This window comes from Miscanthus floridulus, chromosome 16 (genome assembly GCF_019320115.1).
Source record: "Miscanthus floridulus cultivar M001 chromosome 16, ASM1932011v1, whole genome shotgun sequence".
Taxonomy (NCBI): domain Eukaryota; kingdom Viridiplantae; phylum Streptophyta; class Magnoliopsida; order Poales; family Poaceae; genus Miscanthus; species Miscanthus floridulus.
The window spans coordinates 106679440-106751528 of record NC_089595.1 but is presented as its reverse complement, the minus strand read 5'-3'; the positions used below and the strand labels follow the sequence as shown (position 1 = coordinate 106751528).

General features: G+C 44.5%; 2 protein-coding genes and 2 pseudogenes across 2 annotated transcripts; 1 reads left to right on the top strand and 3 right to left on the bottom strand.

Moving 5' to 3' along the window:
* Nucleotides 1-18522: 18522 nt before the first annotated feature.
* On the bottom strand, nt 18523-20942 carry LOC136512255 (probable cytokinin riboside 5'-monophosphate phosphoribohydrolase LOGL7). The gene is made up of 7 exons (XM_066506228.1): nt 20637-20942; nt 20370-20467; nt 20197-20227; nt 19409-19508; nt 19240-19310; nt 19003-19146; nt 18523-18892 (listed from the first exon to the last, which is right to left on the bottom strand). The coding sequence occupies exons 1-7, from the start codon at nt 20754-20756 to the stop codon at nt 18785-18787; spliced, it is 672 nt and encodes a 223-aa protein (XP_066362325.1). The 5' UTR covers nt 20757-20942; the 3' UTR covers nt 18523-18784.
* Nucleotides 20943-22712: 1770 nt separating this feature from the next.
* Nucleotides 22713-25842, bottom strand: LOC136513908 (protein IQ-DOMAIN 6-like). Its single transcript, XM_066507889.1, has 4 exons — nt 25162-25842; nt 24814-25050; nt 23601-23714; nt 22713-23500 (listed from the first exon to the last, which is right to left on the bottom strand). The coding sequence occupies exons 1-4, from the start codon at nt 25447-25449 to the stop codon at nt 22841-22843; spliced, it is 1299 nt and encodes a 432-aa protein (XP_066363986.1). The 5' UTR covers nt 25450-25842; the 3' UTR covers nt 22713-22840.
* Nucleotides 25843-28634: 2792 nt separating this feature from the next.
* Nucleotides 28635-30835, top strand: LOC136511938 (pathogen-associated molecular patterns-induced protein A70-like; annotated as a pseudogene).
* A 9439-nt stretch (nt 30836-40274) lies between these two features.
* On the bottom strand, nt 40275-48455 carry LOC136513446 (phosphoribosylamine--glycine ligase-like; annotated as a pseudogene).
* Between the last annotated feature and the right edge of the window lie 23634 nt (nt 48456-72089).

Here is a 72089-nt window from a genome sequence, read left to right as displayed (position 1 = left end):
ATATAGAAGAGAGAACCGAGAAAAGTATTGTGCATTGGACTTCTCAAAACAATCGTAACTACAACGTTGGAGCTATTTTCGAAACAGCCAATTCAATTCAAATATTCAATTTTTCTTTGGCAAAATAGCCATTTTGTCCCTGAACTATTACTCGAGGCTCAGTTTCATCCTTAAACTTTCAAAACGACCATTTTAGTCCACAAACTCTACCTTTAGGCTCAATTTCATCAAAAAACTACGAAGATGATCGTTTCAGTCGTCAAACTTTATATTTTTGGCTCAATTTCATCCATAAATTATCAAAGTGCATTTTGGCCTTTAAACTTTTATTTTCTAACTCAATTTTGTCTATCCAGAAAGAAAACTTTATATTTTAGGCACAATTTCATCCATGAATTATCAAAATGCATTTTGGCACAACTTTGTCCTTTGTCCAGCAGCACCCGCGATTTGAGATGGACAGTCATCCCTAGCGTCGTCCGAGCTACCAAATCGGATAGCACACTTTCAACATTTGTATTCATATTCTAAGATGAATATAAGTATAGATCTAAATATTCTTAAATATGAATTATTTTTAGCCAATGGATAAAAAATATTAGGGAAAATGGTGTTCTTGCCCCTTACACAGATGTGCAATTGTGATTTTGCTCTCGTTTTTCTAACTTTGTGATTTTGCCCTTAACTGTTCACAAGTCAACGCGATTTTGCCCCTGGTCAACGCGAATTTGCCCCTGTTTTTATCGTTGACCAGGGGCAAAATCGCGTTGACTTGTGAACAGTTAAGGGCAAAATCACAAAGTTAGAAAAACGAGGGCAAAATCATAATTTCACAACAAAGTACGGGCAAGAACACAAGAGGCCCAAAATATTATTTTATACACAATTGGTTATTAGTTGAGCCTAACGTTAGAAGTAGCTAAGAAAAAAATTATAGATCTGCTATTGTTTCAATATATCCATGTATTCTTAAGGAATAAATAATGTTTAAAGCAACTGTAATTGCTTCTAAAAGAATTATTTATAGTCGAATATATATAAATGGTACAATTATAAGGTAACAGTAAAAATAACAGCTTAGAATTATTAATGGCCACTAAAGTGTTTTTGGATGAATATTATTTTTTTATCTCCAATCGCTGGTGGTGTTGAAGCTGGCCATGCAACAACACAACGTTCCACATAGAACGATAGACAAAGTTGAGTTTGAAAATAAAAGTTTAAAGACCGAAAATACAAAGTTTGATGACTGGAATGATCATCTTTATAGTTTTAGGATGAAATTGAGCCTAAAATGCAAAGTTTGAGGACTGAAATGATCATCTTCATAGTTCTAGGATGAAACTGAGCCTAACAGTAGAGTTTGAGGACTAAAACAGCCGTTTTGAAAGTTCAGGGATAAAACTAAACCTCGAGTAATAGTTCAGGGACCAAAATGACTATTTTGCCACTTTTTTATAAAGGATTTTTTTCCCCGGAATTCAAATATTCAATGGAGGAAAGAAATGTTTTTTCCTAAAATGTTTCAGTAGGAAATGTTCCTATCTGAATCCAATCCTACACAAACCCTTTGAATTCCTCCATTCCAAAGGAGACCTTTAGCTCTTTTCTTGTATGGATGGCATAGCCTCCAATTTTGGCTGCTTGTTTCTTGTATGCTACTCCCCTGCATTCTAAATTGTAAGTCTTTTTATTTTTTTCTAGGTTTGTAATTTTCACCATATACTTAGATATAGTGCATATCTAGGTGTATATTAGCAAAATCTATGTTAGTAAAGAAGACAAAACGGCTTTGCCCTTTGTATATGGTTGTTGTTCAAAGCCTTAGCCTTCGAACACTAGGCTGTCGCGCGAGCGAACCGAACAGGGTGGATATGAAAGCGAACACAAAGTGGAAAAAACTGGATCGGTACATTCACCATGAAGAATGTTCCCTCCCTCTACAATCCCCGCCACGGGGGTTATTTATACACGCCCGTAGGCTTTCTATGGACAATACTACCCCTACAACTACTACATATTCGAGGCATATTCTCGCCTGCCTGGGGCATACTCGCCATTCCGGAGGTATTGCCCGCCCCAGATGGCGCCAGCCCCCCTGGTCCCCGCTTGGTCTCAAACCGTGCCGCCTCTTTGCCGACTGAGCGGGCCCCGACGGACCGGAGGTTGTCGCCATCCTGTCCCTCGGTGGGCTCTTCCTCGGACAAAACCTGCAAAGTTAGCTACACAATCAAGAGTTAACTATTCATCCAGGCGAATAGCCCAGACCGCCTTGTTGTTTTCACCGGTCTCCTCCCCATACGAAACCTGCAAAGTCAACTACACAACCAAGAGTTAACTATTCGTCCAGGCGAATAGCCCAGACCGCTTTGTCATTTTCGCCGGCACCTTGCTGCTCGATCCCATGAGCGCCGAGCCAACTATCCGCCAGGCCGAAGGTCAATTCGCGAGGGTGTCCCCCAAGATGCTATTCGCCTCGATGGAATGGCGTGCCGGCTTGCCCGCGCCTTTCGACCGGGTAAACGGGGCGGATCCTGTGCCCGGGTTGCCCTAAGACCCGAACATAAGGCCCACATTTCGCCTTGGTGAAATGGTGACTGTCCTGGCAAGAAGCGGGTCGTTGCTTCGAGTCATGCGAAATGCCAGATGCACGCTAGGCGACGGCGTATGAGCCTAGTGGGGCGCCCATAGGCTTGGGTGCCCCCAACAATGGTATTGGGCACTATTCAGAGGTAACTTCTACCATTTGTATATGATATTAGACAGTATTGGTTGGTACAAGTACATCACATGAAATTTTGGAGTTTTGTGGCAGGGTTACGTCACATGATAAGGCTAATGATGATATAGGACAATGTATTGATGTATATAGCGTCTCTGCAGGATTTGTAGGATATCCAACAATGGACCTAAGTTTTTATACAACTCTACAATTTTCACACAGAGGAAGATAAACTATAAATCTTAGCGAATCCATTAAGATATATATAGATTTCCCCCCTGTTTTCTTTACGCGTAAAAGAACAAAATGGCAAGCCTACGCTGCGGCATATCTTTGAAGTAGATGCGATGTATATAGATAAGTGTACAAAAGTCAGCTGGGCGCAAATAAAGATAGAGCAGCATGACGAAAGAAAACAAATGAGAAGAAGATGATGTTGTATTTAATGGATTTTCTTTGATTCGAGCAAAGCAATGCAAGGAGCAGTGGAGCACACTGCACACTGAAGTAGTCTATGTGCACGCTGTGCTGAGAGGACCACACGCTGATGATGATGTGCAAACCGATTGCAAGATAAAGAGTCCCCTTACCGAAAAGAACGAAAAAACAAAGAACATGATGAGTAGATAACGAAATGATACAGACTCTATACGTATATAATAGTATTCTGTGAGAGAGAATAATCTGAAACAAGCTAGAATCTGACCAGCCGAACGCTCCCATTGGGGTATATTATTTGCTACGACCTGGAGCTTGTAACACAATATAACCCCGTTTGGCCAAGCTCAGCTTCATCATATAAGCTGTTTTTTTTTTAAATAGCTTTATGAGCAACTTTTTTTTTTGTTGAAGCTGGGTTGTTTTAGAACAAGTTTTTGGCAAAACGGTTTTACATGATGGAACATTGAATAGAATGGCTATAATATGGAAGATGAAGATGGGATAAGCTATTTTTTCCAGCTTCATTCCAACTCATATCTTTGTGAGAGGAGGAGAAAAACAGCTTTACCCATGAAGCTGGTTTGAAAATGAGTGTTTGACACTATTGTGAACTGTACCAAATAGACCCACATATTTGTTTCATCACGCATGCCTGCATATTCTGCTAAAAAGGTAGTCAGTTGTAATATCCTGGTAAAGGTTAAACGGTGAACAGCTGGCGTGGTATATTTTTAGTAGGGAAAAAGGTAAGCATGGTTTAGATCCTGTTTCCTAAAGAGCTCGCACCACAGGTAATTGGGTATATGTACGTACGGTGTACCGGTGTGTATGCTACACATACACATGTATTTGTATATTTGTACAATTGTACTATAGCATGGTGCTATGTGAGTATGTGCCATGGCTGCTTTGATATTGATTACCTAGGCTGCTTTGAGTTAGTACTTGGGACCAAAGACTTCATCGTGCCACTGCCATCATCTACTCCTCTCATCCGTGCCGCCGTGCAAGTTTTCGTGCCCGTACTATTTAAACGACGTGATTACTGTCGGTGTTTCGAATGAACACTAGTAAATTTATATTTGTTGTACGTTAGACTCGAATGGTGTACTAAAGGACACAATGTTTATACTAGTTCGGGCTGAATGTCTCTACGTCCAATTTACTGCTGCTCGTGTTATTAGTACCGAAAAAGGTTCGTAATAGGTGTACAAACGGTCGAGAGAGGGACAAGTCTTAAGTCTCTGATGGAAAGGTCGAAAGGATGCCAAGAGCTCGGTTGCTGCTCGGCTGTATGTTGTGTGTGGAATTTATGCGTCCCCCTTTTATAGATCAAGGGGGGAGCAGGGGTTATAGATGGGAGAAAAAAGAAAAAACCCAAAGTAGAAAAGATCCTTCGAGGGTGCCAGGTATTTCTTTTCCCTTGAGCCTGCCCTGCTGACATGGCAGACCACGCCAGGGATAGCATGTTTCGTGGATCCTGATAGGGCCGGGCTCTGGCTTCGTCTCAATGAGTGGTCATGTCCCATCCTCCCCCGGCGGACGATGCGGTGTGTCCGGGCGTCGAGCCATGACTCTGCGGAGAGTAGACGGGGAAATGATTATACGTCTGTTATTGTAGATGATGTGAATTCTTCCTTGGATTGTAGTGGTTGTCGTATGCCTGTGTTAGTATCCGCGCCCGAGGGCTGATGGCGGCGCCTACAACACTGTAGGACAAAAGTCGGCGCCTACAACACTGTTCGGGCTCTGTTAGGTCGGAAATGGCTTAAACCGCCCGTCCCATCGTATCCTGACGGTACCTTTCTGCAGGCGTGCAGGGCATGGTCCTCGGTACTGCGGTTGACCTGAGTGTCGTGTCTTACTTCCTGCTCGTCATCATGAAGGAGCAGGGTGCAGTCGTCGGGCGAGACGGAGCCAGCCCTCAAACGTCGGGCGAGGTGGAGCCAGCCCTCAGCCGTCAGGCGAGACGGAGTCTAGCCCTCGAGGGTCGGGCGAGGCGGAACCAATCTTTCGTTGTTCGTGCAAGAAACGTAGTAGTATTCTTGTTTGACCGGAAACATCAACGTTCGATGGTTATTAGTTTTACTTTATTGGATACCCCGGTATTAGACCCCGACAATTACCCACGAGTAACTATGCATACAGCAAAATGGAATATTCGTGCCTGTTAACTGAACAAAAATATTACTAAAAAAATCTTGGAGAGGCTACTCCCCAAACTAGCAGGAACACACATACAGTACTTCATTGCTGGTAGCAACATGAGTTTTATTTGTTCCTTTTAACCTTTGTCGTCTAAAACGCTGGTCAGGTGTTTAGATAATAAGAAGTGTAGCTTGTGCATGTTAATCGGTGTTTTCTTAGCGTTTAAGTTTTTCGAGAGGTTACATAATATCCTAGAGTCCAAACGATCTATTCTACGCATTGAGTGAACAATACACTTATAACCAGATAAATGATGACCAAGGACGTTCTCTCATGGTAACATGGATATCACAGGGTCCATGTGCGCAGGTATTATGCGCCCCATGTCCATATCCTTGATCCACACACGACCATGTTTGCAAAGGTCGGCTCTGGTACATTTGTAACGCCTCAAAATTTAAACGGCTCAGGTGCACTCATAATAAGTGGAAAACACGCTACCACCAACCCACTTACACATGGACTTATTGCTTCACGTAAAAGAGTTCACATAGGGAGCCATTACTGTAGTTACTTCCTCAGTCATGTAATATAGTGCATTCTAAATATTTTAGGACAACTTAAGGGAATGCTCAAATGATGCATGTACCCATAGATTAATACCAATTAAGATGTTTGTCCTCAAATTATGGTTTCTTTTTTAATAAACTTTGCCAAATCTAGGCATTGACACCTGTAGAACGCACTATATTTCAGTATAAATTTGGAAAGTCATAATGCACTATATTTCAGGACGGGGGAGTAATAACTAAGATGAAACTAAACCCCCACAATCTCAAATCAACAATTACATGGGCCACCATGGACCTAATTCGAACATGTGACCTCTCTCTTCACTTGTCACCTCCTAATTATCTCCCTAGCAGATGAGTAACGCTGTTCTTTTTTACTTTACCTCTATGAACCTTTTTATTGCTTATTTGTACTCTAAATGATCTTAAATAAGAAATTTGTCAACTATGAATTTTTAAATCTCATTGAGCATGGTAACTTTGATTAGAGCACGTTTCCATCTAGGGTCACTTGAAAACTAAAAAAAAAGATGTGGTGGTGTCAGACGAAAAGGCTGTCAACTGCATAGTTTTGGACCTCCTTAACCTATAATTTTTCTATAAAATTTATCTTTTTTCTAGATTCGTACAAAACTATTATATATATTAATCTATCTATGTGGCCTCTTTTTTCTAAAAATGACGCTTGAGACGGTTGTCTCTAGAAATGTATTCTCAGAGGCTATCAGCGTAAGCAAGCTTCAATGAAAAAAGACACATAGCTTAAGACAACTGCATTTAAAAATATGGCTATATCTAAAGGCAAGCATTTTAATATGACCATCTATAGAAATCTATTTATAGAGACATTGGCCATGAAGCTGTAATCACCATTTTTGACTACCTGTACAGTAAAAGGGGTGTCATATGAAAACCGTTTTTTTTTATAGTAATGAGGGGTTTTTTCATCCCAAACCGCCTTGCCACCGTGTACCAGTCCTGTCCTCGATTGAAATCGTCTGGAGCACACTCCAGAGTCTTTACTAATGCACAGCGAGTATACACCGGAGTACACTCTTTGGTTTATCCACAAATTTTGACAGAATGAACTCATTTCTCTTACATATATTAATTATTCACTATCAAAATGGTAGAATTCTTCTAGTGTTTTTAAGTAGTAATAAAATACTACCGCTAGTCATAATATATGAATCCTTACTAGAAGACATTTGGTAGGAAAAATTTACACTAAATTTTGAATGCTAAAACATTAGGAAAAAGCAACGTCACTAGGAGAAGTCTAAAATTATGGTTATGATTAGCTTGTGTCAGGTGAAATACATGACGACCGATTAACTCATTTCATTTCAGAGAGCAAATAAAAAACAAGGAACGAGAAAATGATGACCACTTGGTTGCTCCAACCAAACATATATACCACCCTGGCAGAGTGAAGAGTGAACATTGAGCGGTGTGGCCAGATAAGTAGACGACTCTACAATATAAGCTAGCCGGGGCTGTTTGGTTTCTTAGATCGAATTTTAGTCTCTATCTCATCAGATATTTGGACACATGTATGGAGTATTAAATATGGACTAAAAAATAACTAATTACACAGATTGCGACTAATTTGCGAGATGAATTTTTTAAGCTTAATTAGCCCATGATTTGACAACGCGGTGCTACAGTAAATATGTGCTAATGATGGGTTAATTAGGCTTAGTAAATTTGTCTCGTAAATTAGTCTCCATCTGTGTAATTAGTTTTATAATTAACTCATGTTTAGTCCTCTTAATTAATATCAAACGTCCGATGTGACATGGACTAAAATTTAGTCCGTGAACCAAACACCCCGGTACGCCGTTCTCTTTAGCTGTAGCTAGCTAGTACTGAGCCTATAACACTGAATCCTGGTCCTGTTCTGGTATACTTAAAAGAAAATGTAAAACGATCGAGCGTCAACTGAAGTGCGATCCTCCATTCCTCCTGGCGGTATGTTTTCCATAGTTTCTGGTGCTGATAGCCTGAAACGCATCTCATACGTCTGACGAAGTGTCATCAGTACTCAGTAGAGCAAAGAGATCGACAGGCTCTGCAAAACGGCACCACTAGCACTACCGGAGACTGTGTAGTTACCGAGTGCCCATAAAATTACCGAGTGTTAAAAGTCGGGACACTCGGAAAACATTTATTACCGAGTGCCAACACTCGGAAAACATAAACACCCGGTAGTAGACATTTTTACCGAGTCGGAACACTCGGTAACCTAAAACACTCGGTAGAACTACAATTTAACCGAAGGGGCGCACTCGGTAAAAAGAGACACTCGGTATTGAGCTGCCACGTCTTCTAGTATACCAACCGTGCGCCAAACGGCGTCACGGCATGACATGTTTGCCGAGTGTAGAAGTATTTGCACTCGGTAATAATAAAGTTTTACCGAGTGTAAGTTAACAACACTCGGTAAACACTATCTTTTACCGAGTGTACTGGCGCAACACTCGGTAAAATTCAACCAAATTTCTTGTTTTTCCCTTCATTCTTTTTCCTCTATCCACATATGATATTTAGTACTCCATTCCAAAATATGGTGTTTATTTCGATTTATTTATTATATTTCACAAAATTTTCATTCTTTATGATAATTAGATACATATCGTGTAAATTTAATTGTAATAATGAAAATCGAACTCGATAAATCACGAGATTGGAAGAATTAACATTGAAGCATACATCTATATTATAGAAAAATTTTCATAACGTTTCGGAAGTATTTTTACATTCGTCGCTGCCGAACCGGTACATCTCCCAAAGAGACACTAAACATTCACAATGACGAATAGGATTTCTATTAAGAGTGAAATTCAACATTATGATTTGAACTTGGAATTTTTTAGATAGTAAATAGATGATATGAAATAGTTCGTGTGAAAGTTTGGTGAATTTTAGGATTAAATTGGCATTTTTTCTTTTTTGTTTTGCATGAAATAATGGATACAGTTACCGAGTGTGACCTGAAACACTCGGTAAAGGTTCCACGGCCCACTTCTACCGGCTGCCATGCTTCTGTTTACCGAGTGCCGTAGATCTGGGCACTCGGTAAACATGTACCAGGCCCACATGTCACTGGGCTGCCGTGCTTCTGTTTACCGAGTGCCGTAGATCTGGGCACTCGGTAAACATGTACCAGGCCGCCAGACTCTGACTCGCCTCGCCCTCCACCCGAGACTCCGACTCGCCCTCCACCCGAGACTCCCGCGACTCGCCCTCCACCCGAGACTCCGACTCGCCTCACGCGCCGCCGCCGTCCACCCGCGACTCGCCTTGCCATCTCCCACCTGGCCCTCCACCCGCGACTCGCCTCACGCGCCGCCGCCGTCCACCCGCAACTCGCCTCACGCGCCGTCCCGTGACTCGCCTCACGCCTCGCCTCCAGCTTCATCCACGGACGTCGCCCGCCCACCCGCCCGCCGTCAGCCGGACGCCTGGCCGCCCCCGCGTCATCCGCAGGCCGGGAAGAAGGCCGTCCGCCCCAGCGATCATCAGGTCAGTTCAGTTCCAAGACTCCATCTTCTACCTCCTGTCATTGCCAGCAGCCCACGAGGCCGCAGCCGCGCCGGGCAGCATCCACGCTAGCGGCAGGCTGGGGCTGGGGCACGCAAGCCTGCGATGGACAGAGGAGATGAGAGCGCGAGGTAGAGCCCGTTACGGATAGTTCCACTCGCTAATTGATCTTCAAACGATTTACAGTTCATGATCTGCCCTTTATTTTCTATGATGATTCCATTCTCGGTTGTCTCCGTGTTAATGTCTATATTTGAATTAACTTTAACCAAGTGTTACATATACAAATGGAAAAAAAAGAGGGGCAGAAATTCATTTCATGCTTGCATTTTGTTAGCAGGGAAAAGAAGGGCAGATCAGCGGGGTGCTGCAAGAAGCTTACACGCCGTTGACGGGGCAGCAGTAGGTGCTCGGTGACGACGGTGCCGCCGCGAACGAGCGGGCCAGCTGGGAGCGGTGGGTGCCGCAGATGCTTTAGGCGGCAGACATTGCTCCTCCTGTCTGGTGAGCTTCACTGGGAAGAGAGTGGTGTTCCTCATCAAGCAGCTCAAGTCCGGCATACTCGTGTCTGGTGAGCATTGCTCCTCCTCGTGGGTAAATGCTACCTCCTAAACAAGACAGAATAATGGCTGATTTAGAAAGGATGAGCCACACTATACATAGGCTAGGAATTAGTATACTCCTCCATGATCAATACTTACATAAGCAATGCCGTGTGAAAACTAATCTCAATTCTCATTTGATATCTTCTATTATAGCTAGGTCAACTACCACGCTGGGATCCAAGTATCCTACTACGTTGATTTGGCATCTAATATAAGCAATCTTAAACAAAATCCAGAGAGTACAATATCTGTCAGCTTATCATGAGTTACAGTCATGGGTCATTCAAACAGACAAGACCATGAAACTTACCTTCCTGCTAGGTTGGTCCCTCTTTTTTTTTTATTAATGAAACCACCTTCACAGATTGACTCATGATGAACTGATGATTGGGCTGCCTGTACTGATGTAACACAAATACAGTATATTTATTCAGGAATCTGTACTCAACAAGAACGGTATTATTAGCCTGAACGATACTTCAAAACAATTTCAGCATCATATGACAGAAATTTTTTTAACAGACCCCTACTTTTAACTGCAAGCAAGAATTTCAGCAAAAAAAATTAACGCTAAATGTGTTGTTGGGAGATTGAAACAATTTTACTATGATGAATAACTGCAGCCAAGCAAACTTTTGCAATTTTTTTTCCATAGTAAAACACAAGTAGCACTCTCTAAGTTTAGGGCACTAGCTCAATAGCTTTAGGATTACAGATACACATCTCACTCAATGCTTTATGTAAACTTAAGTTTTAGCTGGATGACTACCTTTGCCACAATTTTGGTTCACCCATTTTTTGGCCCTATAGGCACCTTCATGTCCTGTAATTTCTGTAAACTCCAGCACAGTTGCAGTGAGTGAAAAAGCTAATAATAGGATGCAATCTATCTGAAATCTTAACTAATGTACAGCTTTACCATTTTAGAGTGTACTCTACTAGTTATGATTTCTCCAAAACTTATGTTATAAACCTAGCATTGTAATATGATTCAACACAGTACAATATTGCTCAGAACATCAAAACGACAAATATTGCAGACAACATGAAATACTGATCACAGCCCCTAAGCATTCAGAATTGACAATGAATTTTGTACACAAGGATCAAATTTCTAATGAGGCAGAAATAACCAGAGATCCATAAAATTTGTCATGATGTACACATGAATGTAGGAGCACACCAATACATTGTTAGCAATTTGACAATGCTTAATGCTCATTGTCACCAGATTTGGTGAAGTGCAAGAGAAGTACAGCTCTTTTCGACTTTTACAATCAATATTTATGGACTTAGATAATTGTTGATGTAAGACTGATGTTAGTGAATTTATCCTGAAAAATACTTGCATATAATTTTTTTGTTTGGATTTTTTATTTTTGCAGAAATTACCTGTAAATGTGTTATCTTGTTGAACTTGTGGATGTACTCCGTAGTAAACAACTTGTAGTTGTGATCAGGGAAAGTACATAGACTTTAATAATACATTACAACAATTAATAAAATTAGAATGTTACAACCTATGCATGGCAGGACTGAGCATGCATTTTGTTAAAAAAAGGACTGAGCGTGCATATAGTGTGAGCTCATGTGAACCAACCTAAAATTAGAATGTTCGGTTCGTTCTGTGTGAACTGTGAGAGGTATGATTATGAAGAACTTAGGATGGCTGTAAACAGTTTCATCTGTAGGACTGTAAACAGTTTCTCTAGCACTACTACTCTATTGCTCTAAACTGCAATATCGTCTATATGTTAGGATGGATGATCGTCAGTGGATGTACGCGGGCTATCAGAAGAGGGGTCAATACACAAATGAATGGATTGAGAAGGCCAATGATTTCATGACGAAGGCATTTGCAAACGGACGGCGACATGCCTGGTGTCCCTGTAGGAAGTGTAAGAACAAGGCAATGAAAACATATGAGGAGATGAGTAAAGATCTTGTCAACAATGGATTTGTAGAGAACTATACCCGGTGGACCATGCATGGTGAACGCCATCGTGCGAGAGAAGAGGTCGTGAGACAACGGATCGAGGAGTTTGATTCTGAAGCCGGGGTGGCAGAAATGTTAAATGACCATGACATGGCTTTCGATGAAGGAAGTGCAGAGCAGGAGCCAGAGCAAACTGCAAAGGCGTTTTACGCCATGTTGGATGCGGCACAACAACCCCTTCACGGGCGCACCAATGTTTCTAAACTGGATGCCATTGCACGTCTAATGGCTGTGAAGTCCCAGTTTAGCTGGAGTAGAGAATCCTTCGATCAACTGTTGACAGTAGTTGGCACCCTACTTCCGGATGATCACGTTCTGCCAAAGAACACATATGAGTCAAATAAAATCCTTCGTGCACTCAAGATGTCGTACGAGCAGATACATGCTTGTCCGAACGGATGCATCTTATTCAGGGGAGAACATGCTGACGATAAGTACTGTCCGAAGTGTAAGGCATCTAGGTACATTGAGTTAGAATCTGGTGATGGTCGGAAGACGCAAACAAAAGTCGGCGCAAAGATCCTGAGGTACCTTCCTTTCATACCGAGGATCCAACGGCTTTTCATGAGCGAGGAATCCGCAAAACAGATGACGTGGCACAAAACTGGACGCCGATACACTGACAAGATGATACATCCGTCCGATGGTGAATCATGGAAAAGCTTCGATCGGAAGCATACCGACAAAGCTGATGAGGCTCGTAATGTACGCATTGCACTGGCAACTGATGGGTTCAATCCTTATGGAATGGGTTCTTCACCATACACATGTTGGCCCGTATTCGTCATCCCTCTCAACCTCCCACCTGGCGTCGCCTTTCAACGGCAAAATATTTTCTTGTCACTTATAATTCCAGGACACCCGGGGGCTAATATGAGTGTGTACATGGAGCCTTTGATAGACGATTTGGTCCGTGCATGGGACGAAGGGGTAGTGACATACGACCGATTCACAAAGACAAACTTCAGAATGCATATTTGGTACCATTATTCCATGCATGACTTCCTGGCTTATGGGTTATTTTGTGGCTGGTGTGTTCACACGAAGATGCCATGCCCGATATGCAAGTCAGCTGTGGAGTTCTTTCGGTTGGAGAAGGGGGGCAAGTTTTCTTCGTTTGACAAACATCGACAATTCCTCCCTCTTGACCACCCATTCAAGAGAGACAAGAAGAACTTTCGAAAAGGTGTCACAGTGGAAGACTCTGCACCGGAAATGATGACAGGTGCCCAGGTTCTTGAGATGTTAGATGGTCTTGTGGTCGACAATGAAAAGGGGGGCTTCGTGGGATATGGAAAAGAGCATGCCTGGACACACAAGTCGTGCTTGTGGAAGCTTCCTTACTTTAAGGACCTCCTTCTTCCACATAACATTGATGTAATGCACACTGAAAAGAATTTCGCCGAGGCGGTCCTTCACACAATCATGGACTGGGAAAAGTCAAAGGACAATGTCAAGGCTAGATTGGATCAAGCAACGCTGTGCGATAGACCAAAGCTAAACTATGTGATAAATAATTGTAGGCCCAGATTGAAGCCCTGCAGGAGTCACAGCAGGCCTCACAGAGCCAGTTTCAGGCCCTCCAGCTATCGCACCAGGCCGAGTTGGCACAGGAGAGGGCGCGAGTGCAGGCCCAGCTTGAGGCCTTCCAGCAGTCGCAGAAGGCCTGGTACGAGTACATGGCCAGCTTTTCTCAGAGCATGGGCCAGCCTCCACCGCCTCCGCCGCCGCCGATGATACCGTTGGTGCCTCCACCTCCGCGCGACGGCACTCCTGTGAGTCACTCTTCATCTTGAAAGGCTTTTTCAGTTCAGATTGTGCTACAGTCAACACTATCATGTTAGAACCTAGAAGAGAGTAGGATACATACATGTATAAGTTAGATTATTAGTAATATTGTTCAGACCTTGAAAGGCATCATGTTAGGTTCTACATGAGTACATAGGTGTTTGCCCAATTCATGTTCAGTCTACTCGACCATGTGTGACGATATCTTGCACATAGAGGAGACCTAAACAGCAACTAACTTGATATGTGTTATCTATTATATGCCTATATATTGATGTCACTGTTAACTGGTCTTTCGAAGGAATATTTGAATTTGGCATACTACCTTATGATTAATTGACAAATATGTTTATTTTCTTTTGCTCCCTCATTCCAGGGACCTTCTACAGCTGGATCGAACAACGATCAAGATTTGGACTTGTCTCCGTTTCTCGGTAGGGCTCCGACCATGTGACAGGACCATGTTTCACTTGTTTGTATGTTGAACTTAGAAGTGGGTTGAACTTTGTGGACTTTGGACATGTTGATGGTGTTTGTGGACTTTGCATTGTGCTTGTGACATTTGTTGTAGCTATATGTTGGTTATAATGAGTGGATGTGACATTTGTGGACATATATGTGATATATAATGTCTATCTGTTGGTAACTGTGATATTCTGTTATAATTGTTGTTAATTGTGGCTGGATATGCACTGAAACAAACAAAAAAAAAATACTGTGGACAAGTTTTACCGAGTGTAACACTCGGTAATGGTCATGTTTACCGAGTGTTACACTCGGTAAAACAGAGAACAGAACCAAATTGGTTCTGATTCTGTTAATTTTGCCGAGTGGTGCCATTTTTTACCGAGTGCCACGACCCCACTCGGATATATGTGCCATTTTTTACCGAGTGGAACACTGGGTTAACGAGTTACATGTTTACCGAGTGTTACTGGTACACTCGGTAAACTATATCAGGGAAAAATATTTGCGGAATTGTTTTAATCATGAAAATGGTTATCTTTTTACCGAGTGCTATGTCTAACACTCGGTAAACGACGCCGTTAACGGCGAGCTTGGGGACTGACGACCGTCACGTCGTAGTTGTTTACCGAGTGCCGGCGTAGCACTCGGTAAGATTTATTCTCCGAGTGTCCCGTTAGTTGACACTCGGTAAACTAACTTTACTGAGTCGTTGTTTACCGAGTCATGTTTGCCGAGTGTGGCACTCGGTAAACAATTTACCGAGTGTTTCTCCATATTTGCCGAGTGTTTATCACACTCGGTAATTAATCAGTATCCCGTAGTGTAGCTGGCTGCCTTGCCCGGCTTGGTTCTTGTTGGCCTCATCAGAGAATGAGAACGCTGAGATCGACACCAGTACAGTGACGATTTCTGTTGGTGGTGACCTTTTTTTTTTAGTGGCGGTTCGTAATCTATAGGCGGCACTAGAGATAAAACGATAGGTCCAGACCATGAATTGTCAGTGTAAATTTATTTTTACTGGTTGTTTTCTTAAGTTTACCCAGTAAGGATACATGATTTCTATTGGCGGTAGCCTTAAGAAAACAACCAGTAAAAATGTATTTATAGTGGCAGTTTTCATAACCTAGCGCCACTACAAATACTTTAAAATTAATTTTTTGAGTTTTTCAAATGATCTCGGATGGAGAAATGGTCTGAACAAAAGTTGTAGGATTCAAAAAGATCTACAACTTTATAGTTGACAACATTTTCATTTAAAATCATTTAGGGCGCAGAAATTATGTTTTAAGATTAATGATTTTAAAATTTATATTTTTTGAATTTCTCAAATGGCCTCCAATGAGAAAATGATCAAAAAACAAAGTTGTAGATCTCAACGAGATCTAAAAGTTTGTAGTCAAAACTGTTTTCATTTGAATTCGTTTAGGGTTTTAAATCTCAATTTTAAAATCTGCGGTAGTAAATACTAAGGCTATATTTCTACTATTTAGTCATAAGTGACTTTGGGGCGCGAGACTTGAGGTGCTGAGTTCGATTCCTGGGGATCGCATATGCATGGATTTCTTGTGCACGAGCCTCCTCAGATTAAAAAAAAAATTGAGTCCGATTTATAATTTTTGAAAATCATTTGTAGTGGTGGTTTTCTTAAGAAAACAGCATGTGTAATCATTTGTAGTGACGGTTTTCTTAAGAAAACAGCCAGTGTAAATCATTTGTAGTGACAGTTCTCTAAAAGACGCCTGTAAAGTTCGTGATTTTCACTGGCCTTTCACACTAACGGTGGACAAAGGCACAGTCAAAATAGGTTTAGAACCGTCATTACATATGTTCTGTGTACTTGTGCGAGCCTCAGCGTCTCAGCGAAGAATTTAATGGGCACCGTCGTACACTGTAGCGAGATGAGATCGATCCATGAAGAAGAACGGTCCCCGGATTTGCGTTGGTCCCGATCTGATCGATGGACGGCCGGACACCGGACGCCTCATCTCCTGTGCTGCTGTGCGTCATGCAGATCACACAGTGCATGTCCGCGTGTGGGCTCGCCCCCCTCGTGCACGCACGCGCCTCCGGCCGGTCCGCCGCCCTCCGCAGGTCGATGTCGATGTCGATGCATGCACTGCATCGCATGCATGCCATATGACTCCGGCCGGCGCGGGCCCTTCGTCGTGGTCGTGCACGCCGCGTCCTGTTCCCCGTGGGCCGTGGTCGCACCAGTGACCCATGCATGGAGACCCGTAGGCCGTAGCCGTGCATGAACTGTGATTTTGGTTCACCAAGCTAAGCTGGCTCGCCAATCTACACTCTACTCAGCAGTTCAGCACGCACGACGACGACGGCACGAGACTCGTGTCACCGCCAGGCGCCCAGGCTTGTACGGCAAGCATATGTGCAGACAGCAGAGTGTGCATTTGCTCAGGGGTCAGGACCCTCGAAATTCTAGGGGCTCAAAAGAATTTAACTACTATAATTTGTATTATTAGTACTAATAAACAAATCGAATGAATAATAATTAAGGCTTTGTTCGGCTGATAAATAAGCCGGCTGAAGCTATTTTATTGTGAGAGAAAAAATACTGAACAGGGCCTTAGCCGTCACTGCTACTACTACGGGAAGCATTATTCGTAGAGGTTATTAGGATGTTTCTCTATCTAAGGTTATTTGAAAAAAAAATGAATGTCAAACTATGAAAACTTAAAACAAAACTTTCGGGTCTTAAATAATTTCAAATGAAAAAAGTTGCCAATTATAGAGTTATAGATCTTTTCGACTGTTAAAAGTTTCATATAAAATTTGTCTTCATCGAACCTAATTTTAAAAAGTTAGCAATTTTACCATGTTGCACTTATTTTATAAGGCGGGCCGAATTTCCATCCATTTCTACATGCGGCTGGAAAGTCTAGCCTCTAAAAATGGATTTAGAAAGCATTTTTTATGGATGGTTTTCCATAGAGCCGACTTTGCCAAAAAAAATTGGGGACGCTTCTAAAATGATTCTGTAGTAATAGTTAATAAAATTTTCTTTTCATCCCATGGCCAATCGACTGCTAAGACCCATGTATTTTATTTATTTACATGTTTTTTTCATGAAAACATTTTCTCTCACACAAGTCGGGAGATTTTTTTCGAGAAATTAATTCCTATCTCATTCCCTGAAGGATAGAACGTCCGTGGACCATGGTAACATTGATATGGCCCGGGTGCGCGTCCGTGGACCGTGGCAGTTGTCGCGTCGATTCTATTGGTGCTCGCTGCGCTGCGCTGCGCCATCCCAGTTGGCGAAAAATTTTGGGAAAGGGTGCCGAAGCACTTTTGTTTATTATTTGATAATTAGTGTCCAATCATAGTTTAATTAGGCTTAAAAGATTTGTCTCGTAAATTTCGTCTAAACTGTGTAATTAGTTTTATTTTTTATTTATATTTAATACTTCATGCATGCGTCCAAAGATTCGATGTGATGGAGAATCTTGAAAAAATTTTACAAAATGAAGTGCAACTAAACAGCACCCAGTTGCCAACCCAAGTGCCAACTTCTGGCGTCTGGCGCTCTGTCGAGTGGCGAGCGATCTGGAACCCATGGGCACGGCAAGAGGAACCCCACGGCCCAAACCGAGCGAAACAGCAGTTGCCCCGCCCCGCCGCCGGTTTTGAACACGCGCCAGTGCAGTGCTGCTTCGGATCAGGCCGTCGTCAGCTACGGCGGATTCGCACCAATAATTCACCAGTTGCATCCAATCCATATCCAGGCATATCGAGATATCGTCGCTAGGTGTAGCCTGTAGGTAGGTAGATAGATTGCCTCACGTCAGAATCAGATGTCCTGAATGAATGGCACGCCCAGGCGTCCCGGCCGGCACCCCACCCCTGGGTCTCAAAATCGGGACAAAAGCGGAGAGCCGGGGCTACCTTTCCTCTTTCGTTCGTGGAATCGTGCACGTTGCCGTCACCCAAAGACGAGACACGTGGCGGCGCCCATGGCGATGGGCCATGGCACACACCCAGACACAGCACAGCAGAAAAGGAGACGGACGCCACACGACGACACACACACACTCGCTCCCAGCGGCCAAGCCAAGTACGCTCCTTCTCCTTCCCTCTCGGCCTCCTTCACCCAAAAAGGCAAAGAGGCAGCAATGAGTACGAGCCCAATCAGTGGCCGCTCTCACCTGTGACGTCGTCGCCTCCCCGGGGCCGGGCAGCAGCTGCGGCTGCTTTCGTGCTGCTCCGTCCCGATTGGCGGACTGGGTAAGGTAGCTGCACAGCACAGCACAGATTCCATTTCCACAAGAACCACAAACCGCAAGGAGGGAGGAGTACCAGCTAGCTTACATAACCGAGCACTCAAACAGAAATATCGCCTCTCCCGACCGGGCACCTAGTTCAACCGGTCTGGACTTTGGAGAGATCGACTTGACGAAATAAATGGCCAAACAAATGCGTCATCAGCAGTGGAACTGTGGAAGAAGGAGAGCTCCGATCGGCTTCAGGAGATGGATGAGTAGTGCTACGAGCCTTCTTCTTCTGACGGCGCGGCGCCGCCTCTCCCGTAGCCGAGCTCCGAGATCTCCCAGCTCGTTGCTGGGGCTACCTCCTGGTGCAACCGCGTGTATTGCTGAATAATACAAGCAAAGCAATATATAAGCCACACAGGAACGGCTCAAAACTCATCCACAACAGCCATAGCTTGAAGATGTACTGACTGTGCAGTCAGCTGGTTGCTACCTCCATCTTTGTCAGCAGTTCGCTCGCGGTCCGCGCAGAAACGAATATTTGGCTGCAGTCAGGGTTGATGAAGCCCTCGGCGGCGCCTTTCTCGAACAGGGCAAGCAGCGGGTCGTAGTAGCCGTCGACGTTCAGCAACCCAACCTGAGAGAAGAGGCCGCCGGCCTTAGTTTGTCTGACTGACAAGAACGCATTGCCGATCCGTGTAGTGATCTTCCTGTCAGTTAGTTCACTTACTGGTTTGTCATGAATTCCAAGCTGGCACCAGGTGATCATCTCCAGCAACTCCTCCATCGTCCCGTACCCCCCTGACAGAAATTAACAAAACTGTATGTAAGCAATGCAAGTTCGACTGAATTATTGTCGATGATGGTAGCAGGAAAACCATAGAACATGCATCTGGCACCTGGAAGAGCGATGAACGCTTCGGATTGGCGAGCCATCTCGGCTTTCCTCTGATGCATGTCGTCGACGACCTTCACGTTTCCCACGCTCTCACCTGATATCTGCCATAACCCATAAGCACAAGAGAGACGTACGTGAGCAAATGTCATTGCAAATCTCCATCGTCCAAGCGTACATACATAACTGTGAGATATGGATTTTCTGAATGACAGGGGACACACTGTTCAGGTTCACATCAGATAAAATTCACTTGCCACTTACAGACTTTTCTTTTCCCCGAAAAGAGCAGCAACAAGAGTTTTGCCGCGATTAACGATGGAAAAGGAAAAGGAAAAGGAAAATGAGATGAAAACAACAAATTGTTCACAACAAAGGAAAAGGACTAGAAAAGCATCCTCTACGTGAGTCTACTAGGCACGTGTAGTACTGAATTCAGACGGCACCTAGGTCTCGACTCCAAATTGTCGACTAGATAGGAGGAACCTTCTGCTAGTAGAAATAATAGTAGTCCTTGCTTGGCCAATTCTTTCATCAATAGTAGAAAGGACAACTGGAAATGGAGAAGAAATACGTAAATGGAACGACTAGACAGACAAGAAGCTCAGCAGTCATTCATTGAATCCTATCGTAGTTGTAGCTGAAGCTGAATTATGCATGATGTGAATGGGACATGCTTAAATTTGACCCAACGAGAATCATTGCTAGCTAAACGCTGGGCTAGCTGAACAGCAGTTCTTCTCTACTACTACCACACCATGAACAGATCTAGGACCAAAGAAATTCACATACCTCAATAGGCATGAGCGCTTTGGGAATCACCCTGTGAACGAATGAACAAATCAAAAGCAAACAAGAAAAACAGCTCCAAAACATCAGATAGGGTGTATTCAAAGAAGGGTGCAGGTGACACACACATCAAAAGAAAGAAAGAAAAAGGTGAAGCTGCAAGCGCGTCAGGGTACCCAAGGACATGGCAGCCGCCGTCGCGAACCGTCCGTGCAATCACGCCCATCAGGCCGATGCTGCCCCCGCCGTAGACCAGGTTGATGCCCCTCCGCACCTGCACGTTGGTACGTTGCGGTTACAGAAGCTAGGCGCGGACACGACGGCGGTCAGCTACCAAGCAAGAACTCAAAACATCCAAGAGAAAGGACGCTGGTGGCAGTGCTCTAGCGCATGGCGGGCGTGGTGAGCTCCCTGGCTCCCACTGCCTGCACGTGCACACTCACCAGCTCGTGGCCGAGCTCGAGGGCGGCGTCGGCGTACACCTTGCGGCGGCCGGCGTTGCTGCCACAGAAGACGCAGATCGTACGGAACCTGCTCGGCACCGCCGGCGCCCCGTCGCCCATGCCGATCGGCGGCCACGCGTGCGGCTGCCTAGCCTAGCGCCGGCCCCCGCCTCTCCTGGCGCTGCCTAGCCGGCGAGGAGCGGGAGCTTCGAGGAGGGAAGGATGGTGGTGCCGTGTTTGGCTGCGCGTGCGTTATCTCCAGCAGCGCGTCTCGGTAGAGCTCCCAAGTGATGGCGGCATTAAGCAAGGCGAGTGGTGTAATCGATCGCCCTCCCCTTTTAATTCCGGTGGGTCAAACACCTCCCAACCGCACCGCGCCTCGTCCCCCGCCGCTGTAATTTTCGCGGGCGGTCCGGTGAGCAGTCACCACCCCGCCCGGGGGGCCCTCCCGTAACTCTGCATTGTCTGTCCCCCTCACCGTGTCGATCGCCGAGAATCTTTTTGCACCGCCCAGTCCGCTTCCACTCTCCACTGTGCCTGCCTGCCGGCGACGGCATGCAGGGCGCCGGCACTGTTCCCCGCGTCTGGACCATCCGTCCGTGTCTCTGTCTCCCCGGGCTGCCCAGGCGCCGCCGACCCATCCCGGCCGTCCAAACCCCGCCCTCTCCGGCTGCGCCGCATGGAGCCATTCAGAGCCGTGCCCAACCAGACCAGACCTTTTCCACCAAGGGTTGCCATCAGGGGCGCCACCAGCGGCGGTAACTGTAAACACGAGTAGCTTCAGACCTGTTTCAGGGCGCAGTGATAAACTGATAGTGTTGTTCGGTTCCGGCGAAAGGCGTAGTTTTCGGCACGTCCCTGTCCGCCGCCTGTGCACTGGTACAGCACTAGGCCGCAGCGGCGCAGCAAAATCCCATCGCCCATCGGCCACATATTTTCTCCCCCTATTCTATCACTCCATCGATCGCTAGTTCGCTACGGGCATATAAATTACTTTTTATTGCAACAACAAAAAGCCCAGGACTTAGGTGGTGTTTGTAGTCGCTATCCCATCGAATATTTGACATAATCATAGAGTATTAAATATAGACTAATTACGAAACTAATTATATAGTTTCTGACTAATTTGCGCGACGAATCTTTTAAGCCTAATTAGTCTATGATTTGGCAATATGGTGCTACAGTAAACATATGCTAATGACGGATTAATTATGCTTAAAAAATTTATCTCGTGGAGTACTGGCGAATTATGTAATTTATTTTTTATTAGTATCCGAACACCCCATGTAACATCCTTCCAGCACACAAACACCGCCTTAGACAAACAATGTCGTTAGGGCTAACGTAGACCGGGCGTTAGTCAAACAAATGGCGAGCGATTAAACAAGTCGAGGACGCTAGCCATTACAGGGCACCCTACCGACCCAAAGAGCTGCTGCAAATGTCTGCCGGGCCGATTCTGATGAGGCCATCATATATGCGACGGCCAATCGGAATGCGCAGAGCAATTGTTTGAGCGCCCGGACGATCGCACTGAGACATGTCATGGGATCTTCAGCGAAGAGGACACACGGTTTCGCGCCAGAAACAGACAAGATGAGCCTCGCGTATCATATTCAGGCTTCGGTGACCCCAATCCCCAACATAAGATACTATCAACATCCACCACGACTCTAATTACATAGAACGCGAGATAATTGCCCTTTGCATGCTAATAGGTACTTACATAATTTATCGGTGGAGACTAGAGACAAGGAAATTAGGAACTGGACATCGATTGGATGTGTACACAACTCACACTAAGGTGGTGTTTGGTTGCCCCTCCTAAATTTTAGTTGTTGTCCCATCGAATATTTGAACATATGAATAGAGTATTAAATATAGACTAATTACATAGTTTGCGACTAATTTACGATACGAATCTTTTAAGCCTAATTAGTCTATGATCTAACAATGTTGTGCTACAGCAAACATTTCCTAATGGCGGATTAATTAGGCTTAAAAAATTCGTCTCGTAGAGTACTGACGGATTATGTAATTTGTTTGTTTATTAATATCCGAACACCCCACGCAATATCCTCCCGACACGTCTCCTAAATTTTAGTCACCGGATCCAAACATCACCTAAACTAGGATGATGATAACTGCAACTAATTAATATATATGGTTAAGGATTTGTTTATCCATTGATCTTGATCGATCGATCAATAGTCATTCTCCTTGTCCAAGCTTCTCGTCATGCTCCGGCTTCCTTTCAGGGGCATGCTATTCAGTCTCTTGGAGGTGACTGAAATCTCTGAGCCTGCGTTGCTCTGGGTGTCGATTGAAGACAGAGCCACCCTTGACATGTCCCTGGACCGTTGCCGCTGGAACGACGACCCTCGGTGGCTGCTGCTGCAGCCACTCAGCCTCGCTTTGGCAGACTTGGTCAAGCTCATGTAGTTCGGTCCTCCGGCGTTGCAACTGTCTGACCTTGCTTCTGATGCTAAGACAGTGTTGGTAGCAGACGTCAAGGTCACTGATGATCTGGACGGAGAGCTCTCGTCGCACACAGAGTCGGAAGAAGCAGCTGACAGCACCGAAGGAGGAGGCGGCTTGGCTGCTGCTACCCTGGTTGTGACATTGTTTCTTCTGATTTTGACTGAGCTAGCATCAGAAAGCTTGGAGGCAGGCAAGTTCGCCTCCTCGCAGTTCTTCGCGAGCTGCGAGTCGGTATGGTTTCCCTCCATAATTCTGGTCTCCCATGGCTTTGTTGCCATCCATCCTTCCAAGTAACTCAAGTCGTGATTGCACCTATTAGGCTCATGGCTTCTAACACAGCTAGCAGGAGAACTTGGTCTTCCCTTGTGTTTTGCACCCCGAGGCTGAAAGGAACATATGATCGACATGTTATCAAAATGAAACTATGGATGTGGTATTACCTAGTGTTACTACAGCATGGCAAAGATGTGCTACAACATGTACCTGGTGAGACAGAGCATAGGCAATAGCCCTTTCTCTCTTTGCTGCACCTTCATGCTTCATGTGTATCTTTGATCTTACTTCATCAACAGATCCGTGATGGTCACACCATTGTTCCTGAAATATTACTATTCTAGTGAAAGCAGCCGAGCAGGTATCAACAGAAACAGCAAACTGTAGTGTGAACTCATTCTATTTTATTTCTATTCAACTGTAGTCTGAACATGAAAGTTGGGTTGGCAATACCTAATTGTAAAAAAGGGCATACCCAGAGCAGAGAGCTTCCGCTCTGTGCGGGGTCTGGAGAAGGGTGTCAATGATAAGCCTTACTCTCGCCTATGCAATGCGAGGAGACCGCGACTCAAACCCGGGACCTTCCGTCACAGGCGGTAAGACACTACCGCTTGCACCAGGCCCGCCCTTCACCTAATTGTAAAAGACATTATTGGTGTTATCACCATAGGCTTTTCTTACCTAACAGCGTCACTACAATATTGATTCAAACACACATTGTCAATGTGAAAGAGCGAGAAACAATCTTAATGGACTCAATCATTACAAAAGATAAAGGAAGCTTAGTTGTCCATGTCATTCTTACTGATACAAGTCCCTTTCAAATAAAAGTAACCCACCATATCAACTCTCACATCAGTTTCCCATAAGGAATCCAGTGTAAGAACACATGGAAAATTTTAAATAGTCAAGATATCAACACGAGCACAATGTAAATTCAAAATTCAAACTTTTACCAGTTTCTGACTTCCTAATGATCTCAGAACTCTACGGTTCTAAAAAAATTCAAAGTGTGTGATCATTAGCTTTAAAACACCAAATTGAAATTAACGTTAGAGGGAAGTTTTAATATAATCAACTACCTTTATTGTGAACAAATTTGTAAAAAAATCTCAGTGGAAGGCAACCAAGGAACTGAACCACATGGTCCATGTGACATTACCATTAGTTATACCAAGGAACCAAAGACATTATGATACTCCAACAACACTGTCAACCGAAATCCGTCGTCAGAAATTTGGTTGTTCCCTCAAATTTTCCTGAATGGCAGATGACATTTAGCTGTCTACTCGGTAAGGGCGGAATTTCATAGGCAACTTAGCAGCTAATCAACAAATGGTTGGGTGGTAAGTGTAATATTGCACATTCTGAAAGCAGAAAAACACGATATGTTTTGCGTGCTCGGTGTTGGTGTTCCATATACCATAGCGTCTTTGGTAGAACTGGCACGGCCGATGAGCGCGTACTGGCCACGGTCCTGGCCCCGGGAACCGTGGCCGTCAGCGGACGAGCGCGCCCGGCGCTCCCGGGCGCGTTCCTGCACCCGCAGCAGCGCGTGCATGCACTTGAGCGTGACGGCCAGTTGTTTGCGCACGAGCCGGCCGCGCACCAGCGCCTGCAGCCGGACGATGCCCCTCAGCGCCTTCAACGCCCGTCTCGCCTGCTCACGCGCCGCCACATAAAAGCAAGGGTCAAGATCACAGAACATGGAACTATGGAAGTAGCAGTGACACAGTGCCAAACGGAAACGGAGAAGTAATTCGGGCAATACCAAGAACGCGCGGAAGGCGGTCTGGATGCGGACGGCGGCCCATTCCTGCCTGATGAGCATGAAATCCCTGTGCGGCGCGCGGACCACGGCGGCGAGGACGGAGCTGAACGAGTCGGCCGACGCCGAAGAAGCCTCGGACGCCAGCGCGCTGCCCTCGCCGGCGCTGGCCCTGGAAGCGGCCGACGAGCTCCGCCACAGACGCCACTTGCGGCCGCCCTTGTGCCCCGCCGCCTTCTCGGGCGCCTTCAGGGCCACCAGCGACTTGATCCACTTCCCCGACGCCCCCATTGGCGCCGCGCAATGCGAGACGCGACTGCTTACTTCCTCTGCTCGGCCAAAGCTTCCGCTTGGTTGTGTGGGGGCACTCGCCAGTCGGCACTGGGATATGGAGGAGGAGAAGCCGAGGCGAGACGGGACGCGCGACAAAATGGAAGGAGAAGCAACCAGTGAAGTAGTGGGGATGGTGGAGGAGGTAGCCGTTGTCCTTTTCGGCCACGACGGTGCGGGAGGAGCAAACAAACCGTTCGCCGATCGTGTAGCGGGGATTCAAATTTCGAACGGCGGCGAGCAGCAACCGGCAAAGGTGGCGGCCGGGCCGCGGGATCCGCGGCGCTCCCAACTGACGTGCGGTACGAGGAACCCTGGGCCCACATGTCATTCAGCCAGAGGAACGGTTGGAGAGTCGTGGACTTGTGGTTGCGGCCTTGTGGTTGTGGGCGAGGAGAACGGCGACCTTGGCGGCTCACGGGCTCGCTGGCTGGCTTTCCGCGCGTTGGGCTTCGAGAAAGGAGGGGGCTTTCTGGGGACACGGGCCCAAGATGCCTGACTGCCGTGTACAGTAGGTCCACAATAAAATGGGCCCGTGCGTGAGGGAGTTGAGTGGTCCAGGCCTGCGATGGTTTGGTGACTGGTGAGTTCTCGTGTGCCGGTCCCGACGACGGGGCTGACACGACACGACGGTGATCTCGAGGAAAGTCGTATCCGGAGCTGAGAAATGACACCACGCACCGCAACTCAACGGAACTCTAATCAGGTCTAAAAGCATCTCTACGAGATTGAAAACAAATCGATCCCCTCTCCCTATACCAATGTTTCTGACACGGTCAACTCACAAATCTTAGTCAAAAAAAAAAACTTCCGAGTCATGACCAAAATTTCGAAGTTCAGAACAACCGGACATGTCTGAAGTAGCACTATACGGAGTAAGATCTAAAATATTAACCCAACCGCATTTGCTGTGTTCTTTTATGTCTCTCATAGGATGTGTTAGATCTTTTGAGCACCGTTTACTGTCCTAAGTCCTCAAGAATTGCATCTGTCTTCCTAATACGTCATTTTCTAAAGTTCCAGCCACCACGGCGGCCCTGCGTGGTCGGCCTTGGCACCACGTGCTTGTAGCTTCCTGTCACCACTCCTTGCTTGTTCGGCCAGACTTGTGCTCGATAATGTAGATGCAAAACCATTTAAAGAACTTTGTGTTGTTTTTTTTCTTTATGATAGAGCTGGATAATTTAGTAAATCTGTCGAATTGACTGTTAGTTTTTTTTAATATTCTAGAACATACCTTTTCTGCTTTTACTCTGTATCCTTCGTAATTGAATGGAGTTTCTACCATTTTTCACTGTGCCTGTCTACTGCATAACCATGTGTTTTATGCAGTTTTAACACATGAATTTTTCTGCACCATAGAATTAAGATCCAACAGCCTCCAACATTCTTCTACCTCCAGAAGATCACAAGATCACAGATCCACAGATCACAAGAAATAATTTTTTTCTATATAAGAACAAAAGGATAAATCGGGGGTCCGATGCTCTGGCCGCACAGGTAAATGCTTATAGGACGGGCAGTCCTTCTGCTGGCTTTCGTACGGATCACCTTTCCTCCCCCACGCTCACGCACACACATGCATGCATGCATGCAGCAGCCAGCAGCAAGAAAACGTGTAGACAATGGCAGACGGTGCTAGAGGCCGAGAAGGCAGTTGAAAAAGAGAGAGGAAGAAAAAATTCATGTGTTTTTTTTCGCTAAAACATACGTGTATTGTATAGCATTCGTGTTTTCATTCATGTCCACATATATGCTAGGCCCGCCAGCGCACAAGCCCGTAAGCCCGTAAGTCCCGGTGACGACTCCAGCCATGAACTCATGATCGTCGCCCACGTTACTGCACCACCGTCACGTCGAGCCTCCTGGCAGCGCGCGCGGCTGAAGCTTGTCCCTTGGCCTAAATTACAGGTCAGGAGACCAAGGGCGGCGGCCGGTGCCAGGAGTCGCGCGTCAGGCTCCCCAGTTGCGTGCAACGGACCCCTGATCGAAACCGGAGCTTCTGGCCTTTGAGTCGAGGCCTTGGCTCGGGACGTTCTGATTGCACGCGGAATAGGAGTATATACTACACCACCGCGCCGAGACGGCTAACGTCCCAGCTGCTGAGCTGCGTGCATATGCATCGATCGCGAGCACGACGCAAAGGCTAAGGTGTGGTCCATTGCTGGCTGGCTACATGACGTGCTATGCTATCCCGGCGCGTCTCGTTTCGTGGCAAAGCGATGACAGATTGACAGACGAGATCGGACTCGATACGTTACGGTGCCTGTGACAATGACAGACAGCGACCATGCATCAGGAGCAGGTTAGCTAGCGTCTAGCGACCGCGCTTATCTGCTGACATTAGGTGGCTTGATAGCGTTGGACGTGATGATTTGGCGCGCGCATTGCTCGTTGACCTGAAGGCCGGGGAGTCCAGACTAAGCGAGTAGCGCACGTGACGGCACGTGTCGGGTGAGCGACTCTCAAATCAATCCAATTCACCGAGCGCGCTCGAGCGGAGCGAGCCCATGTGTGTGTCGGGCTTTGGACGGTCCAACCATGCGATGCGCCCATCTTGTACAAGCCTCAGTACGTGCCGCCTGTTCTTATTTTGTCGCTACTACTACTAGAGTACTAGTACACACATCAGTTTGTATTTTGTCGGATCCATTCCATACGCTCCGACCTCTGAGTCTTCAGGTTGCCTTGCATGCATTTTCTTTCTGCTGCTGACGGTATTATGGTCGTGGTTTTTTTTTTATATATGATCCAAACTCGCTAAGTGGTGACGGGAAATCACCATGCAGTCCTATTCAGATGTAGGCTACGCCTCTCTTTGTTTGACAAACGACCGAAACCTTGGGGGAGTTTCGGTCCATTGCCAGCCCCACTCGCTGCCATTGGCCCATTGCTGTTGCCTCAGCGTTTTAGTCCTAGATTTCAGTCGTTTAAATGAAATCTATGAGGTGTGAATTGATGGAACTAGGGTAAAAAAAGGCATAGCATCAAGCAATGTGGACCGGTCAGTGGACAACCTACAAGGCAGTTCACTGTTTTTTCTTTGAACGAAAGATCCAAACGCTTCACTGTTGCTAGTACTAGTATATGACTGATTGACTGTACTGTTGCCGATGACTGTACGAGGCCGCGTGGCAGTTATACCGCCCGCGTCGTACGTCGTTGCGGAGCGGGAAGATGCCATGAAGAAAGGAATGGGCATCAGTTGCCTGCAATCCGGAATCCGCGGGTCGGCTCGCCCGGGCACGAGGGGCGGCACTTGGATTCCCACGTTTTCCACCCACCAAGTCAGCAGCAGCAGACCCATCATCCCCATCCGCGGCGCGCCGCGTGGTTCCCCGCAGCCCCAGCGACCATTTAACGCCTGACGACGCCGTGGTCACCAACCAGACGCCAATCCCCACCACCACCACCACCGCCGCCTCCCAATCTCCCCACCGTCCCCACACCCCAAGCCCGTCACGTCTCTGTTCCCGTGCACTCGGACTCAGCGGCAAGATGGACAGCGCCAACGCGGCGACGCCGCTCGGCGCGTGGGCGTGGATCCGGGGCTACTTCTCCCCGGCCACGCTCTTCCTCGTCGTCAACCTCGTCATCGGCACCATCGCGCTCACCTCCCGCGCCACCCAGCAGCGCCGACGCAGGGAGCACTACTACCACGACGACGCCCACGGCCACCACCTCCAAGAAGAACCGCTGCACCCGCAGATGGAGCAGCAGGGGTACGGCCACTACTACCACCCGGAGCAGACGCTGTACGCGCCTCCGCCCGCGCCCGCGCCGCTCGCGCGCACGTCCTCTGTTCTCGACCGGCTCAGGTCGCTCGGCCTCTACCGCTTCCGCTCCGGCGACTTCCCGCCCGAGTACGGCGCTGCTGCGGCGGCGGCAGCGCCGAACTACGCTCAGGATGTGTCCGCTCCGGTGGAGGAGGAAGAGACGACCGTGACGGCGCACTACGCCAGGAGCCGGTCGGAGCCGGCGCCGGCGCCGCCCAGGGTGAAGAAGTCGGGCTCGGAGGTGAGGAAGTCGCAGGTGGCGCGGGCGGTGCCCAGGGTCGTCGAGGCGGTCGCCGAGAACGACGACTCCGTGGAGGAAGCGAGGGCGCAGGAACCCGTCGGCGGTTTCAGGCGGGGACCGTCGCCGCTCCAGCAAGAGTACAACTACCAGGAAGAATACGTTCCTCCTCCGGCGCGGGTGCGGGCGCCGGCGGCACCCGCCCCGCTGCAGCGCACGTCGTCCTTTCTGGACCGGCTCCGCTCGCTGGGGCTCTACGGCTTCCTCGCTCCCGACCAACCCGCCGCCGCGTCAGTTCCAGCAAGCGATGGCTTCGCCACCCCGGCGGACGAGAAGAGGCACGCGCACTACGACAGGAGCCGGTCCGAGCCGACACCGGAGCAGGGCAAGAAGGAGAAGAAGTCGGAGGCGAAGTCAAGAATGGCAAAGTCGAGCTCGGAGGTGAGGAAGACGCCCGCTCAGAGCCCGGTGGAGGCCGGCGGCGATTGCGTGGACGCGAGGGCGGAGGCATTCATCGACAGCTTCAGGCAGCAGCAGCAGCAGGTGGTGCACCACTACCAGGAGGAGGAGTACGTCCCGCCTCCGGCGCCCGCGCCGCCGCTGTCGCGCACGTCGTCCGTCCTGGACCGCCTCCGCTCCTTCGGCCTGTACCGCTTCCGCTCCGGGGACTTGGGCCCCGACCTCCCCGCCGCCGCCGAGACGGACGAGAAGGAGAAGCAGGAGGCGGCTCACTACGGTCGGAGCCGGTCGGAGCCGGCGCGGGAGCAGGGCAAGAAGAAGCAGGAGGCGAGGATGAGCAAGTCGAGCTCGAGCGGCGTCGTGGAGGAGGCGGAGACGGAGCAGTGCGTGGACGCGCGCGCGGACGACTTCATCAACAAGTTCAGGCAGCAGCTGCAGCTGCAGCGGCTCAACTCGCTGCTCAACTACAAGGAGATGCTCAACGGCGGCGGCAAGCAGTAGTAGCCTAGCGTCGCCGCATGATCAGTCATCTGTGCGTGCACGGCGGAGAAAGGTTGCATGCAGGAATTGGCTAGCTAGATAAAAAAAATCAATCTTTGGTCAACCACTAGAGAGTGGATTATACAGTGCTGTTCTTTTTGGACTGGTACTAATTACTACCTGTAAGGATTGCTAGTTTTTCAGCTTGTTAGTTTCGAGTCACCTGAAAAATGGTCAATTGGTCTGTGTTCCTGGCATCCTGCTATGGTTCATCATCATCCTTCACTAGCCACTACTGCCCGCGCTTCGCTGCGGGTGATGTGCTTGGTATAGGAAAAATCTTGAGAAATATGGCTCATATGTCTAATATGTTTTCTCATCGTGTTGGTATGGAAGATTGGTCTTAATATTGTAAACGAACATAGAGGTTGGTTGTCATTACATGGTGCCTATTCTAGGCCAGTAAATCAATGACATGTTAGTGGAAAGAAGTATTTATGGAGTTGCGCTCAAGCAACTAACACACTTAGATTTAAAGCACAACATTGGCTAGATTACATTATAGGTGGAAATAGGAAAAACTACAACACAAGTATTTCTCCTAATGCGAGGGTTTACAAAAGAGTGAATTAGGATCCACTCCCCTTAGGCGAAACTACAACACATTTCGTAAATCTGGAATTACACTAAAGATTACACGGTGTCGAACACTAAATTACACCGAGTTCACTGCACCGGCACACTAAATTACACCGAGTTCACTGCACCGGCCTCCGCCACCGCTCACACCAGCCTCCGGGTCATCGTCCTCCGCGGCTCCACCAGCACGCCCGCGCCACCGCCCATCGGTGACCGGCCTCCAGGTACTCGCGGCCTCGCCTGTCGCCTCCCTCCGACTCTAGGCCACTGACAATTTGGAAAATTGCTGATAAATTTCAAATCTCTCCATAGATGAATGACATGAAAGGGTCACCAGGCTTTTCCTTGCTGAGCAATGTCGGACCATCTGCACGAACCTCATGGGATTGTCAAGGTGATTTCTAGATCTCTCAGTCATTAGATATCACAAGTGGACATGCTTGATCCAATTGTTCCGCTTTGTTTACTGAAGAACATTCTACGGGCAATTTGTTTGAGCGGTGGTATGTGTACGGGGAAAGTAAACTATAGTAACTTATGCTAGGGCTATGCTCTCGTGTTGCAATTTCTGGATAATAATTATATGTCGGGCTATAATTAATTAAACCATGATATACCTGTGGTCAGAGCTGTGCCAAACACGCATGCTGTTATTAATAAAATCTGGTACGATGAGCAAACTAAATAACTCAAACCACCAGTAGAAGACTTGGAACTTGTCAAGGTCCACTGCAATTTAAAACGTACTGTACCAACCAACTCAAAACAAAGGCCCACCATGTTTCTTCTTATTAGGCTAGTCTCAGGGGTCAGTTTCATGGCTTTGTTTCCAAGACTGCCATAGAATGGAATGAAACACACATTCTCAATAGAAAGTTTTATTCTATATTTTCTTAGACATTAAACTTCAAGGCTCATAGAATTTTTTACATTACTTTTATTATGCACATGGAACAGTGTACCTAGGTAAAAGGATGTCACAGATCATGAGGCACCCTGTAAAAAGAAGTCACAGAATCTGCAAAATATTCCCACTCCAACATCATCTGTGCTTTCGTGGTGGTGTTCAAACAAAGTAGCTAACCAGTGCGACAATGACTGCACAAATGTTTGTGGCAGTAATCGTTTTCCCCTCCACCCCTCTACCACTAGCAGGCGTGCGGCAGCTCTCTCTCTCACCATCGTGGCATACGACATCTCTCTCTCACCCCCCCTCTCTCTCCCAACACCTACACTCCCCCACGGCGTTCTCTCTCTCCCTCCGTCCCTTCGATCCGCGCCGCCGCCACCCCGTTGTTCGGTACCCCTTGGTGCGGCTCGCCCCTAGCTCCTCCCTCTTCTCGGCCTCCGCCGCCAACTGCGTGACCGAGGAGAAGCAGCACACAGCAATAGTTCCTAGCGGCGATGAGATGCACGGCTCACGGGGCCGTGGATTGGCCGACCTACACTGCCGGTAAGCCCTCGGACTCCCCCCCCCCTCTCTCCTGGAGCATCGGCGGATTGGGGGCAGTGGAGGGGCCCCCATGTTTGAGCGGAGGTAGGCTGGCATGTAGATTCCGTGTATCAATGTATTAATGACCTAATCAGTGTTATCAACTGTATTTTTTCTTTGTGCTGCGATTTTGGGGAGAGAATCTCCCCAGCGGTGCAGATGCAGCTTCCTTAGGGATTCGGTTAGTATGTCTTGATAGGGTTAAACTGACCAAGGACAAAAACTTCTATTTTCCATGCATTTAACCATTCACATGCAGAATAAAGCAAAGCAAGTGTCAGGAACAAGGAACTAGACTTCATTCGGTTGCATATGTGAAGAGTTGTAGATGCATACAGAGCATTACTGATCTCTCAGTGTTTTATATCACATCAGCAGGTTGTTTGAAACATTATTTAGGTCCCAATGAGGAAGAATGTGGGTCATGTCTTTCGAATTTGATCACATCCATTTTTTATCTGATATGATAAAAAATATATAAACTTTGTTCAGAATTTTTATCGCGTATCGTATTTTTGTCAAGTAATTCACCTTGAGTTGAGGTTGTTATTCTTTAGCATATTTGTATTACTGATACTTCATTTAATTCTATGAAGTTTGATTTGAGTAACATTATATTTTTCGGGAAAAAATGTCGGAGCACAATACCCAATATGCCTGAACTATAAACATGTTCATGGTCTGCAAAGCTTTGTAACAAATTCAAAGCATAAAAAAATTGATGCAAAGCTACATGGTGATATCTCTACACTGCACGCGATTTTGTCCATCGGTGACATTTGAAAATTTAACAACGGAATAAATTTTAAAGCAGTCACAAGAAAATTATTTCTGCAGTTATGAAAATTCCTCCTATTCTCTAATGTTCCAATTTTACAAAACCAAAAGACACAACAGATGCATAGTTCTGATTTTCTGTTCTTTATGTTATCTTCTGATTGAGCAATCATACAGTGCTTGCTAATTATCTCTATACATTTGAACCTTTTCCATATATGTTTCTGGGAGTTTTGATTGTGGGACCATGAAGATATGCAAGTTTTATCGTAATTGACAAATGTTGTTTGATGTCCTGCCATGCTAGAAGAGGCTGATTGATATTACAGGGAAATAATATGCCCATTACTCATCTGAGTGATCATTGCAAATTATTACTGGTTGTAGGAGAAGCTCCTTGACTTATTTCTTTGTCCTAATATTCAGTTTCTTTGCCTCCAAATGAGTGGATACAAGTGCCTTTTTTGGAACTCAATCTCCTTTGATATTTCATGATACTTGCATTACTTCATTAGCATGTCTACATAGCAGAATTCAATTTGTCTCAGTGATCATCAATTGAAATTTACAGTAACTATAGGAATGCACTTCTCTTACTCATTGCAGTATCTCTAAAAACAAAACATATGGACATGATACATAACTCTCTTCGTGTTGTACTATTACTAAAAAACTTCAATTAGCTATGGGCTTTTGTCTGATTCTACTCTGCGCTTGTGCAGAACAAACTGGAGGGACTGGTCACCTGCAGCACTGCAGCCTTGCTCTCAAGGTCAATAAACGTGAATAGGACTTCAGGTGCTCAGAGATATTTAGGTAATTGAAAAGCTAATCTCATAATTTGTTGTCCCGCTAGAGTTTGGAGTAGCAATGATTCTGTCGAATGCATATTCTAATATGTAAGGTTCCCTGCCCTCCTCTCTTTGTGTTTGCACCTAGAATGTTAGCACGTACTCCATATTTTAGAGTTTGGTTCTAGGTTATGCTCAAAACTTTCCTGCAAAGCTCCGACTAATGCCATTTTCTTGCTGCTGCATGGTACAATGGCATTAGGGACTTTACAATGAATTCCCATCTACCTCAACTGGAACGGACATGTGATGCCTCTCATAATGTGCTTGTAAGGAGTTAGATTAGTTTCAGAAGTACACTACTAAAGAAACCACAAGTTAACTGTTACTTGGCCATGCTAGTTCTCTACACATTCTTAAGTTGATTTATTACTAAGTTCAGTTTTCTTTACACAGTCCAGCACCACAAGTTAATTGTTTTTGTACTAATCTGTAACTCTCTCTTAATGGGGAAAAGAAATTCTACTTTGGTATGTGTACTAAGAACTACTAAGTGAGTAGCTGCTGTATGTTCTATTGCATGGCACTCATTGCCTACTTTGTTAGTTCATTAATGGCTGACTTGTTGCTTCAAGAGTGTGGCACTGTTTTGCATAAATAGAGACTGGCTGTGCACAAGCACATGGATTAACGCTTAATTCAATCTTTCTATTGAGCTTGTCATCCCAAAAAAATTTAGTTCAACGCTGCATATTTTCATTAATTCAGGCTTTGACCCTGAAATTTTGTGGGGTTAAATTTTAATGAAGTTCCTGATTCATGGTTTGATGCTGCTACAGGAGGTGAGTGAGATGTTGGGCAGGTCTTGGCTACTACCATATGGGTCGATTTCTGTTGGAGGTGAGTAATGTGCAATCATCATATTGATTAGACATTTCACCTTCATTTTAATTAATTTTCGGCTTGACGGTAATGGGTCGTTTCCTACAATAAGTAAAAACACAATTGACAGTTCTCAGTGCCAAGTGCAGGCCATAGTCATGATCGAATCATGGGTCCGCCACTCACGATGTTTGAACTGGAAGCGGCATCGGCGATGCTAAGCTAGGCCAGCGCTGTGCACGTGTCTTGTGCTGCTCAGGTGGACAGAAGCATGATGCTACTATATCCTGCGTGGCCAAGGGAGGCAAACAACATGGGCTGTAGTGGTGCGAGGCGGAGGCAGTCAACCAGATTAGTTCATCCTGTTGATTCTTCAAACCTAAGAGTCCACATGACACAACCTGTTATCCTGATAAAGTGACAACGACATATGGTCAGTGCATCCTCTTGATTCCTCCAATCTGTCAGTCCCGGCCACGCATTCTGGTAGGCTGATGACAATATATTTTTTTCAGGAACCCAACCTGTATCCAATGTTGGGGTATTGGTTCATGCAAACTGCTGAACGGGAGAACAATCAGGTCAGCGTTTGCGCCCCCTACTCCATCATCCTGGTTTCCACAATCTCCATGGCGGCACTCTGCTGTTTTGCATTTTTTGGCATTCTCCAACCAGACTCTACACAGACAAGCGCTACAATTCTCACGCGAACCAAATCACACAAACTTATTACCACATAGGAGTCAAGTTGGGAGTGCACGCATCACAGCACTACAATTCTCAAGTGAACCAAATTGCACAAACTTATTACCACATAGGAGTCAAATTGGAAGTGCACGCATCACATAGATATTCACGTATTGTACAGGGCACTGGATATGCCTACATGGAAGGAAATTAGATGAAACACTTTAAGCAAACTGAGGAAAGAATGCATAGGGGCAAAAACAAACAGGGGGCCTACAAATTATTTCTGGGTTCAGTAACTTAGATGGCTGGTACCAACACACTGCCAAGCCACTCTGGCCGACCTCCAAAGGCCAGGGACCTCCAAAGGGCAACACAAGTAAGGCATAAAGATCCTTATATCTACTAAGCTGGCAAAGTGGACTCGTGGATACAATAGCCCAGGGACCTCCAAAGGCCAACACAAGTAAGGACTCATAGGCCAAGGATATAGCACAACGGTGCACTACTCACTACTTGACAGGCTTAAAACTAGAACACCGGTTATGGCACCAACATGTGGCGCATAGAATAGCATCAGATCTATTGGATGAAGCTGTGTAGCGATAGGTAGTTTTGATGGTGGAGTCCACAGACATAGGCTTACTCACCACTGCAACTGCAAGTTGGAAATACTTTGTCACCCAACTGATGGAACCCAGACAATAAAATTGTAAAAGAACGAAGGAGCTACCTTGCCCTGTCTTTCTGCCTAGAGAATAGTTCCTTGCGAGCAGACCTTGATCTCTTGCCAAGAATAGTTCTGCATAAAAACTATATAAGCAAACCACCTATACATGGGCCTTACTTCACCCAGGAAGGTGACCGCAACCACATAAGGATATATATTGGAGGAACTAAAACGAGGGCACATGCAAGCAAGCACCGAGAGGAGGGCGATGAAGCAATGGATGGCACACCACATGGTTATATAGGCAAGAGTTGGAGACTTAAGGAGGCATGGGCGCCTCTGCCACCACTGGGTGCAAGGAGCTCATTAATGGCAATGGGGCCCAACCTAAGCAACCTACACGCATGGATGCATGTGAGAGTACAAATGACCATGCATGTTCCTCGAAGTGGGAGCTATTTTTCATCTAGGAGAGACACTAAATGCGTCCACCTACTTTTGACCTACGCGGCGCATGTGAAGTTTTTTAATCGAGTTCTTGTCTGAAGCAACACTTTGGAAGTTTTTTATGTGCAAGTACAAATGTCCACCGTCCATGCATGGTCCTGGAAGTGGCGAATTGTTTTTGGATAGAGAAATGTGCACCGTCCATACATGGAGAGAGTAGTAAGGACGAGTGGCATTAAATATGCTCACTTGCCTAACTTGTTTTGATGTGATGATAGTAAGGAGGAGAGGCATTAAATGTGCTCACCTGCTTTCGAGCTAGCAGGTTTCAAATTTACTGAGTGAATTTTTGCATGTAAATACCTTTTGTTCATTTATCTGTCCACTTGCTTACTGATAATAAACTCTTTTATATAAAGAGAATAAGGCATTTCATGTGTTGCTAATACTATGGTTTTGCATGTGGCGTCATGTCTCCAAATTTACTGGTAGTGAATTTCTGGATGTAAATACCTGTTGTCCATTGATCTATCCACATGTGTTGTTAATACTATGGTCCTGGACGTGGCGATATGTTTTCAAATTTACTGAGTGAAGTTCTGGATGTGAATACCTTCTGTTCATTTATGTATGCACTTATTTACTGATAGTAAATTCTTGTATGTAAAGAGAAAAGGCTGATAGTTAATTCTTGTATGTAATGGGAAAAGGGCATTGCATGTTCTGGACGTGGCGTCCTATTTTCAAATTTACTGGTAGTAAATTTCTGCATGTAAATACCTATTGTTCATTTGTCTGTCCACTTGCTCCATTCAATGTCAGTGGCTGGTGGACGGTGGACGGTGGGGGTAGAAATTAGTGACATGACCGCTTACAGCCTAGTAGATGGCTTCAGTACACAAATCGACAAGTGATGCATGCATGCAAAGCGAGGACAGCCCCAGCAGCATGCATGTACGCGTTAGGCACCGGCCATGCATATCACCTGCTACTGCCTCACCTGGCCGGTTGAGACGCGTTTCATGTGAGCCGTGAAATTTCGATCTAACGCACCAAATAAAAAAGACTTACGTGGACATCCTAGAAGGCCGCCGATTCGGCGTGCCTTCATATCTTTAATACGTCCGTCATCGGCTCATCGCCAAGGTACAAGGCGTAAGGCGTTGATGAAATGTTGAGTGAACAGTGATAGTGGAGTGGCGTTTGTGGTGGTTCGGACGTCAGAGTAGCGTCCCTCTGCCTCCAGATCTTTCTGCTGGTACCCTACCCGTTGATCTTGACATCGAGAATGAATTAATTAACAAGGGTAGAGCTGGAGCAAGCAAGTTTCATAGGATCATGGGTCTTCTCGGTTCGCATGGTGGCCCATGCAACGATGGCGCCTTCTTGCTTGCAGGGTTGATTGAAAACGGCAGAACAAGTGAGCTTGGATTCTCTGCACCAGTCTCTCGCGTGGGACGCGCTGTGACGTCCCATACTCATGTCTGGATGGAACTCTGCATCGGAACCTCAGAAATGCTCAGGCCTTGTTTAGCATGCATACAACATTAAATATAGACTAAAAAATAATTATATGTTTATTTAGATTTGACCGGTAAAGTTTCAGAGTGTCACATTAAGCGTCGTATGGAGTGTTCGGATACTAATAAAAAAATAAATTACAGAATCTGACAGTAAACCACGAGACGAATTTATTAAGCCTAATTAAACCGGCATTAGCATAGGTGTGTACTGTAGCACTTTTATTATCAAATTATAAACTAATTAGGCTTAAAAGATTCATGACGTAAATTAATCGTAAATTATGTAATTAGTTATTTTTTAGTTTATATTTAATACTCCATCCATGTCCAAACATTCAATGTGGGGTGTAAAGTTTTCGGTGGAAATTAAACAAGGGCTAATGGTATAGTTTGCGACTAATTTACGAGACGAATCTTTTAAACCTAATTAGTCCATGATTTGACAACATAATGCTACAGTACACACATGTGCTAATGACTGATTAATTAGGCTTAATAAATTAGTATCGCGGATTACTGATGGATTCTGTAATTTATTTTTTCATTAATATCCGAACAGCTCGTACAATCGCACTGTTCGTTTGGGCTGGTTTGATTTATAAGCCATGGTTGAAAGTACTATTAACTGGTTTGGTATGAGAGAAAAATAATATTCGTTGACTGATAAGTTATGGCTTATAAGCTAAATACGAGGCTGAATACTTTTATGTGATATACAATGTGATACACTAAAAATTTAGGCCTTGAATTTAAACAACCCCTCATATGCTCCAGACGCAATGCTCTAGCATTCGCCCTGAATGCAATGCACGTCGTGTCGTCCACCGCCATGGACGTACTATTAGCAGTGGCTTTCTGGACCCGCTGTCCGCTGATGCAACAGGCTGTGCTCCTGTACTCTGTTGCCTCGTTGTCTGCACTCTGCAGTGCTACGCATTTCGACGCTAATGAAATTGAAGGTACCAGTACTCCCTCCTCGACAGCCCTGTTCGTCAGTAAAATAACTTTTTTTTTCCTTAACAAATCAACCTGAGATCAGCCGTTTTTCTAGCTAGCTAAACGGAACAGTGTGCTATAAACTTGATCAAAATTTAATTAGTCAAAAAAAATTAGTCTAAACTTTGACCAAAATTATATAAAAAATACTAACATTCCTGATATAAAATTAATATCATTAGATTAGTCATAAAGTATATTTTTATAATAAATTTATTTAGAGACATAAATATTAATATTGTTTACTATAAACTTGATCAAATTTAAACTACTTTGATCGATACGAATCCCATAATTGTTTTTTTTTTACGGAGGGAGTATGACTGTACATGCATCGATCTCATCTGCCTGTCAGTCTTTGTGAAGAATGTGAACTCGTCGGACGCAAGAAGCGGCTCTCCGGAATTAATGGATGGATGGATCGCCATCGACGACCCTCCAATCCAACTACTCCACTGACCCATCCATGTTACGCCACTGCCCATGGCATGCTGCCACTACAAGGCCGGATTAGCAGCGGCAGCCACTGTTCTGAATTCAATTCAGCAACAGAATGGATACATCGCCGTCGACCGCCTACACTACACACACAGGTGCGCAGCGCAGCGCAGCCACGAGCACGGATCGCGTCACCGGCTGCCCCAGCGAGTGCAAAGCCGGCCGTGGATCCAGACCAGACGCAATCCTCGCCAAGAAACCGCCATCCGCGACGTGACACGCCTGTCCCGGTCAGTTCCGTTTTTCACTTATCTCCTGGCTCCTGCGATTTTTTTTAAACATTTTTTTAAATTATTTTTAATTCTAACACTGTTTTTTTTTTCTTCAACTCTAACACTTTTAGCTATACCTATTGCTATGGCGCGGGCAAACAACACTACGCCGCCATACATGGCGGCGCGGCAGTGACAATGGTGTGGCACTTCCACGCGCCATGGCCGCTGACGTGGCAGGAGCTGCCGCAGTGCCGCGCCACGCCCACGGCGCGTCCCTTCGTCACATGTTGTGCAAATGTGTTCTAGCTTGCTTGCCGTAACGATGGTCTGTTCGTTCAATGTACCTTTTTTTAAACTTTGTATCTCGCTTCTACGTTGCTGTACTTGTCTCAGTGCAAACATCTACCAAGTCATGCTGAAATCAGCGGGTGTTAAATTTTGAACAACCTGCTGTTTGACCAGCAATACTTTTGTCTTTCCACAACCAAAAACAGTGAATGCCACACCGTTTCCCTTTTATTACTTGTAAACACTACAAGCTCACCATAGTTGTGGTTCTCTAGGAAAATCTCATGCTCATGGGTAACTGCTAGTTAGCCACTTGCTTCTGCCTCAGTGCTCTCCAACCAACGTCGCGACTGAAGAAGCCTTCTGGCTACTCGACAGCGCCCACCGCATCATATGCTCTTGCCCTTGCTTCTTCGATGTCCTTGCTCTTGGCAGTGACACCAAGAACTCGCCCTCCAACGGCTACAAGATTGCCATCTCCATCTAGTGCTGTCCCAGCATGGAATATCTTGACAGCTGGAGACACCTGCTCAGCCTTGTCCACGTTTTTTATTACAGTCCCCTTCTTATAAGAGCCGGGGTATCCCTGGCTTGCCATCACAACCACCGTTGCCATTTCAGGTGACCAGGTTAGTGAAACATTGCCTAGTTCTCCGTGGCAAGCGGATAACAGAACTTGTGCCAAATCAGATTCTAATCGCATCATCAGAACCCATAATGACATGAAAATAGATCAGTTGAGAAAAGGATAGTCGGAATATCATGGCAAAAATATTTCACAGGTCAAGCAAATGATTTCAGCTAAAACATTTCATCTGAAATTTGTGCAGTGTACTAGACAAGCACAATGAAGATGCAGCAAAGGAAATTCTCCATAAAGTTCAAACATATATTACAATGTAGTAATCCATTAGGATTTTTACAACAGCAGCAGTTTGAACTGATGGTGGCCTGCAATTTGGATTCATATGTACTTAGGCAAACAGCTACTCCTGAAAAAAAAACAATCATACTTTTCTAGTGACAGTTTTTCAGATTTAGTTTTGACATGGTAGTACTTCTACTGGTACTGCGTGTTTATTGTTCCAGTAGCCTTATGATTTGTTTTTATTTAGAAATAAGATTATATTGGTTTGTTTCTTTAATCTCAGATATTAGTTCCTTAAGGTCAAGTTGTCACATCTATATAAGGATGGCTTTTATTGTATCTCCTCTCGTTAAGCAAGAAATCTGTCTTAGTTTCTAGCATCTCATATGTTCTTGACCTTCTGGTGCGACTGCTGGGCAACAGCATAGTAACACTGCTTGGGTTCAGGGCCATCTAAAGTATGCCCATGACACTAATATAGGCCTAGATATTACTGAAAAATTAACTGGTCCAAGTTAGAAATGTAAAACTGTCGTTGGTATAAAATAAAAGTGAGGTTTTTGCAGCAGCTAGAGTAAAAAATTGGAGATTCCACAGTGGTCAAGAAATGTGACCTTCCAAAATTACATTTTTTAGGGGAATTTCCAAAATTACATGAACCAGAGGAACTTTATGGTGTCTGATATTGATTAAATAGATAGCAAGGAACAGTATAATGGCTACCAGATTGGTCCTGAATAGGTTATATAGATCTTAAAAAGGCATGGATTGCAATTTTTCACTTCGTTATACATCATATCTCCTTTTTCAGATTGTACATCATATATCTGATCACCTAGGCTAAATCCACTGCTATACAACACAGAAATGCACCATTCCTGTAGCACTATAGGAATTGAGTTTATTCAACTCATTCACTGGAACAAAATAGAGTGAACTATCAGTGGCAGACCAAGACAGCAAATTTCAGGGAGAAAGTGCAGCGCAAGCACAGACTCTGTTGTTAAGATATGCAGATCCATTGCATTCTGTTGTCCAACGAAAATACATTGACCATATAGTGATCATATTAACCAAAACCCAAATTGGAACGATCAAATTTAGACATGTACATATACTCTAATGCATTGTTCTGCTAAATTGAAAGTTTACTAAGCAATTGGATGAGTCTCTTCCAAAAGATCCTGTTCTAAACTTTTTGTTTGTACTGGATTCTTGTTGGATGAATTCTGACACTCCCCTATACAGCACATATATTGTGTGAATCTTCTGTTTAGCTCTTGTTTCTGACAATTAATTTTGTGGAACTTCTTGCCTGTTAATCTACAAAAATGAATACTGGATGTTAGAGATGGGTAACTAACCTGGCATTCTGGTTCACCAAATCTGACATTGTACTCAATAAGCTTAGACAGCCCAGATTTCTTCTCGATCATAAGCCCAGCGTATAATGAGCCAACAAACTTGCAACCTTCAGCTGCCATGCCTTTAACAGTAGGGATAATTATACTTTCCATTACAATGCGTTTGAGCTCATCTGTCACTATTGGAGCAGGGGAGTATGCACCCATACCACCGGTATTTAGGCCAACATCACCATCACCATCTTTTGTGATCCTGTGCTGATTCAAGAGGCAAAGCATTTTCGCCGTCTACCAATGCAATGAAAGAGGCTTCTTCTTCTTCAACAACAACAACAAAGCCTTTAAGTCCCAAACAAGTTAGGGTAGGCTAGAGTTGAAACCCAGCTGAAGCAATCAAGGTTCAGGCACGTGAATAGCTGTTTTCCAAGCACTCCTATCTAAGGCTAAGTCTTTGAGTACATTCTATCCTTTCAAGTCTCCTTTTATTGCCTCTACACAAGTCAATTTCGGTCTTCCTCTGCCTCTCTTCACGTTACTATCCTGACTTAGGATTCCACTACGCACCGGTGTCTTTGGAGGTCTCTGTTGGACATGTCCAAACCATCTCAACCGGTGTTGGACAAGCTTTTCTTCAATTGGTGCTACCCCTAATCTATCACGTATATCATCATTCCGAACTCAATCCCTTCTTGTATGACCGCAAATCCAATGCAACATACGCATTTCCGCGACACTTATTTGTTGAACATATCGTCTTTTCGTAAGCCAACATTTTGCACCATACAACATAGCAGGTCTAATCGCCGTCCTATAAAGCTTGCCTTTTAGCTTCTGTGGTACCCTTTTGTCACATAGGACACCTGATGTTTGGCGCCACTTCATCCACCCTGCTTTGATTCTATGGCTAACATCTTCATCAATATCCTCGTCTCTCTGTAGCATTGATCATAAATATCGAAAGGTATCCTTTCTAAGCACTACTTGACCTTCCAAACTAATATCTTCCTCCTCCCGAGTAGTAGTGCCGAAGTCACATCTCATATACTCAGTTTTAGTTCTACTGAGTCTAAAACCTTTGGACTCCAAAGTCTCCCGCTATAACTCCAGTTTCTGACTCACTCTTGTCCGGCTTTCATCAACTAGCACTACATCGTCCGTGAAAAGCATACACCAAGAGATGTCCCCTTGTATGTCTCTTGTGAACTCATCCATCACTAAGGCAAACAGATAAGGGCTCAAAGCTGACCCTTGATGTAATCCTATCCTAATCAAGAAGTCATCTGTGTCTCCATCACTTGTTCGAACACTAGTCACAACATTGTTGTACATGTCCTTAATGAGCCCGACGTACTTCGTTGGGACTTTATGTTTGTCCAAAGTCCATCACATAACATTTCTTGGTATTTTATCATAAGCCTTCTCCAAGTCAATAAAAACCATGTGTAGATCCTTCTTCTTCTTCCTATACCGCTCCATAACTTGTCTTATTAAGAAAATGGCTTTCATGGTTGACCTTCCGGGCATGAAACCAAATTGGTTCATACAAACCCGCGTTATTGCTTTCAAACGATGCTCGATAACTCTCTCCCATAGCTTCATAGTATGGCTCATCAACTTAATTCTCCGGTAATTAATACAACTTTGAATATCCCATTTATTTTTGTAGATCGGTACCAATATACTTCTTCTCCACTCTCAGGCATCTTGTTCGATCAAAAAATATGATTGAACAACTTGGTTAGCCATACTATAGCTATGTTCCCGAGGCATCTCCACACCTCGATTGGGATACCATCCGGTCCCATCGCCTTACCTCCTTTCATCCTTTTCAATGCCTCTTTGACCTCAGATTCTTGGATTCTCCGCACAAAGCGTCTATTGGTGTCATCAAAAGAGTCATCCAACTGAAAAGGTTATGTTCGTATTCTCACCATTGAACAATTTATCAAAATACTCTTGACATCGATGTCGGATCTCATCCTCCTTCACCAAGAGATGCTCCCTTTCATCCTTAATGCACTTAACTTGGTTGAAGTCCCTTGTCTTTCTCTCACGAACCCTAGTCATCTTATAAATATCATTCTCTCCTTCATTCGTACTCAAATGGTGGTAAAAATCCTCATACGCTCTACCATTTGCCACACTTACAGCTCGCTTTGCAGTCTTCTTTGCCACCTTGTACTTCTCTATGTTGTCCACACTCCAGTCATGGTACAAGCGTCTATAGCATTCTTTCTTCCCCTTAATAGCCCTTTAGATTTCCTCGTTCCACCACCAAGTATCTTTAGCCTCGCCTCCACTTCCTTTGGTTACTCCACACACCTCTGAGGCCACCTTCCGAATGTTGGTTGCCATCTTCTCCCACATGTTGTTTATGTCCTCTTCTTCCTTCCAAGAGCTCTCTTTGATAACCCTTTCCCCGAATACCTCTGATGTCTCCCCTTTCAGTTTCCACCACTTTATTCTTTCAGTCTTAGCTTGTTTATCCCTACGAGCATGCACCTGAAAACGAAAGTCTGCCACCAAAAGCTTATGTTGAGAAACAACACACTCCTCTAGTATCCATCTTGCGACCCAAGCATGCTCGTTTGTCCTTTCTTCTTGCGAGGACAAAGTCAATCTGGCTAGAGTGTTGTCCGCTACTGAAGGTCACTAGATGAGATTCTCTTTTTAAAGAAAGTGTTGGCTATCATCAGATCAAAAGCTACCGCGAAGTCCAGAACTTCCTCCCCCTCCTGATTCCTACTACCATACCCAAAACCTCCATGAACTGCCTCGAAACCTGCGCTTATAGTACCTACATGCCCATTAAGATCTCCTCCTATAAAAAGCTTCTCACTACAAGGTACAACTCTAATCAGGCCATCTAAGTCTTCCCAGAACTGTCTCTTAGCACTCTCGTCGAGGTCTACTTAGGGGGCATACGCACTAATTACGTTCAAGACTATATCACCAACGACAAGCTTGACTAAGATAATCTTATCTCCTTGCCTTCTCACTCCTACCACACCATTCTTGAGGCTCTTATCGATCAAAACTCATACTCCATTTCTATTCGCGACTGTCCCTGTCTACTAAAGCTTGAAACCTATATTGTCCACCTCCTTCGCCTTTTGACACTTCCATTTAGTCTCTTAAACGCATAATATATTTTCACGCCTCTTAGTCGCGGTATCAACTAATTCTCTTAACTTACCTGTAAGCGACCCTACATTTCAACTACCTAAACGGATCCTAATTGGTTCGACTAGCTTCCTTACCCTTCGCACCCGTCGACTCAGATGTGAAGACCCTTGCTCATTTTCACTACACCCGGGCGCCGATGTAGCGCGCCACTAAGGAAGCGACGACCCGATCCTTACTCACTTGACACCATGCCCAGATCACGACACGGCGCGTCACCAAGGGGGTGCCGACCCGGCCCTTGCCCATTTAACACCATACCCGGGTTCCGATATGGCGCGTCGCTAAGAGGGTTACGCCCCAACAGTTTTCTTTCGGGTTCCATCTCCATTAGAATGGCTAGATTTAACGTTGGCTCGCCACGCCTATCACAACCCTCCTCCTTTACTAGGGCTTGGGACCTGCTATGTTGAGACAACATAGGCGGAGTTAAAGAAAGAGGCTTCTTCACCGTCTAGAAATTCTTCGATGACAACCCGTGAACCAGCAGAACCGAAACCTTCAACCAACATAGAGTCTATGGCTTCCAACGCCTCATCCAAAGTCATTGCAACAACCACACCCTTTCCAGCAGCCAGTCCATCAGCTTTAACAACAATAGGGGCTCCTTCATTTTTTACATATTTTTTAGCTTCCACAGCATCCGTGAATGTGCGATACTAGGGAGAAATAAGTGCTCATATTAGAATGGTTTGAATGGCTTAACATCTGAAATTATCAATACCTACAAATGAATGGACTGTGTTTTTATTTTTTGTTGCATACTGATCTTACATTTTCTCTTTTCTAAAGCAACACAATGACTTTAATTTAAAAGTAATACATAGGGATTTTTTAGAATTACAAATAGTTCTTAACCAGAATGCCATGAAAAATAAAATAGTTGTTTGGTTCGTATCTTAACCTACAGATGCCATCTCCTATTTGCGGGCATTTCCTAAACATAACCCTATATTCATGCCAAGACTAACTTATAGGGCTTAGAACACATAAATGTAAAAGGAAGTACCTTGGCTGTAGGGACATTGTACTTATCACACAGCTTCTTCATGAAGTCCTTTGATCCTTCTAATGCTGCAGCCTCTGATGAAGGGCCAAACATTGGTATCCCAACTTTGACAAGGTCATTTGCAAGACCCGCGACTAGAGGGGCTTCAGGACCCACTACAACCATTCCCACTCCCTTCTTGTGGCAGAACGAGATAACATCATCACTACTGGAGATGTCCAAATCTGAAATACATGTTGCATCCCCGGACTGAGCTATACCAGCATTACCAGGGGCACATAGAACTGCAGCACATGATGGGGAACGGTTCAAGGCATAACAAAGAGCATGCTCCCTGACTCCACCACCAATGACCAGTACAGTTATCCTATCATCTGAGAAAAGGCAACAAACAGGTGTCAAGCCAACTTGCTCTTGGATTTGCATTTACATTAAAACATTTCATTTTCGAGCTGAGTTTAAGACAACAAATCAAAATAAACCAGTATCTTATGTACCGGAAACAGTGGCTGCATCAGTTGCTGAAGCGTTTGAGTGCCACATTGCTGAAGCCTTAACAATCAAGTGATGATGGGAGGCAACATGCCGCATTGTGATGGACGAGCAGTTGCTGCTCCACCACTGAGCAACGGGGTAAGACACTGAAGACTTGGAGCCATTGCACGAGTTGTTACTAGTCAACACATCCGAGCCGTGCCTTGCAGCGAGCTTGAGAGGGCCTCTGATACTGTAAGCAGCACAAGCCATGGCCACTGGCGGACCCCGGATAGTCCTAGCCAATTTCTACAATGTGCAATGCAGTATGATCCAATACACAATAGTATTATACAAGTTAAAAATTTGCCAAGAAATTCAGTATACAAATATATATAAAATAATGAAAAGTATGTTACATGTATATATTTAAAAGGTCTAATAATATCTCAATAAATTCAACAAATATAAGTTCAAAACTTGCAGAATTTGCTGTATAAATAGTTCTAAGATAATTTGCTGATCTATGGTACATAAAGCATTTCCTGAAAGAAGATACATAAAAAAGCTTACTAGGAAATTTGCTGATTACTACAACGAGCCCAACTACTCTTATGGTCATTGGGACTTTATAACATCACCAAATAGACGATACAAGTTACCAAGCACTGAATAGACAGACCAAAGGATTGAAAAGTTTTTGACCGAAGTAAGTAGGGGAACCCTAACCTATTTTTTTATTCCAGACCTGTTTAAATTCGCTCTCACGGGAGTCGAACCCAGGCATGCCTTCCCAGGTGCTCTAACCACTATGCCAGAGACCCTTTGGCAAAGGATTGAAAAGTACTAACCCTTTGTTCCCACGCAGATGCTCTTACAACCTCCTTGGCTTCCGAGGCTGCAAATACGGCGAGAATCAAATCAAAACCGGATGGGAATAAAAGAATCAAATAGGGCGAAGATAGAAGTCGAATGAACCTCGGCGCACGAGCTTGAGGGTCCGCCGCCCGCTTTCAGAGCTTCTTGCCGGAGAGGGGCTTCGCAATGGGCGCCAGCACAACCGGGGTCTTCTTCTTCGCGGGGCGTCGGCGCGGCCTGGAGAAGGCACGGCGGCCGGCGGACCGCGGCCGTCAGCGCAGCCGGGAGAATGCTCGGCGGGCCAGCAGCCGCGCCTAGTCGCGAGGAAGTGACCAACTGGCTAGCTCTCCGCTCTGGTGATGGCGGTGGCGGCGGTCTGGGCCTAAATCCAGACTTGTTTCCTTGGACAGATGGCCTTAATTTGGGTACTGACTCCAGCCCGGTACCTAAATTCCAAAAAAAAAAAAAGCCCAGCCCAATACTCCACCGTCCGCACGCACCATTTACACTATGGGCACACGTTTATGTCCCCTTTGGTTCACGGGTGAAGCGTAGGCTTCAGTCCCTGTGGATTTGCTGACGTCGTGTTTGGAACGGAGGAGAGCACGGTGCCGATTTCAGAGGAAAGGATAGTTCACTCACAAAGTCACAGGAACGCAGGAAATAAAACATGCGGTTGGAACTCATGTTTTGGAGAAGTCCGAGGCAAATGACCTACCTGACTAGTTGAACTGTACTGCACTACGCTAAAGTTGGCGGATGATTTGCACAAATCACTGGGGGTATAGTCCCCGATACCCACGGAGTTGTATATGGGTCGAGCCGCCAGAGGAGGCTCAGCCCGCAAGACTACGCCGCGCGGAGCGCGATACAAGTCGGCGTGACTCGCAAGACTATATGAAGATCCTTGACGATCAAGGATGATCTGTTCAGATATACTAGATTCCGCAATCTTTAGTTACTATCTTGTAAACCGATCAAGATAGAAACAACCGACCTGTAACCCTACCCCCGGCCTATATAAGGAGGGTAGGGACCCCCTCATTTTCATCGAATCTCTCATAATATAATCCACAAAGACACAGGATGTAGGGTATTACGTCGAGTTGACGACCTGAACCTGCCTAATCGTTGTCTCTTGCGTTCTATGTCACCATCCGGTTCCCTCATGCGCAGCTCTACCGATTCATCTACTACCGTGGGCATACCCCTCGGTAGACTGCCGGACGTATTTCGTCAACAACTAAACTGTGGAAAGAGAAAAGTGCTGCAGAATGATGTTTTCTGTCCTGTCAAATCGGCATCTCACTGCAGTATTCTCGATGAAAGTTTCCTCCATTCCAAATGACCACGTTGCTTCCTTTCCTATGTTTTTGGATTCCTATATTTTTCGTAGGCTTCACCCGTGAGCCAAAGGGGGCCTTAGATGGCTCGCTCCATCGCCTTGCTTCGCTTCGCTAGGTATGGCTAGCCTTGCCAGCGGAGGAGAGCTGAATTGGCTCACTCAAGAAAGAAAATTCTGAAAAACACAGATAACGAAGTTGACTGGAGAACCAAACAGTTGCCTCCTTGCCAAGCATGGCAAGGCGAGTGCTCGCCCGACAACCAAACGTGCCCTATTTCTACGGATTTGCTTGGATCTTTTGCTAGGCTCGCATAGCCTTGTCTGCCTCAATTCACCTAGTAAAGATGAGTCTTAAAAAACTCACCTAGCAAAGATAGGCGTAGCGAGAAAAGAGGAAGTTGTTTGGTTCTCTTATTCAATTGCCTTGCCATCTTTTTCTCTCTCTATCTTCTATTTTCTAGTGGAGGACTAGGACTGTGCTCAAGTGGATGAGCAAAGATTGCTTGAGCGGGAGAGCCAAACTCAAGGATATCCTTGCCATGGTGTCTGAGCTTGCACAGCGAAGCAAGGGTTTCTTGCCCTACCAAACATCAATTCTTGTCGAGCTAGGCGAGGGAAGGGGCTTGCCCGGGGAAACAAAAAGTCCCCTACTTCTCTAGCCACCGGTACTCACTCTTGAGTCTTGAGTCGTGACTCATATTCACCTAGATGCATGTTGTCTTCATCGTGCGCGCCACCAGTGTCCCGACCTATCGTGCTGGCCACCTCCCACTACATTCGTCCCCCAAGATTCACTACGCAATTGTGTGCCTATGTCTCTTGAGTCTTGAGTCGTGACTCATATTCAGTCAAAAGCACGCCGTCTGCGTCGCGCCGCCGGTTCCCCGACCTACATCGCACCGGCCACCTCCCACTGTAGTCGTCCCCGAGTTTCACTACTCAGCGGTGCTAAAGCTATTTATTTGGCGTTTGACTATGCCAAGCTGTTATCCGATCCAATCCATCACTCCTACACTCCTACGTCACTGCACTCTTGAAAGGTCCTAAATAGTTAGGGGGTTGAATAGTCTATAAAAATTATCTACAAATTCACTAGAGCAAATGGTTAGTAACCTAAATGGTGAAATACAATTTTGTCCTAGCTCTACAAGGATTGCAAACCACATATACCAACAATTCTAGTTGCTATGATCACTAATCATACACAAGGCTGTGTCTTTACTTCACTAACTAGTGAGCAAGCTAAAAACAACTAGATCATCAACTAAGCTACACTAGCTACTTAACTATCTCTACACAAGATATCACTAGGAATGTAAATGCAAGAGTACCGCACGTGGCAAGTGAGATGATCAATCAATTAATGAAATCCAAGTGAATACCAAGGGACAAATGACACACGATTTTTATCCCGAGGTTCATGTGCTTGCCGGCCCGCTAGTCCCCATTGTGTCGACCACGCACTTGGTGGTTGAAAGGCCCTAGTATGGCTAGAGGGGGGGTGAATAGCCTATTTAAAATTCTACATATCAACTAGAGCAATTTGATTAGTAAGACAAATAGCGAAATGCAAACTTGCTCTAGCTCTACGAGGGTTGCAAGCCACCTATCCAACAATTCTAGTTGCAATCGTAGCTAGACACACAACTTGCTATGATACTACTCACTAAGAGCTCTCAATCTTTCTACTCTAAAGAGCTCCACTAAGCAAACTTAAATAGCAAAGCAAGCTCTCAAATCTAATTACATTAAAGAGCTTGCTACAACTAGTTTGCAAGAATATAAACGAGTGAGTAGGATGGTTATACCGCTGTATAGATGAATGAACCAGTCACAAGATGAAGATTAAGCCAATCACCGGGAGAATGCAAATGACAAGAGACAACCAATTTTTCTCCCGAGGTTCACGTGCTTGCCAACACGCTAGTCCCCATTGTGTCGACCAACACTTGGTGGTTTGGCGGCTAAGAGGTGTTTCACAAACCTCGTCCACACGATTGGACACCGCAAGAACCAACCCACAAGTGAGGTAACTCAATGACACGAGCAATTTATTAGAGTTACCTTTCGGCACTCCGCCGGGGAAGGTACAACTCTCCTCACAATCACCGGAGATGGCCACGAACAATCACCTACTCGTGCCGATCCTCCACCGCTGCATCGAGCCGTCTAGGTGGTGGCAACCACCAAGAGTAACAAGCAAAATCCACAGCGCAACACGAATACCAAGTGCCTCTAGATGCAATCACTCAAGCAATGCACTTGGATTCTCTCCCAATCTCACAAAGATGATGGATCAATGATGAAGATGAGTGGGAGGGCTTTGACTAAGCTCACAAGGTTGCAATGTCAATGAAAATGTGCAAGAGGGTGAGCTTGAGCCGGCCATGGGGCTTAAATAGAAGCCCCCACGAAATAGAGTTGTTGTACCCCTTCACTGGGCACTGATCGGGCTGACCGGACGCTCCGACCGAATTGACCGGACGCTGGTCCTCAGCGTCCGATCCCCCGATGGCGGCCACGTGTCACCTGCGTTTAACAGTGAACGTTTGATCTCAACGGTCAAAATGTTGACCGGATGCTCCGACAGAGCTGAACGGACGCTGGACCCTCAGCGTCCAGTCGTTTCTAGTAAGGGTCCAAATCCTATTTTTGCAGACCGGACGCATCCGGTGATGCTTGATCGGACACAGCCCAGCGTCCGGTGCTTAACCCTAATCACTGTGCCATCTGACAGCTCGACTAGACGTAGCCTTTTAGCGTTCGGTCGCTGAGTGACCCAGCGTCCGGTCAGTAGACCGATGCTAGCATCATTGCGACCAACTCCATTTCACCTCTAACTTCTTCACCCTTGTTCAAATGTGCCAACCACCAAGTGTATCACCTTGTGCACATGTGTTAGCGTATTTTCTCAAATATTTTCAAGGGTGTTAGCATTCCACTAGATCCTAAATGCATATGCAATGAATTAGAGCATCTAGTGGCACTTTGATAACCGCATTTCGATACGAGTTTCACTCCTCTTAACAGTACGGCTATCTATCCTAAATGTGATCACACTCACTAAGTATCTTGATCACTAAAACAAAATGGCTCCTACATTTTATACCTTTGCCTTGAGCCTTTTGTTTTTCTCTTTCTTCTTTTCCAAGTTTAAGCATTTGACCATCACCATGCCATCACCATTGTCTTGATCTTCGCCATTGCTTCATCACTTGGAGTAGTGCTACCTATCTCATAATCATCTTGATAAACTAGGTTAGCACTTAGGGTTTCATCAATTAACTAAAACCAAACTAGAGCTTTTAACCTCCCCTTTTTAGTAATTGATGACAACCCTTATACAAAGATATGAATTAAAGTTCATTTGAATCCATGTTGCTTGCCCAAGCATATTTACCATGTGTAAAGGAATACGGACAAGTTTCATGAACTCCAAATGGTAGTAATTGCTCCCCCTACATATGTGCTAAGAGTTTGGATTGTAGCTTACACATATGCTCAGATAGGAAATATAGGAGTCAATCTCTACCAAATGATGCTAAGGTATAAGAGATGGACCTTTGAAGTGTGATACCAATCGGAGTGCACCAATATACCATCCTTAGCACCATTAGTAACTAGATATCCACAAAAACTAGAATACCCCATGAGATCAATATTATAAGCAAGGGTCTAGTTTCAATAGAATGAACATAGGTCTAGTTACTTTAGCTAGAAACCACTTGATAGCCAGATACCACTTGTAAATGCATGGGAATGAAATCATTAGATGACCTCTGCATGCTAGATTTTCATTTCATCATTCAAATCTACAATTAGCATACACCACACAAGCATGGATCTTGAATTTTAAAACTTGTGCCATGCAAGAAAATATATGAAATTGACATTCAAATGCATCATACAAGTTTATGAGCTTGCTCCCCCTACTTGTATGCTCAAAATTTTAATTGATCCCTTTCCTTTATCATATCTCTCCCCCTATGTCAAATACTCCCCTATCACTCATATCTTTGTTTCTCTCCCCCTTTGTCAACAATTAGCACAAAAAAGAGGGCTCAAATTTTAGATAGGTTGGGGTGAAACCATGTGAAGTGAGGATCATTTTCCCAAATTGGTTCAATCTAGATTACTTGCAAAAGTTATTTAACTCGGTTTGATCCAAGGGCAAGCTTCTTCACACCTCCAAATAAGGGTTATCTTGTACCATATTGAGTTAAACACTTATAGCTTATTTTCTAGATCAAACACTAGGTTTATAAGCCCACAAACATGTCATATGCTACCACAAGATCATTTCAAACATACAAGCAATGGTGGTACCATACAAGCATCAAATTCATTTGATTTTCATCAATGAGCCTAGGACATGATAGGAATGACTAAATGCACTAAACAAGTCCTTAGCAATGGATGGATGACATGTCAATCAACTTTACCTTGCTTTGCTCGAAGGAGAGGCATGTCATATAAATTGGAGGTGCATCAACACATATTGGAGAAGTTAAGTATGTTCAATTCATTCCTTAGCTTACAAAACCTCTTCTCATCAAGTGGCTTGGTGAAGATATCGGCAAGTTGATCTTCGGTACCCACACTCTCAATGCAAATGTCCCCTTTTTGTTGGTGATCTCTTATGAAATGATGGCGGACATCAATATGCTTTGTTCTTGAGTGTTGAACCGGGTTGTTGGTGAGCTTTACGGCACTTTCATTGTCACATAACAATGGAACTTGCTTGAATTTGATCCCAAAGTTACTCAAGGTAGCCTTCATCTAAAGTAATTGAGCACAACAACTACCAGTAAAAATGTACTCCGCTTCGGCGGTTGAAAGTGCTACATTGTTTTGCTTCTTTGATGACCAAGACACAAGTGATCTTCTCAATAGTTGACATGTGCCCGATGTGTTCTTTCTCTCAACTTTGCATCCCGCATAATCGGAGTCCGAATATCCAATCAACTCAAATCTTGCTCCTTTAGGATACCACAATCCAACATTTTGTGTATGCCTCAAGTACCTCAATATTCTCTTTGTTGCCTTTAAATGACTTTCTCTTGGTAAGGCTTGAAATCTAGCACACATGCATACACTAAACATCACATCCGGCCTTGATGCGGTCACATAGAGTAGGCTTTCAATCATAGACCGATACATCTTTTGATCCACCATGTTGCCACTTGTATCACTATCCAAGCTTCCACTTGTCCCCATTGGTGTACTAATAGCTTTAGCATCATCCATTCCAAACTTCTTGAGCATGTCCTTGATGTACTTGCCTTGACTCACAAATATGACATTCTTCATTTGCTTAATTTGAAGACCAAGGAAGTAACTAAGATCTCCAATCATGGACATCTCAAACTCACTAGCCATTATTTTTCCAAACTTCTCACAAAATTCTTGATTTGTTGACCCAAAGATGATATCATCAACATATATTTACATCACAAACAAATCATTTCCAAGCTTCTTGGTGAAGAGAGTGGTGTCAACCTTTCCCATCTTGAATCCCTTAGAGAGTAGGAAATCCCTTAATCTCTCATACCATGCTCTAGGTGTTTGTTTTAATCCATATAAAGCCTTTCTTAACTTATAGACATGGTTGGGTTTCTTCTCATCTTCAAAACCAGGAGGTTGTTCAACATACACAAGCTTGTTGATGTACCCATTTAGAAATGCACTTTTCACATCCATTTGGTACAACTTGATGTTGTGGGCACAAGCATAGGCTAGCAAGATCCTAATTGCTTCTAATCCTGCAACCGGGGCATATGTTTCTCCAAAGTTAAGACCTTCAACTTAAGTGTAACCTTGAACCACTAATCTTGCTTTGTTCCTTATTATTATCCCATCTTGATCTTGCTTGTTCTAAAAAACCCACTTAGTTCCAATCACATTATGATCCTTAGACCTCTCAACTAACTCTCATACTTGGTTTCTTGTGAAGTTGTTTAGCTCTTTATGCATGGCATTGACCCAATCAACATCATTCAAAGCTTCATCTATATTTTTAGGTTCAATGGATGACACAAATAAGAAATGCTTACAAAATGAGGCCAATCTTGATCTAGTTTGCACACCTCTTGAAATATCACCAATGATGGTGTCCAATGGATGATCTCTTGCAACATTGGTTGGTTGAAGCACTAGCACTTGATTGCTAGCATTTGATTGATCACTTGGTTGCGATGATGAACTAGCCATTTGTTGATCTTGCACATTGCCATCACTAGTGCTTGCTTGAACTTGATCATGAGAACCACTAGCTTGTACATTTGAGTTAGAGAGCACTTGATTTTTGTCATCTTCAACATCAATCACCTCTCTAGGCCTTATATCACCAATGTCCATGTTCTTCATTGCATTGACCAATTGAGTGCCTTTTATATCATCTAGGTTCTCATCTTCCTCTTGCGATCCATTTATTTCATCAAACTCCACATCATGAACCTCCTCAAGAGTACCACTAGCCAAATTCCAAACTCTATAAGCCTTGCTAGTAGTGGAGTATCCAAGCAAGAAACCTTCATCACATTTCTTCTCAAATTTGCTCAATCTAGTGTCTTTCTTCAATATTTAGCATTTACATCCAAAGACTCAAAAGTATGCAATGTTTGGCTTTCTTCCATTCAATAGCTCATAAGGTGTCTTCTCCATCATGGGGTGACAATAGAGGCGGTTGCTATAGTAGCAAGCCGTGTTGATTGCTTCAGCCCAAAATGAATGACTCATATTGTACTCACTCAACATTGATCTTGCCATGTCAATCAAAGTTCTATTCTTCCTTTCAACTAAGCCATTTGATTGAGGAGTATACTTGGCTGAGAATTGATGTCTAATTCTAAATTCATCACATAACTCATCAATTCTTGTGTTCTTGAACTCACTTCCATTGTCACTTCTCACTTTCTTGATGGTTGTTTCAAACTCATTATGAATGCCTTTAATAAATGATTTGAAAGTTGCAAACACATCACTCTTATCAACTAGAAAGAACACCCATGTGTATCTAGTGAAATCATCCACAATCACAAATCCATATTTGTTTCCACCAATGCTAGTGTATATGGTTGGTCCAAACAAGTCCATGTGCATCAACTCAAATGCCTTAGATGTGCTCATCATGCTCTTCATAGGATGTGTGTTACCAACTTGTTTTCTGACTTGACATGCACTACATAGCTTATCCTTCTCAAAAGTGACATCTTTCAAGCCTCTAACTAAGTTATGCTCAATCAACTTGTTCAATTGTTTCATTCCAACATGACTAAGCCTTCTATGCCATAACCAACACAAGCTAGACTTAGTGATCAAACATGTTGACAATTGAGCTTCTCTAGCATTGAAATCAACTAAGTATAGATTCTCATATCTAAATCTCTTGAATATCAAGTTAGAGCCATCTACACTTATGATATCTACATCATCCACACCAAATATGCACTTGAAACCAAGATCACACAATTGAGCTACCGACAATAGGTTGAAGTTTAAGCTCTCTACTAGTAGCATATTGGAAATGCTCAAATCATTGGATATTGCAATCTTATCAAGCCCTTTGACTTTGCCTTTGCTATTGTCACCAAATGTGATACTATCAATCCCATTGCTCTTGTTTTCATCGATTGAATTGAACATTCTTGGATCACTGGTTATGTGTTGTGTGCACCCACTATCAAGCACCCAATGCCTTTCTCTGGCTTTATAATTTACCTACAAAAGAAGATCAATTCTTTTTAGGTACCCAAACTTGCTTGAGTCCTTGTAGGTTAGTCACCAAGGTCTTTGGTACCCAAATGACCTTCTTCTTTGGGCCCACAATTGGTGTACCAATGAACTTAGCCTTCACACCATTGGCACCCTTATAAAGCATGTAACAAGAATCAAATTTGATTGAGGATACATTAGGTAGCTTGTTCTTGTTAGTCTTGCAATTTTGCTCTATATGCCCAACTTGCTTGTATCTATTGCAAAACCAACCATTGTCCTTCACAAAGCTAGCTTTGGGAGTGATAAAGGCCGCCTTGCCTTTTTGGGGGGTATAGCCTAATCCCTCTTTATTGAGAGAAAATCTTTGGCTACCCAAGCACTTTAGCAAGCGAGCATCTCCACCATAGGCATTGCCTAAGGCACGAGTGAGCTCATTTACCTCCTTCTTGAGGGTCTCATTTTCCACTTTTAGTGAGGCATCACAAGTGATTTCATCACTCAAAGGTGAAGTAGAAGTGGTAGTGCTACAAGAAGTGTTAGTGGGAGCAACAAAAATAGATTCATCAATAAGATTATATGTTAGTCCCACATCACATGATATGATCACTTGCTCCTTCTTGACTTCCTCCACTTTGACTTGCTCAATGAGAGAGGAGTGAGCCTTTTCAAGCTTAGAGTGAGCTTTACCAAACTTCTCATGGGCTTCCATTAGCCTCTCATGAGTGGCATTGAGCTCATCAAGGGATTGCTCAAGAAATTTGATTTTCTTGTTCAATTCCTTGCACTCCTTTCTCTTCATCTCAAAACAAGTATGTACTTGCTCACACATATCTATGAGCTCCTCATTGGAGTACTCCTCATCATCATCATCACTCCTACAAGCATCACTTTCATATTCATCATCATCACTCACATTATATTTTACCTTGGTAGGTTTTGCCATGAAGCATGTTGATGGAGTGTCGAAGATGGAGGGCTTGTTGTTGATAGCGATGCTTGCTAGTGCTCTCATGATAGATTTCTTGTCATCATCACTAGAGCTATCACTATCCGAAGAACCATCACTATCCCAAGTGACAACATAGCCTCCACCCTTTTTCTTCTTTTGGAAGGTCATTCTCTTCTCCTTCTTTTCTTTTTATCCTCCTTGTGCTTCTTCTTCTCATCCTCATCATTGTCACTATTATATAGACAATTTGCTACTGTATGATCGGGGCTCTTGCAATTGTAGCATCTTCTCACATACTCTCTTTTCTTGGTATGATCTCTTCTCTTTCTTGCACCATAGTCCTTCTTCTTCATGAATTTTCCCATCTTGCGCATAAAGAGAGCCATAGCTTCATCATCAATATCACTAAGATCATCATCATCACTTGATTCTTTTTTGGACTTGCCCTTGTTCTTTGATGATGATGAGCTAGCCTTGAATGCTATGCTTTTCTTCTTCTTGTCTTCTTCCTTCTTGTCATCCTTGTCATCCCCCTCCCTTTCCACACGGTATGTCTCTTGTGTCATGACATCACCTAGTACTTGGTTGGGGGGTAATATCCTTTAATCCTCCTCTTATGATAAGCAATCTCAACATCTCAAACCTTAGAGGTAGGCACATCAAGAATCGATGAGAGACATCATCATCCTTGATCTTCTCTCCCAAAGCCTTCAAGTCATTGGCAATCACTTGTAATCGATGGAACATCTCCGAAATACTCTCATCTTTCTTCATCTTGAAGCTTGTCAACTTATCCTTGAGAATATATAACTTGGCACTCTTCACCGCCGGTGTGCCCTCACATATTTCCTCCAATCTCCTCCACACTTTATTTGCTCTTTCACAATCCTTGATTTGCTCAAACACCTTGGAATCAATAGCATTGTATATGGTGTTGAGAGCCATTGTATTGCATTGCTTGTTGGTTCTATCTTGGTTGGTGGGATTTTCGGGATCAATGATGGCATAATCATTTTCGGTCACTTCCCATACTTGATCATTGATTGAACCAAGATATATTTTCATCTTTCTTTTCCAATAGTCATAGCTTGTGCCATCAAAGAACGGTGGTTTGCCCCCCACATGGTTGAACACAACTTGAGCCATAATTTGACACCGAGGTTGTTAAGCCTTTAATCAAATGGTGACCATGGCTCTGATACCATTTGAAAGGTCCTAGTATGGCTAGAGGGGGGGTGAATAGCCTATCTAAAATTCTACAAATCAATTAGAGCAATTTGATTAGTAAGACAAATAGTGAAATGCAAACTTGCTCTAGCTCTACGAGGGTTGCAAGCCACCTATCAAACAATTCTAGTTGCAATGGTAGCTAGACACACAATTTGCTATGATACTACTCACTAAGAGCTCTCAATCTTTCTACTCTAAAGAGCTCCACTAAGCAAACTTAAATAGCAAAGCAAGCTCTCAAATCTAATTACACTAAAGAGCTTGCTACAACTAGTTTGCAAGAATATAAACGAGTGAGTAAGATGGTTATACCGCCGTGTAGAGGAATGAACCAATCACAAGATGAAGATTAAACCAATCACCGGGAGAATACAAATGACAAGAGACAACCGATTTTTCTCCCGAGGTTCACGTGCTTGCCAACACGCTAGTCCCCGTTATATCGACCAACACTTGGTGGTTCGGCGGCTAAGAGGTGTTTCACAAACCTCGTCCATACAATTGGACACCGCAAGAACCAACCTACAAGTGAGGTAACTCAATGACACGAGCAATTTATTAGAGTTACCTGTCGGCACTCCGCCAGGGAAGGTGCAACTCCCCTCACAATCACCGGAGACGGCCACGAACAATCACCTACTCGTGCCGATCCTCCATCGCTGCACCGAGCCATCTAGGTGGTGGCAACCACCAAGAGTAACAAGAGAAATCCATAGCGCAACACGAATACCAAGTGCCTCTAGATGCAATCACTCAAGCAATGCACTTGGATTCTCTCCCAATCTCACAAAAATGATGGATCAATGATGGAGATGAGTGGCAGGGCTTTGACTAAGCTCACAAGGTTGCAATGTCAATGAAAATGTGCAAGAGAGTGAGCTTGAGCCGGCCATGGGGCTTAAATAGAAGTCCCCATAAAATAGAGCCGTTGTACCCCTTCACTGGGCACTGATCGGGCTGACCGGACGCTCTGGCCGAACAGACCGAACGCTGGTCCTCAGCGTCCGATCGCCCGATGGCGGCCACATGTCACCTGCGTTTAGCAGTGAACGTTTGATCTCAACGGTCAAAATGTTGACCGGACGCTCCGACAGAGCTGACCGGACACTGGACCCTCAGCGTCCAGTCGTTTCCAGTAAGGGTCCAAATCCTATTTTTGCAGACCGGACGCGTCCGGTGATGCTTGATCGGACACAGCCCAGCGCCCGGTGCTTAACCCTAACCACTGTGCCATCTGACAGCTCGACCAGACGTAGCCTTTCAGCGTTCGGTCGCTGAGTGACCCAGCGTCCGGTCAGTAGACCGATGCCAGCATCATTGCGACCAACTCCATTTCACCTCTAACTTCTTCACTCTTGTTCAAATGTGCCAACCACCAAGTGTATCACCTTGTGCACATGTGTTAGCGTATTTTCTCAAACATTTTTAAGGGTGTTAGCATTCCACTAGATCCTAAATGCATATGCAATGAATTAGAGCATCTAGTGGCACTTTGATAACCGCATTTCGATACGAGTTTCACTCCTCTTAACAGTACGGCTATCTATCCTAAATGTGACCACACTCACTAAGTGTCTTGATCACTAAAACAAAATGGCTCCTACATTTTATACCTTTGCCTTGAGCCTTTTGTTTTTCTCTTTCTTCTTTTCCAAGTTTAAGCATTTGACCATCACCATGCCATCACCATTGTCTTGATCTTCGCCATTGCTTCATCACTTGGAGTAGTGCTACCTATCTCATAATCATCTTGATAAACTAGGTTAGCACTTAGGGTTTCATCAATTAACCAAAACCAAACTAGAGCTTTCAACCTCCCCTTTTTGGTAATTGATGACAACCCTTATACAAAGATATGAATTAAAGTTCATTTGAATCCATGTTGCTTGCCCAAGTGAAGGGTCGAGATGGCGACTAGAGGGGGGTGAATAGTCTTTTCTAAAACTTAATCGCGTCGGCTAACCGATACAAATGCGGAATTAAAACTATCGGTCTAGCCAAGACTATACCCCACTATATATATTCACTAGCACCTTGCAAAGATAACAATTATGCAACAAAGGTGCCGGGCTAGCTAGAGCTCTCCTAAACAATTCTAGGAGCAAGGTTACACAAACCTATGCCACTAGTACTTTAAGCGACAAGGGAGCTCCTACACATGCTAGTAAGCAAAAGCACAAAGCTAACTAAGCTCACTAGCAATGCTCAATAACAAGGCAACCAATGCCTAATTAGAGAGCGCAAATACTTAGCTACACAAACTAAGCAATGTGACTAACAAGGTTACTAAAACCAAATTAGCCACGCAAGGGAGCTACTTCTATGCTACACAAGCAAGAAGGTAATTAGCAAGCTACACAAGCTATCTAATTACTAGAGCAACTACACAAGCTTAATATGTATAAAAGTAATTGCAAGCTTGTGTAATGGGGATGCAAACCAACGGGAAGAATAAGGTTGACACGATGATTTTTCTCCCGAGGTTCACGTGTTTGCCAACACGCTAGTCCCCGTTGTGTCGACCGCTCACTTGGTGGTTCGGCGGCTAATTAGCATCACCCGCTAAGCCCGCACGTCGGGCGCCGCAAGAACCTACCCCTTGAGTGAGGGTAGCTTAATGACACGCTTTACTAGAAGTTGCTCTTCGCGGCTCCCGCGGGGCGAGCACAAGTACCCCTCACAAGCTCTTCTCCGGAGCTCCGCACAATCTTCTTGCGGGCTTCGACGGAGACCACCACCAAGCCGTCTAGGAGGTGGCAACCTCCAAGAGTAACAAGCACCACCGGCTTGCAACTCGATCACCTAGTGCCACTCGATGCAACCTCACGATGCAATCGCACTAGAATCGCTCACTCACACAATCGGATGATCGCTATCAAGTATGTGTGAGATGGAGGGCTCCCAAGCACTCTCAAGCATGGACACAAAGTCCCCCAAGGTGCTCAGCTCCAGCCATGGCCGAGGGCCACTTCTATTTATAGCCCCAAGGGCTAAACTAGCCGTTACCCCTTCACTAGGCAACGGTCGGGCCGACCGGACGCTCCGGTCCGATCGACCGGACGCTGGACCTCAGCGTCCGGTCACGCGATACTCGCCACGTGTCCCCTGCGTTCAACGGTCATCTTCCGATCCCAACGGTCGTCTGCCGACCGGACGCAGCACTTCAACTGACCGGACGCTGGACCCTCAGCGTCCGATCGTTTCCAGTAAGCTCCCGAGCATGACCGGACGCGTCCGGTCAACTCGACCGGACACAGCCCAGCGTCCGGTGCTTAACCCTAAGCACTGTGCCGACCGACAGCCTGACCGGACGCACCACCTCAGCGTCCGGTCGTTTCGGACTCAGCGTCCGGTCACTGTTAAACAGTGAGACCAAATTCCTTTCTTCTCTATCTTCTTCACCCTTGGTCCAATGTGCTAACCATCAAGAGTTTGCATCCGGCATAATAGAAAATAGGCATTCCATTTTCTCGAAAGCGCCGAATCCCGCCGAGCAAGCTCGGCGGGAGGGAGAGAGGGACCCAAAACCCATCTCACCCCTGCAAACACCACGTCCTTTGTAAATGTGCCAACACCACCAAGTGTACACCACCATGTGTATGTGTGTTAGCATTTCACAATCATTTCCCAAAGGATGTTAGCCACTCAACTTGCCACGCCACTCGATCCTAGCGACAATGCAAAGTTAGATCACTCGAGTGGCACTAAATGACCGATATGCAAACAAGTTTGCCCCTCTTGATAGTACGGCCATCTATCCTAAACCCGGTCATAAACTTCTCTACACACCTATGACCGGTGAAATGAAATGCCCTAGGTTATACCTTTGCCTTGCGCATTCCATTCCATCTCCTCCAATATCGATGCAACACATGCACCAACACGATTAATAATGATATGATCCACTTCATATCATCACATGATCATATTGGTTCATAAATCTTGACTCTACTTGCTCTTCACCGTTGCCATCGTCCATCGGCGCCAAGTCTTGCTCAAGCTTCACCGCCACGCGGTCCATCACTCCAAAGCCTTCGACTTGCCCTTCACGCTTGCAACCGGTCCATCAAGCCAAGTCATGTCTTGATCTTCTCCACCTTGATCACATGACTCAATGTCATGTCTCATGTGCATTTAAGCTCCTTCATCATCACATGTGTGAGCTTTGCAACATCTCCAAGCCATTTTCACCTTCATGGCATATGTTGCTCACACACATGTACCTGTGGACTAATCACCTGTGTATCTCACATAAACACAATTAGTCCACCTAGGTTGTCACTCAATTACCAAAACCAACAAGGACCTTTCACCAAGCATATTTACCATGTGTAAAGGAATACGGACAAGTTTCATGAACTCCAAATGGTAGTAATTGCTCCCCCTACATATGTGCTAAGAGTTTGGATTGTAGCTTGCACATATGCTCAGATAGGAAATATAGGAGTCAATCTCTACCAAATGATGCTAAGGTATAAGAGATGGACCTTTGAAGCGTGATACCAATCGGAGTGCACCAATATACCATCCTTAGCACCATTAGTAACTACATATCCACAGAAACTAGAATACCCCATGAGATCAATATTACAAGCAAGGGTCTAGTTTCAATAGAATGAACATAGGTCTAGTTACTTTAGCTAGAAACCACTTGATAGCCAGATACCACTTGTAAATGCATGGGAATGAAATCATTAGATGACCTATGCATGCTAGATTTTCATTTCATCATTCAAATCTACAATTAGCATACACCACACAAGCATGGATCTTGAATTTTAAAACTTGTGCCATGCAAGAAAATATATGAAATTGACATTCAAATGCATCATACAAGTTTATGAGCTTGCTCCCCCTACTTGTATGCTCAAAATTTTAATTGATCCCTTTCCTTTATCATATCTCTCCCCCTATGTCAAATACTCCCCTATCACTCATATCTTTGTTTCTCTCCCCCTTTGTCAATAATTAGCACAAAAAAGAGGGCTCAAATTTTAGATAGGTTGGGGTGAAACCATGTGAAGTGAGGATCATTTTCCCAAATTGGTTCAATCTAGATTACTTGCAAAAGTTATTTAACTCGGTTTGATCCAAGGACAAGCTTCTTCACACTTTTATAACCGGATTTCGATACGAGTTTCACTCCTCTTAACAGTACGGCTATCTATCCTAAATATGATCACACTCACTAAGTGTCTTGATCACTAAAACAAAATAACTCCTACATTTTATAACTTTGCCTTGAGCCTTTTGTTTTTCTCTTTCTTCTTTTCCAAGTTTAAGCATTTGACCATCACCATGCCATCACCATTGTCATGATATTCGTCATTGCTTCATCACTTGGAGTAGTGCTACCTATCTCATAATCATCTTGATAAACTAGGTTAGCACTTAGGGTTTCATCAATTAACCAAAACTAAACTAGAGCTTTCAGTGGTTCGTGAGCTAATTGGCACCACACCAAGCCCTCACTAGGGTGCCACAAGAACCTACCCAAAGTGAGGGTAACCCAATGACACTGTAATACGAGATTTTGTAACATTTTACGTGCGGCATTAATATTTATGCCCGTCTATAAAACTTGCATTACCTAGACTAATGCTTGCGTACTAAGTGGTGTATTTATTCATGGTTGAGCTGGTTTGATGATCATTGCAAATTCATAGGTGCGGCTAGGATAAGTGTTCTGATGATTACTCCATAAATCAGTTGTGTCAATTAATAAATAATAAAGAGGTGTGTATTATGAGCTGGCCGGAATCAAAATTATTGGCATAGCTTGGGCTCCATAAAGTGTTATACATGGTTTCCTTTTCTAGCTAGTTATAGTGAGCACGTATGTAAGGACAAAAGGGAAATTGATCCTTGGTTGAGGAGATTTACAAGTAACAATGGCTAAATATTTGGACACAATTTAGATAAGATAATATTGTACGTGATTGATGAATATTATACACATAATGGGCCAAGATCGTCGCTGGCCCATATACCACTCAGACAGCATAACGTCGTTAGCATCTCCAAGAGACTTCATATATTTCCTCAATGCTAGGAGTAAAAATTTTGATGAAAAATTACCCTCCAATAATTTTTCTAAATGATCATCCAAATATACTGTATTTTTCGCTGACCAAAAATAGAAGACGAGAATGACTCTCTAAAGTGTGCATAAGATATAGGAAAACTTTTAGAGAGTCTAAAGATATAGAAAATGCAAATGACTCTCTAAATGATGATTTTGAGAGTGAGATTTAGAAATGCCCTCGGAGATACTCTTAGCCCTATACATACGCGTGTATGCGGCCGTATAGACATGACAGCATGTACTTTGATGCCTACGGCAAGTGTACAAGAACAGGTAAACGGTATCTCCGATTCAGATGCACGGAACCTCAAAACGATAGGTCAGAAAGAAATATCGGCCACAGCAGCTGTTCAACCGGTTAACAAATCTTGGATTTAGCTAAGTTAAACTTGTCAAAAGAATGTAAGGGGCTTAAGATTAATTTTAAAAATTCTTCATCTTAAAAGAAGTGTAGCCATTTAGACTCCGTTTACGAGGCCGGATGATTATCATCCATGACTTAGTCAATAAGAAGGATAAATCAGAAAAAAAAGCACTACATTCACCGCCAGACGAAGTCTAGCCACTTAGTTCCCGATCATTGTGGTAGGTGAATAATTCACGTAGTGCCAGGATCAAAAAAAAAAAAAAAAGAGAAGACTCCATATGCTAGCCGATCACAACCAGTCCCTAGCTTAGCTGAAAACCATTAACAAGAAAAATTAGTACATGCACCGCAAGATGCAGTGTAGACGTTATAGTCCCCGAGCCTGCTAGAAGATAAAAAAAATAAATCTTGTTGCAGGGTCAAAGAATTTTAATCAAAGCTTGCTAACATCATCTACCATGTACTTATCAAGGCCCCGGACGTGCTGCCCAAGATCAGCACCTTGATCCAAACAGTATGGAGCAACTTGATAGCACACCGATGAGATGTAGCAAAATCCGACCACCAAGGAAGCTTAGCTGGCAACTCTTGCACGAAGAATACGAACACCGAGGGGTCCCCAGCTTAGCTGACGACGCTTGCACGAAGAATCTGAATGCCGAAGAATCCCCAGCTTAGCTGACGACGCTTGCACGGAGAATCTGAACGCCAAAGAGTCCCCAGCTTAGCTAACGACGAGGGTTATACCCCCCACAGGCGGCGACCAGGGCGGTGCCCCCTCGGCCCAACTCAGGTTTTTGCTGGTCTCCGGATAAATAGGGTGGTGGCACCGGACAGCCCCCCGCGGTGCACCGCCGTATCAGGGTCGGTGAACACAGTCACGTCCGGTGACCACCCCACTGCTCGCTACTCCAAACCAGTCTAGCCGGGCACCGCCCTAGGGGTGGCGGTGCACTGGACAGGAGGTGGCGGTGCCACCTAGGCACCACCACGTGCTCTCCAAGTTGTAAACTTTATTGTCACGTTTCGAACCATGGCAACTCGAGCAACTTTTCGCAAGCGATGCTAACTCTCAAAGTGTTTTTTCAAGACATGTTAGGGTCAAGTTAGCATTTCTCAAAAAACATTTTCAATAAATATTTTTTCTTGCTCTACGATTGCGCACTAGGCCTAAATGCAATGCATGAAGTCCAACACATAGTGACACTAGATACCGAATTATCTAGTAGAGATCCCCTCTTAATAGTACGGCCATCTATCTTAAATGTGATCATACTCTCTATAGTGTCTTGATCACCAAAATAAAATCTCTACTTATACCTTTGCCTTGATGTCCATAGAATTTTGTTTTTCTCTTTTCTTCTTTTTCAAGTTTGAGCACTTAATCATCATCATATGTAGCCATCTCTTCATTTCATGTGATCATCACTGTCACTTTAGTGTCATTATGCTCCACAACTTAGGTGTACCAACCTATCTCACACATCACTTAGATTGCAAGGTTAGTATATATGTTTTATCAATTATCCAAAACTAAAATAGGGCTTTTAACTTTGTAGATATTTTCTCTGCCTTTTCACGCCATTATCGAAATGTTTATTTTTTGGTCTATCCTATACTCCAATTTAGCTGGACGCTAGCTGCTAGTGCGCCGGTTACTAGATCGAGAAGAATGTAGTGTAACGCGACTTGGTTAACACTTAGCATAACTTTTGTTAAAAAGAAACGTCTGCGGCCACCGAGGCCCGAGGATGTTGAAAGCTACTCCCTGTCGTTCCTCTGCAGCTCTGCTTCCCTTTGTGACAAAGAGTCAAAGACCATCCTCATCGATCCTGGTCATCCGGCAGCTGTGTGCACTGAGAGTAAAGATTTGACTGACAGATCTCAGATCAGATGGATCGCTCACTCGTCTATTCTCTAATCTCTGTCTCAGCACAAACATATTGGGATCTCTCGTCGAGCGAGGCACACCAAAATCAAATCTGAGCAGGACCCAGTGGAAGGTGCGAGTTGTATACCACCACCTCTTATATTCAGATCTCATCATTAGTCGGTGCAACATGTGTGCTTGGGAGTTGGTACTCTAGAAAATTATGGAGATGATTGTATTTTATGTCGTTTTTTATTCTCTCTACTATTGACAATTTCTAAAAAGCGGTAGGTGTCCATGCCAAAGTTTTCTTATTTTTCTTAGATTTGAGGCCTTTTCATGATCTTGTTACTTATGAATTGTAACAGGTAGAATCATACGAGTAGAGGAGACACAATAGACAAGATCATATGTACGTCACTCGTAAGGCTCCCAGATGAATGCTTCAGTAATCATGGTTTATTATCAGATAGGTGTATTAAAAGAGAAATTAAGCAAGAGAAAAGAATCATTAGTCTTGAAGAGGATGTTCAAACTCCAAAAGATGAACTAATATTATAAACTATAAGCTTAAAACACTAGTAGAGAACATACCTTTCATCCGAGGTTAAAATGGACTCTAGTCCCGGTATTTTTTGCGCCCGGAACTAGAGAGACCTTTAGTCCTGGTTGGTGTCTCCAACCGGGACTAAAGGTCCCTGCCCAACGGCTACTGCGCTCGACACAGTGGCAGGGGACCTTTAGTCCCAGTTGGAGACACCAACCGGGACTAAAGGTGGACCTTTACTCCCGGTTGGAGCCACCAACCGGGACTAAAAGTCCCCAACCTTTAGTCCCGGTTGGTAAGGTAGACCCTTTAGTCCCGGTTGGTAACACCAACCCGGACTAAAGGACCCTTTAGTCCCGGTTGGTAACATCAATCGGGACTAAAGGTCCTCCGATGGGTTAGTTCAAAAGGGAAGCATCCCATCCTTTGTCAGATGTGTTGTGTAGGTGGGGTGGTAAGCTACGTGTGAGGCAATGCATGAGGTCTTGGGTTCGAATCTCACGGGACGCAGTGGTGGGAGGCATGGCATTATTTTTTTAAAGCTGGAAGGACCTTTAGTCCCGGTTGGTGTTACCCACCGGGACTAAATGTCCTCCTTTAGTCCCGGTTCCTGACCCGGGACTAAAGGACCCCCTTTAGTTCCAGATGCTTGCTCCCGGGTGGAGAACCGGGACTAGAGAGGGTTCCCCACCAGGAGTAAAGCTTTGTTCTGTACCAGTGAAATTTTTCAAAGTCGATATCAGGAGTTTAGAAATATGCTTGGAGTTGTGCGTGTATGCAAACTCTTTTGTTTCACATTCTTCTTAGGAGTGGATTACTTGGAGTAAGTACGTGGGATAGACCAACAAGGGCAGGGCAAGTGCCATGGTACAAGGATAAATAACCCATCTCCTCGATATAGGGTAAATAGGCGAGCAAGGTAAGTGCTCATTGCAAGGATAAATAATCATAGATTCATTCTCTTTATTCGTCGGGGGCACTATTTATACCTTTTTTTATATAACAGGCAGACCATAATACCCCTTACTAACCTTGGGTACCTAGAATATTCCTATGTTACTAGGGGCATCATGGTCCATTTTGCTACAACCAAGTCCAAGTCAGGTTTGATCGCCTAGAAGTGAACCCCCTCCGCACAACCTCTCGCTAAGTGGGCCCTCCTATCCCTAAAAAAGTGGGCCCTCCGATGCTTCGCGCGAGTTCTATCTCCCATGACCTTCGCCTATAATCTCGCAGCTAGCACCTTTCACTCGAGTCTTCTAGGCTTCGCTCCACTTCCTGTGTCTCGAGCAAAAGGTTTCTTGGACGCCTTTGGGGCACGCAGCTTGCAGTTCCCTGTGAAATGACATGTTTAAAAGTGTTTGGCAATGCTTGTTGGACAAGGCTTGCGAAGGTTGTTGCCTCCAACATGTAGGTTTTAGCAGGAGGTAGGGCGTGTTTGGTTGGACGCCTAGGTATCTGTCCTAGCAAATAAGTATTGCCTATGTCCAGCCAGGTAAGTAAAAAAAATGTTGGTTGGTACCTAAGGCGTAGAAAACTAATATGATATTAAATTATGCTTTTTGGTATTGATTAAATAATAGGAGGACAAAGAATTTTAAATAAAGAATATATAAAAATCATACTCCAGATCCCAAAATAAGCTTTCATACCGATGAACAGCGAAATATCATCTCCATGCCTTGGTGAATAGTAACGTGGCTGTGAATTTCTTTTAGCAGTAACCTGTACTCCCTCTGTCTATTTAATTGTGTCGTTTTAGCTTCGTAGCAAGTACAACAAAGATTTCGTGAACCTGGACATTTGACATTTGGTGTGTCCACGTACATGGGACATGCTGTGAATGCAGACATTCAAATGCACTGCCACAACAATACTTAGGTCTTGTTTAGATCCCATCAAAGTTCCAAATTTTTTCACTCTCTCTTCGTCATATCAATTTTTGGACATATGCATGAAACATTAAATGTAGGTAAAAAAAATAACTAATTGTACAGTTTGGTTGTAAATCACGAGACGAATCTTTTGAGCCTAGTTAGTCCATGATCGGACAAAGTTTGTCAAATACAAACGAAACGTGCTACAGTGTCCAGATTACAAAAATTTACAATCTAAACGAGGCCTTATAGCGGAACAGAGGGAGTACTCCTTTGCGGGCATTAAAAAATAGAACAGTAGTGATTAAATAATAGTACAGAATCACATAGTATGACAGTACATCATACATCATTATATGCTCAGACAACCTTGACAACATCTAGGCTATCGTATTTGCTTGCCGGGCCTGGTTATTAGGGTTAGGAATTGGTATTTGACATTATAGTATTTTTGTTTGTATTTGACAATTATTGTTTAATTATAGTCTAACTAGGCTCAAAAAATTCGTCTCGTAATTTACAATCAAACTGTGTAATTAGTTATTTTTTTATCTATATTTAATACTCCATGCATGTGTTCAAAGATTTAATGTGATGAAAAGAGAGTAAAAAAACTTGCAATCTAAACAAGGCCCCGGTTGTGCTATTGCCTTGTGTCAGGTGTATGCATACGCCCAGTCCGCAACCAAACGTGCCAGTCAGCATCCAGGCGTGACCTGCCGCCCAGGCAAAGGAGAGCCACAATCATGTGGTTAGTTCAGGGCGAAAGGGTATTGTGCTAGATTTGAAAACGTTCAACCAGAAGATCACCTTGTTGCGGTGGACAAAAAGAATGTTGCGTTGCGGTTCTATCCTTTGAGCAGGAGGAGTATGTCATGGAAATTCTCTCACTTATCATGCTCATTGTAGGGTTGTAACTTTTGGTATGGCCAAGTAATTATGGATCTGTTTGTTTGCGTGCATGACTATAACTATAATAACTATATAGAAATCATGACTTCGATTCTATCTAATATCATACTCTATCCGTTCTAAATTATAATACATTTTGACTTTTTCTAGATATATATAGTTTTATGCATCTAAATATACACTATATTTATATATATAGTAAAAACCACTACGTCAAAAAATGTTTTTAGGGGCGGTTGAAGACCATTTGTAGGGGCGGTTTGGTCAGCCGCCTCTACCCAACCGTCTCTACAAATCATGTATTTGTAGGGGCGGTTCCCAGACCGCCCTTACAAATCGATTTGTAGGGATCGATTTGTAGGGGCGGCTACAGTACCAACCACCCCTACAGTGTATTTTTTCGTCAAAAAAAATCAAATTACCAACACGTGCTCCCCCAAATCATCCTGTGACGAGTAAAATACATGATCAAGTATACTGTCAAACTTGACTGTAATATTGTGGCCAAAACAAGATTGTTTAGCCAAAAATTTCTAAACATCTTCTATAGTACAAGAATCACAATAATAACAAATAGACTCATATTATGACAACAAAACATATATCTATATCACAAAAAGACCAAGCAAGCATGGTGCATTGAGCTGTGTAGATGGCAGCAGCTGCTAGCATAGACGGGCAGAACTGGAGCATCTCGTATTCGACAAGACTCAGCTCGATCATGAAGAAAGACAGGAGTTCGAGTTGTCCAGTAGTATAAAGATTTTGTCGGGGTTTATATACTTGTACAGCAAACCTATAGCTTACATGATGACCAATTCAATAATCTTTGAACCATTCAGTAGATATGAAAGAAGTAGGATGACAGTACATACCACCACAATAACAAAAGGCACTACAGAGAAGCTGCTTCCAAGCTTTGAAACAATTTGCATAGAGAATTCCTTTCGCTCAACAAAGCATAGCACTAGCACCGATACTCCAATTGCTGATTGTAGGATAAGCTGGCCCAAATTGCACAAACCATGCAGACCTGTCAATGGTCAACTAGGATGAAAAGGACCAGGAATAAAATGCTCCCCACAATAA

What these genes read in the sequence shown, in the direction of transcription:
- LOC136513908 (XM_066507889.1), bottom strand. Translation starts at nt 25,449, where the DNA reads ATGGGGGCGTCGGGGAAGTGGATCAAGTCGCTGGTGGCCCTGAAGGCG. An exon ending in CCGCCTTCCGCGCGTTCTTG is followed by an intron (nt 25,051 to 25,161) that starts GTATTGCCCGAA and finishes GCGCGTGAGCAG; the next exon opens with GCGAGACGGGCGTTGAAGGC. An exon ending in CCTATGCTCTGTCTCACCAG is followed by an intron (nt 23,501 to 23,600) that starts GTACATGTTGTA and finishes TGTTCCTTTCAG; the next exon opens with CCTCGGGGTGCAAAACACAA.
- LOC136512255 (XM_066506228.1), bottom strand. Translation starts at nt 20,756, where the DNA reads ATGGGCGACGGGGCGCCGGCGGTGCCGAGCAGGTTCCGTACGATCTGC. An exon ending in GGCGGCTGCCATGTCCTTGG is followed by an intron (nt 20,228 to 20,369) that starts GTACCCTGACGC and finishes ATTCGTTCACAG; the next exon opens with GGTGATTCCCAAAGCGCTCA. An exon ending in AAGCGCTCATGCCTATTGAG is followed by an intron (nt 19,509 to 20,196) that starts GTATGTGAATTT and finishes GGGTTATGGCAG; the next exon opens with ATATCAGGTGAGAGCGTGGG.